The sequence below is a fragment of the Rosa chinensis genome, chromosome 5 (genome assembly GCF_002994745.2).
Source record: "Rosa chinensis cultivar Old Blush chromosome 5, RchiOBHm-V2, whole genome shotgun sequence".
NCBI classification, from domain to species: domain Eukaryota; kingdom Viridiplantae; phylum Streptophyta; class Magnoliopsida; order Rosales; family Rosaceae; genus Rosa; species Rosa chinensis.
Genome location: NC_037092.1, coordinates 31,988,820 through 32,060,908, shown reverse-complemented (window position 1 = coordinate 32,060,908; position 72,089 = coordinate 31,988,820). Strand labels below are relative to the sequence as shown.

Here is a 72,089-nt window from a genome sequence, read left to right as displayed (position 1 = left end):
TTTTTTTTCTAATTTTTAAATATGTTTCTCTTTTTTCTTTAACATACAACTTATCTCTTTCTTTGTAATTGATTCTTAAGATTTATTTTCTTTAATTTTTATTTTCTTTGTTAAACAACAATTAATTTTGGGAGATTTGAAGAGATAGTTAATTGAATATAACGATCTTAACTAATATTTATAAATGTTAATAAGTTAAATCCAAATATATATATATATAAATATATTTTAATCAAGGTCCAATTTGCTACATCAATTTTCATTGTAGTCCGGCCACTTTTTTTTTTTTAATTGCAGTCCAACTACTTTTTTCCTTGTCCATTTTGCCCCTCAAGTTAAATAAAGGAAACAAATCAAAATCTCATAATTTGAGGACTTTGTTTTCAGTTTAAATATTTAAATTTTGAATTTCAAATTCCTAAAATCTACTCAAGAAAATTATAAGAAATAATATGGCAGCTAAATCTATGTAAACATATCATGTATACCTACATGAAAGGTCAATAAATTCTCAAACAATGTATTGTATTTATATCATAGAGTCAAAAAAGAAAAAATAAGACAAACTAAGTAGTGTCGTTGACACAACGATACTTAGAGATATAGTAATAGACTAGTCCATGGTCGAGTTTCAATATTATTCCTACTTAATAGGTAGGGAAAAAGAAACCAACACTACTGGGAAACGGCGTCCCCTCGTCGTCCCTGTACCTGCTCCATCTCATGGAGCCTCTCACGGGCTTTGGCCTGTTCCTTCTTCTTTTCATCACATCCCAAAGTGGCGGTGATGGGGTGCTTGGCGATGGCGGCCGTCTGCAAATTCTAGGAAGTTTGTCGAAGGAGATCTCATCCAGGGACTTGGCTTCGACAGCTTCCTTCAATGGTGCTTTTCTTTGGTTTCCGACGGACATCATGTGGATTCCAAAGGCGGGACAATGGAGCGCGTATGTTCCTCCAGTCATTGGACTCGATTGGACGGCGGCGCATTGGGGAGAGTGTTGGGGAATGAGGGATCCGGGCATCAGTTTTGTTTTGGATCTGCATGGTGGTGGTTGTAGGGGTTCGCGGTTTTGTGGTGTTGTTGTTACCGGCCTGGTGGTCCATGGGTTTGTGGTCAGCGACCTCAGCTCATCTGCTCTAGGCGTCAGAAGGACCTAGATCCCATATTTGCAAAGGGATCCGGATTTGGGATCCAGGAGGGAGTTGGGCTTGGGTTGCGTCCCACTATTTTTGTTGGACTGTTGCTCATTTGCTAAATTGGGTTGGGGCTCCTATGCGTTATTGGTATTGGATTCAGGACCCAAGTCTTTGGTATCTGTTTCTGAAAGATCGTATGCCAATATGGCCATGTTCTGACACCCTTGGCCGGCTTCAATCTTTAGGTGGAAGAGTGCCCTCATTCCGTCGCCAAGTTGATTTTTGTCAATTTGTGTGTTGGAATTGCATGGGTAGTCAGACCACCGACTACTCAATTCACTACACGGCTGCAATCCGTATATAAAATCAGCGCTGCGTCTTGACGTTACTGCTCTTGCTTTTTTAAGTTTTTATATTTTTTATGTAATTTTCTTTTCGCACTGTTTTATTTCCTTATTGATGTCTTTTTTTGACATCGTATCACTGTAATCTTTATTTTCAATAAATGGTTGACCTCATTCGATTCAAAAAAACAGAAAAGAAACCAACACTACTCTACCTTTGTAATAGGTATGAAAAGTATAAATTTTTATGCACAAGGTAATGAAAAAAGAGCAAGGTAGTTTAACCATGGTTCCTAATAAAAAGGTAGGAAAAAAAAATCATTGCAGCTTGCCTTTTTCCCTTAAGAAATTACCTTTGTACTAGATATCAAAATTGCAAACATATCTATGCACAAGGTAATGAAAAAAGAGCAACTTAGTTTTAACATTGTTCCTAATCAAAAGGTACTGGAAAAAAAAAAAAAAACCATAGCAACTTGCCTTTCCTTTAAGATATAAAAAATGCATCTCCCTTTCCAGAATATCTCTCCTTTGTACGATTTATCTTAAGATGCAAAGGTAGATATGCACATTGTAGAATATTACCTCTTTAGATTGATCAAAACCTTCTTATGAATACCCATAAGAAATATCTATTTGATTGTATAATGAAGTTGAACAACATGACAATTCTATAATGAAGGTATAAAAACAAGAAGAAAGTGATGAGAATAAAGAAGAAGAAAAGAGACAAGATATAAATAGGGTGTAGAAAAATGATGGTAAGGTATGATCATTTTACTTAAGTTACAATTTTTTTTTTTTAATGACGATGCATCAATTAAGGGTTTTGTTGTGCTGATGACAAATTATAATTGGTATGATTTTATGAATACCAAATTAATTGAAAAATAACATTAACTGTCAATTAATTGACTAATAAATTATTAATTATTTTGAAAAATATTGTTATGGGTAAATTCGGTATGTAGAAAAGTAAAAGTTGACTCATAATTAGCTATAATGAGCCACGCTCATACTGCCGCTAGCGGTACTGACTCCCGCCAAAGGAGTAACCTACGGGAACACAGCCAAGCAGGCTACCGCCTAAGCCTCGGCTTACCCCCAGATCGCCGCTGACGCCCCCCGCCACGCGCCGCGCTAAGATAGCATCAGAAGTTGGGAACTGAAGCATATCAGCCCCACATCAAAAACATGGAGAAGATCAGCTCTCTCCTCACCTATAAAAGGTTCTCTCCTCTCTCCTCATTAATTACGCATTTACTACTTACATACTGTTACTTTGTCAACATAAATACATTGACTAACTTAGGCATCGGAGAAGAGAAGACCGCCCAACGCGGTCTCCCTCTGACGCCCTGTATTTTTTACTTGACAGGTAGCGAAGGTCCTAAGAACAGCACAAGAAGCGGTCCGCCCATCGGACCAGCGTTAAACCAAGGTTTGGCTACCGCTAAATCTTAAACATTAACATTGACACCGTGTGTGGGAATCCTTGATCAAAAGGTCATCCCATAACAACAGTCACCATGAATAACGGTAGCGGGGAAAATGCTGAGGAGCCAACGGATCAATCTGCCAACCCCCATCCCACTAACCCCACGGCTAACAATAACCCAGCGGTTAATGTTAACCGTGCATTATTCAATACTCCGGTCAACCCTAGAGTGGATCCCTAGGGCTCGTCCTAGGTCCCGCTGACTCAAACTGCAGCGGAGACCCGACCGGGTAGCAGCCGCCCACCAGGCCAAGACCTCGCCACTCCGTATGAGTTGGCACTGGCGGACCTTCACAAGGAAAACAGAGAGAGTGAACAAGAGAGCAGAGAAAAGGCCGAGGCCCAAAAACAGGTGGCCACGCTGATGTGGTGATTTGATGAACTAAAAAGGACGTTGGAGGCAAACGCCAACGCAGCGCAGAGCGAGCAATCGCGGAGCACCAGATGTAGTCGACCCAATACCGGCGGACTGGTACCAGCACCGTTCATGCAGATGTAGGTACCACTGAACCCACCAGAGCTGTTGGGAATGAGACCACCCCCTTGCCCAGATTAATGTTGGAGCAGGAGGCGGAATTATAGCCACACACCAAACGTAGTAGACCTAATACCGGCGTACTAGTACCAGCACCGATCATGCAGATGCAGGTACCGCTGAACCTACCAGAGCTGTTGGGAATGGGACCACCCCCTTGCCCAGATTAATGTTGGAGCAGGAGGCGGAATCACAGCCACACACCAACCGCTCGGCGGCTAGGGCTAGGACTGAGGGCAATCCACCTGTCCTCAGACAAGGGCTGGTCCAACGGAATCTCTAGGCAGGGCCCGTTGGCGACTCAACCGCCCAAATACTGGAAATGATGCAGAAATTAGAGCATAGGTTAATCCGGGCAGAGTCGGGAGCCCCAGCGTCAACTCCAAATCCGCTCTTCGCGTCCAGGCCAGGACCATTCACCGCCAGGATTCTGCAAGCCGTCAGACCAACACATACAAAGACTCCAAAGATGTCACATTATAGCGGCATGACTGACCCCTTCGTCCATATGGACACCTTTAAGAAGGTCACCAACAACAAGGGATTTGACGATGCCACCCTCTGCCACTTGTTCAGCGAAACGTTGGATGGAGAGGCAATGAACTGGTTCTTTGAATGCCCGCTAGGATCCATCTACTCATTCCACGCACTGTCACATGCTTTCCTCTCTCGGTTCATCCTATTATCTGCCGGATACCACAACACAAGTCAGCTGTTCAACCTCAAACAGGGCGTAGAGGAAACATTGAAGGCATTTGTCACAAGGTGGTGAGCGGCAGCATCTCAGTGCCACGATCTTGATAAAACAATGGCATAGACATCCTTCAAGCAAGGACTCCTCAAGGGGCCGTTTCTCTATCACCTCAATTACAATCATCCAAATGCTGCGTACGACCACGTCATGAATGAGGTAGTTATCCATGCACAGGTAGAATTCATCACATATGGAGAAACCCCACCACCACAGCCAACACTAGAAAAATCCACTTGACCCTCCTCCAGTCATCAAGAGACAGCTAGCAAAACCCCCGTTGTGCCACCAACTGATAAGAAGAGAGAGTGGCAACAGGGCAACTACCAGAGCAAGTGGTAGAAGGACCAACATTACAATAAGGGCCATCGCTCATCCCATGGGGATAACCGTAACAAGCAGACGAAGTTCTCTCAGCGATATGCAGTGTTTACAGTTCTCACAGCCTCGTATGAAGAGATATACGACCAGTGCAAAGATCAGATCCCACCGCCACCCCTAAGAAAGTACCCGAGAGCTAGAAAACCAAGAAACACAGGCAAGTGGTGCAAATACCATGAGGACAGCGGACACAACACTAATAGCTGCAATGCTCTCAAGACGGCCATTGAGACTCTGTATCGTGATGGCAAGATGGAACAATTCAAGGTGCGCCAACCGCCACCTGTGGTCACCAACATTGAACTCATGCGCCGCATCAACACCATCGATGGCGGCGCTCCAATCACCAACATGTCTCATAGGGCAAGAAAGTGATATGCACGCGCTAACCACCCCAAAGAAGTCTGCAACATCTGCTAAACTCCCAAAGTTTGGTTGGGAGCCCATTACCTTCTCAGAGGAGGAGGAGCGCGGAGTGCATCTACCCCACAACGATCCATTCTTAATCGACGCAATTCTCAATAAATGGTCAGTGGGAAGGGTCTTGGTTAATAGCGGGTCTGCTGTCAATGTCATATTCAATGGTTGCTACAACCAACTCCAGCAGAACTGGAAGCTACTCCAAGATCATGAGCCATTGCTCAGCTTCTCTGATGACGTCACGCAGCCGCTAGGTTCTGACTACATGTGACTAGTTATCAGCGCTAGTCCATGTACGGCGGAGGTACATACAGAGTTCATAGTTGTTGATTGCTTCAGTTCATATAATGCCATCATTGGGCGACCGGCGCTCAACAAACTCAAGTGCATCATAGCTGGATATATGCTTCTCATGAAGTTCCCCACGCCCAATGGAACAGGCTGTGTGAAAGGAAGTCAACAATTGGCACGAGAATGTTATTCAACGACTGTGGCACGGTCAACGCGCCATCATGAGATCCTAACAGTAGGAAACCATGCACCGGCAGCAAATATCTTTGAGGACCCTAGGGATAATGAGAAGAAATATGTAATGAAGGAGCCTGTCAACCCAGAAACATCCTTGAGGGTTGTCAGCATCTCTGACGAGCACCTTGAGCAGACGGTCCTCATAGGCGCTCAGCTAGACCCAGAGGTAGCGGCAGAGCTCACTCAGTTTCTACGTGACAACACTGCCGTCTTTGCATGGTCCTATGCAGACATGCCAGGCATCTCCCCTGAGATCATCACACACAAGTTGAGTATCAAACCATCCTTCTATCCTGTCAAGCAGAGGCGAAGAGCCTTCAATGAGGAGAAATATGGTGCAATAGGGGAGGAGGTTGCCAAGCTTCAGGGCATTGGGTTCATTAGCCAGGTCATTTATCCCCAATGGATCTCCAACCTGGTCATTGTCAAGAAGCCCAGCGGAAAGTGGTGGATGTGTGTCGACTTCAAGAATCTTAACAAGGCATGCCCAAAGGATAGCTTCCCGCTACCCCGCATTGATCAACTGGTCGATGCAACCGCTGGACATGAGCTGCTCAGCATGATGGACTCCTTCTCTGGCTATAATCAAATCAAGATGCACCCCGGCGACCAGGAATGCACCACCTTCACCACCGATAAGGGCCTATACTGCTGCAATGTCATGCCTTTCGGTCTGAAGAATGCCAGTGCAACTTATCAACAGCTGATGAATGCCATGTTCGCTGAACATCTCGGCAAAATAATTGAGGTATACGTGGACGACATGTTGGTCAAAATCATAAAGGCCAGCAGACACGTGGTAAACCTCAGAATCATAGTCGCCATACTCTTGGCTTATGGTATGCGCCTCAACCCAGAAAAATGTTTCTTTGGCGTCACCGCTAGCAAATTTCTGGGCTATATCGTCAGCAAACGAGGCATAGAAGCTAACCCTGACAAAGTGCAAACCATCCTCAACTTGAAGGCCCCGGAGTGGAAGGTGCACGCCCAGAGCCTCCAGGGCAAACTAACCGCCCTTTCTCTGTTCATCTCCAGACTCACTGACAGATGCGCCCCATTTTTCAAAGTCCTGAAGACTACCCACAAGAAAGTTATCGACTGGAACCCAGACTGTCAGGCGGCGTTCCAGAGTTTGAAAGAATACTTGGTAGCAGTCCTATTTCTTTCCATTCCTGTGCTGGGAGAGACACTGTATATATACCTAGCGGTATCACAATCAGCAGTAAGCTGCGCCATTGTCCGGCGTGAGGGCCAGGAGGAGCTCCCTGTATTCTACGCTGGCAGAGGCATGAACGGGGCAGAAACAAGATATCCCCCCTGGAACAGTTCGCTCTTGCACTCATTGTCTCTGCTAGACGTCTCCGCCAATATTTTCAAGCCCACACTATTCATGTCTTAACAAACCAACCACTAAAACAGGAAATGCAAAACCCTGAGCACTCTAGGCGCCTCAGCAAGTGGGCCATTGAGCTCAGAGAGTTTGACATTGACTACAAACCAAGAACCTCCATGAAAGGCCAGGCGGTGGCAGACTTCATCGCTGAGCTCACTGAGCGTCAAGATGAACCCAACCAGGAGGCACAAGAGGCCAACACAGAAATGATAACTGTTGAGGAACCAGCCCTTAGCAACAGTCAGACTGGAACCTCCACGTGGACGGCTCCGCTTGCGCCAAGGTCTACAGTGCCGGAGTCATCCTCACAGGACCAGGGGACTAAACGTAGAATACGCAATGAAGTTCAATTTCAAAGCCTCAAATAACATGGCGGAATATGAAGCACTCATTGCCGGCTTACTCCTCACCATCGACTCGGGCGCTGACAGTGTCAACATATTCAACGATTCCCAGTTAGTCGTTAACCAGGTCAATGACAGTTATCAGGCCAAGGACCAACAGTTAGAGGCATACTTGGGGTATGTCAAGACACTCCTCAAAAAAATTCAAATTTCACACCATCATATAGATCCCCAGGGAAAAGAACACGAAGGCTGATTCACTGGCTAGACTAGCAACCGCTCAACCACATCAAAGTCCAGCGGACACAAGGGTGGAACGCCTTGACAAGCCAAGCATCACAAAAACCCGAGCAGATATTTTAAACATTGAGGTCAGTCCAATTGGATAGATGAAATCATTGAATACAAGCGCAATGGGACACTGCCAGCAGATAAGGTCGAAGCACGACAGCTGAAGTGGAGAGCAACCCGCTACAACATCCAAAATGGCAAACTTTACCGCCAGGGGTTCACTCATCCCAACCTCCGGTGTCTGACCCCAGAAGAGGGAAAAGACGTGCTTACAATATACACGCTGGGAAATGTGGAAACCACTCGGACGCCAGGTCTTTGGCCAATCGTACAATGCGACAGGGATACTTTTGGCCCACACTAGGGGATGACGCCAGAAGGGTGTCAAGGTCTTGCCACAAATGTCAACAGTACGCTGACCTCCCCCATGCCCTGGCGGAACCTCTGTCAATCATCATTGGCCCAAGGATTCACTCCACGTGGGGCCTGGATTTGTTGGGAAAATTCCCAACCGCCAAAGGTCAATTCAAATACATCATTGTCGCCATCGACTACAACAGCAAGTGGATAGAGGCGGAACCACTGACGGCAATAACTACCGCCAAGGTAACTCACTTCCTCTGGAAGAACATCTACTGCTGCTATGGCGTCACCCACACAATCATCACAGACAACGGCACACAGTTCAACAACAAGGAACTCATCTCTTTCACCGCTAACCTGGGCACCAAGATGAGTTTTGCATCTGTCGCTCACCCACAAACAAACGGCCAAGTCGAAGCAGCAAACAAGATAATCAAAAAGATGCTAAAAAAGAAGCTCGACGATGCCAAGGGTTTATGGGAGGACAAACTCTCAGAAGTAGTGTGGGCCATCAGGACTACCCCCACTTCTGACACGGGCAAAACACCATTCTACATGATGTTTGGAACTGAGGCCGTCCTACCTATTGAGGTCACCCAACCTACCGCTAGGGTCTAGGGCTACTGTTCCGAGACCAACAGCGAAGGTGTCAGTCTCGACAAGAACCTCCTCGAGGAAAAACGACACAAGGCCCATTTGCACAATTTGCAAAACAAGCAACGAGTGTCACGCTTCTACAATGCCAGAGTTAAAGCCCGGAACCTCCAACTGGGGGGACTGGGTAATGAAGGAGGTCATTCCACCGCCAATGGTACTCCGCCCAACTTGGGAAGGTCCATACAAAATTGTGGAAGTAGTTAGCCCCGGCACCTTCTACTTAATGGACAAGGATTGTGTCACAACAACCCACCCTTGGAATACCGAACACCTTCGGTATTACTACAAGCAGTCATACCGCTACCCAAGAGCATCTTGACTTAGCTAAATTTTTGTTCAATATATAGCTAAGGGAAGCTACCCAACGGGTACAACCCTGCTTTTGTAAAACGTTGATCTATCAGCTATCAATGACACGAGGAATTATTCAAACCATTGTCACCAAGTCTAAGCACAAGAGTTAACTGGCAATGCCAACAATATTCGGCGGACTTTGTCCGCTACATCGTGCACTTGGAACAATTTTAATTCCTTTAATGTTTCATTGATTGGCAAAAGCACGTCAAAACTCTAGCGGTATACCAACGTTCAGACAACAAAATCATGCTGTCACTAGCCAATTCACACAGCAAAATTCTGAAGAAACTAAAATACTTCTACATATATAGGGTCGAGACTCCCCGCCAAAAAATACTCAGGTACATGTAGCAAAAGGCCTCAGCGGCAACAAAAAAAAAAAAATTGAGAACCTACAACAGGAGCAACGACAGTCTTCAGGGATTGTCTTGAACGGCGTCAACCGGCGGCGGAGGAGCCAGGCGGCTTGTTTGGTCAGACCCTCGAGCAGTTGGGCTTGGCGTCTCGATAGTGCCATCCTCTCGGCTGTGTGCCGCTAAGACGTTAGCCCGGGAGACTTCAGATTGGGTAGGCATGGGGGTCTACTGAGAGTCTTCTGTTAGACTATGCCCACTTTCTCCGCTGCCAGAACGCGCCCCACCCCTCTGATCAGCAGTAGGTTCTCCCGCTTGCACTGGCGGCTGCCTCGACGAGGTTGCAGGCTGGGACGCTTTGACCCAGTCAATGGCGCCCTTCTCCTTCAGCCCTAAGACTCCTCAGCGGCGGCCTCAGTGCAATCCCTCTCAGCACTCACTCGGGCTACCCCAGCCTCCAATTTCTTCAGCTCCGCGACCTTCATGGCAGAATCTCGCTGAAGGATGTCGACCTTCTTACCCTTGGCTGCCACTTACTCCTTTAGCAGAGATATATCTTGCTCAAGCCTGTTAATCTTGTCGTTCCGCTCAAGATTTTGCTCAATGGCAACGCTCAGTTTACCGCGTGTATCCCTCCCATCACATTCTGCCTTGGTCAGGCACCGCTCTTTCTCCGCCAGCATGTCCTGGATGTTCCCCAACTGCCCCAGAAGATATTCAAGCTCCTCCCGTAGCTGACGCTCAATCTCTGGCTACTTCGATACCTCCAGGAACAGCTCATGCAGCCCAACGGACAAGTGCCCAAAGGCCGAGTTGAACGACGATTGCTGTAGGGCCGTCGGGCGAGAGGTCTCATCCAGCCCCCCAAACCCGAGCCTCTCGCAGAGATGGAACAAGAATTCTCGCTTTGGCTCAGTTAGAAACTCCGCGTAAGCGGCGAATGAGTCTAGACCGCCCTGTGGCACCTCCCCAGCCACGACCACAGTCACCGATTGCACAACTTGCTTGGCCTTCTTCTGCTGGCGAGCCCCAACAGTCTCTGCGTCGGCGGCATCATCCCTCTCGTCGGCGTCATTCTGCAGCCTTTTCCTTTGCAAAATCACTCGTGTGGCCCCAACAGCAATGGCATCGAGGCTCCCTGTGGCTCCAGCCTCGCAATGGTAAATGGCTCACTTGAGGGCGCCACCCTCTCTTTCTTTGGCCCACGCCGGTTGGCGGGTGCTCTCTCTCTCGGCTGCGCAGGGGTAGCAGGGGCCTTGTTCCCGCCGGTGACCCCACGACCTACGCTAGTTCCTGCCTGAACCACAGGCAGGTCGTCGGGGCCAAGATGTGAGTGATGAGGCATCAGCAACACCATCGGAGTTTCGGACTGACATACCGCCAGTGTCTGTGGATCGACAGTCGTTTGCCCAAAAGGGAGACCAAACTCGCAAACCAAGATTTGTAGATTTGGCAGAAGGGGAAACGTCACTCCCTGGGGGAAGATGGCCTCATGAACGACAGCATAGACCGTTGGCAGAATGGAAGCCTTCTCATCAGCAGCTGGCGGGTGCAACTTCACCACTCCAAGCAAGCAGAACACTCGCTTCTGACAGTTGATGACGGCCACAGTCATCGGCCCTCCCGCCTCGTCAACTGCGATACCGTCAGACAGAACCCGGGGGGACTCTACCTCTTCACCGCTAGCCTCTCCCCCGCCAGCAGAACCGCTAGCGGCGCTATTGCTCGCTAGCCTCTCTTTGTGCCTATTGCGAGAGGCGGCATCCTCCCTTTTCCTAGAACTCTCTGGTCGCCCACCTCGAGCCATGGCTACGTCCTAGGGTATGGTTTATAAAGGTTTGATGTCTAGTGGTTCCGACAGTGAGGTTCCTGCAGGAGTAGACGGACGTAACAACGAATCAATAAATATCCTATCCGCCACGCTGAGCGACACGTCAGATCTAGAATCCTCACTGCTCGAGATCTCTATGACGCTAGCCATCACAAACTCTAAAACCTAAACCAGTTAGTTCACACAAGATCTAAGCTATCCTAGTGTCAATTTTCATCCAAGAACATCAAGAACAGTTGCCCAGAAATAACCAAAACAAAAATCTCCAACCCAGGTTGGGTCGCTAACCTGGTGGTAGGGGAAATCTGGAGCGTCTGGAATGTATGTCTTCACTTCCAGGGATCTCTCTTTCACCAGACGATGCTGTCACCTGATTTGTAGAGGATACTCCTCGAATATCAGAAAGCAAGGCTTGACGACGATGATGAGTTGAGTTTGAAGTGAAGATAATGTCAAAAACACTATGGTTTCCCTCTCTTTTATGTCAACACAAACAAATCTAGGCCCTCCGCCGAAAAACGACATCGCACAACAGCCATACACGTGCCCCACACTTGCACTTACTCTCCAGATTAACCGAGGCGTCGCCTCGGTTACAAAATCAATAATTACTCGTATTAATGGCGAAGAGACGGGCGTGCTGAAGAGACACGATTCCAGACGCTAACCCAATACATGTTGGCCACGTGTCGACCACCATCAGACGAAGCGTATAGCCGAAGTAACCATTAAGGAGGATGACCAACCATTGGGAGTCTCCACTAAGCGAAACTCCGCTAGCGGAACTCCTCTCTTTTTCATCTTGCAAGCGAGACAATCTCCGCTAAGCGAAACTCCGCTAGCGAAAATTCTCCCTTTTTCATCTTGCAAGCGAGGCAGTCTCCTCTAAGTGAACTCTGCTAGCGAAGCTTCTCTATTTTCATCTTGCAAGCGAGGCAGTTTTCGCTAGCGGAATTTCTCCCTTTTTCATCTTGCAAGCGAGACAGTCTCCGCTAAGCAAAACTCCGCTAGCGGAACTTTTCCCTTTTTCATCTTGCAAGCGAGGCAATCTCCGCTAGCGGAACGTCTCCCTTTTCGTCTGACAAGTGAGGTAGTCTCCGCTACGCGAAACATCACTAGCGGGACCTCTCCCCTCCTATCTTGCAGACGTTACATGCTTCGCTGAGCGCAACACCGCTCATTGAGCTACCGCCAAGCAGGTCCCCGCGACGCTGCTTACCGTTCACTATCAGCGGAGGGACTTCCGCCAGCGGCGATTCTGAAGGCAACGCCTCATTCTGACGGCAACCGCCATGGGGTGTTACAGTCAAACTGCGTCCCTCCAGGACACGGGGACACGTCAACAGTCTACGACGCCCCTGATCAGGCACGTTAACCCCCGCCACTTGGGTACCAAAGATTGGGCTCAGTACCCAACACCCTCTGCTCTGTGCAGCTCCCCTCAACAAATAATACACCAACCAAACGGAGGTATACCTTAGCCGGGGAGTGGGGACTCCCTGGGGGGCCTAGCAGGGGCCCACCCGAAAGGGTATAAAGCGTTCGCTCAGTAAGTCCATGGTTGACAACGCACTAGTGCTATTTATGTTTTTGCAAGTCTAGCGGAAGCAACGCTTCAAACCGCTGGGTAAACTCCCCAACCAAGATTGCTCTCCTTGACTGGGGACTTGGGGGACTTGTACTTACATAAGCATTTGCAAGCATAATTAGTGTAGATACCTCTACTAGCAAGGTTAGTTGCTATCTTACCAAGCATAAACAACACCCTCTTTGGGACACCCACAAGCCGTGATAGGACCCAACCGCGACATGCATCTTGTAGCCCTATGTTCAAGCTAAGCCACGGTATCCGGAAGAGGCAAATACGTCGCCGGGAAGCCACCTTCCCTGCCTTGCCAAGATGCCCTCACAAATAGGCTTTCTAGACTAGAAATAGTTGTTACTTGTCCCACATCGAAAAACAAGTGAAGGAGATGGCTTCCTTCACCTATAAAAGGAACTCTCCTCCAACTTAGAAGGACATTACATACCATCCCATTACATCTCATATAATCCTCTTGGGTCGCAAGGCCCAATACACATAGTTAAGCTTTCAAGTGGACGTAGTCTCCCGCTAAGGCGGGAGATGAACCACTATACTTCTTGTGTCTTCTCTCTCATTTTCTCTATCTTTAAACGTTAATTAGAGACCCCTCAGTCATGAACATTAACAATTAGCTATAATGAGCCACGCTCATACTACCGCCAGCGGTACCGACTTCCGCCAAATGAATAACCTACGGGAACACAGCCAAGCAGGCTACCGCCTGAGCCCCGACTTACCCCCAAATCGCAGCTGACGCGCCGTGCCAAGATAGCATCAGAAGCTCCAGAAGCTGGGAACTGAAGCATATCAGTCCCACATCGAAAACATGGAGAATATCAGCTTTCTCCTCACCTATAAAAGGTTCTCTCCTCTCTCCTCATTAATTAAGCATTTACTATTTACCTATTGTTACTTTGTCAACATAAATACATTGACTAACTTAGGCATCGGTGAAGAGAAGACCGCCCAACACGGTCTCCCTCTGACGCCCTGTATATTTTACTTGACAGGTAGCGAAGGTCCTGAGAACAGCACAAGTAGCGGTCCGCCCATCGGACCAGCGTTAAACCAAGGTTTGGCTACTGCTAAATCTTAAACATTAACAATGCTAATATATAAAAGTAAGCTAATGTGGATGCCTAGTCACTGGATCACAATTAACAAAAAAATTCATCAGGATTACATTCAAAATAGGTCATGATTTTTGGACTTAAAACTTAATTAACTCAATAAATAGGATAAAAAATAAAAAGAGAAGGTTGGTTGAGCTGCCTAGTAGCCAGCAGGTTTGAGGGGCCTTCAGGTTTGTGTGCATGAGGCGAGAGATTAGACTGGCTTTGTTGGGATACTCTCGTGGACCTCGGTCTGAATTTTGACTGGGTGGGTGTGTTACTAACTCGCTAACGTAACTGAGGTGACTTGCTATACCTCACTCCCGATCAAAAAAGAAAGAAAAAAAGAGAGAAATGAGTCTTGGATTACCTATACAACCATTGAGCCACATTTTGAAGGAAAAAAATAATGTATTTCTTTTTGTTAAACAAAATAAGCCCCTTTTCAGTCCTATTTGGAAGGCTGGCAAGACCCTAATGAGCGGCAAGTAGTAACATATTTAAGCCTTGGTCTGGCCCGTCCTAACTCTAAATTTTGTTGACTTTGACTAGGCCTGGCCCTACCCATCCCTAAGCCCTAAAATTTATGGTAGGGCCGACCCTAGCCCGCCCATGATGACCCCAATCTGACTGTATCTTTCTTCTTTTTGTTTCTTTAATATATTCATGAAAAACTATTTCCTCTTTCTTTTTTGGTTCTTTAGTATATTAAAGAAAAACTATTTCCTCTTTCTTTTTTTGGTTCTTTAATATAATAAAGCGGAAATAGTTTGTTATATATCCTAAAGCAACACATTACATATTGCCCTAAAGATTTGTTATATATCCTTCAAAATAGCAAAATAATTTTTCTTTTTATAGTTTCTAGGCAATGAATTTTACTTATAATCACTAGAAAAAAAAATTAAAGAATAAAAAAATTATATAAATGGGCTGCTAGTTTTGTATGATGCTAAATTATAATTGTTCACCTCAGGCCTTCAAAATCTCAGGACCTATTCTGGCAACATGGGAGCTAACTAGTAGCTCAATCTATAAACATTTCTAAATATGAATGACCAAAACCAGTATATTTTCTACACAGCTTTTGCTTCACTGAAATAAGGATTATTTCAGATAGTTTTCGACAGGCCCAGACTTGATATGAGGTCTAAGAAGCGGCTGTCTCCAGACCCAGAAACTGAGGACACTCAAAGAAAATTTTTCTAACCTTTTATGTGTGTCTAACTCTTGGAACAGCTATAAATTCTAGAGAGAACAAGCCCCACGCACTGGAAACTTAGAGAACGCCATCGTCAGCCTTTGTTCCTGTCCGGCTGCGCCTCTGCGCTGGTGATGGCTTCTGGCCTAGCCGGCACACGACGGATGAGGCCGGATGGGTGATCTGTTTCGTGGGCGTGGCTCAAGCTTGAGATTTAAGACCAGGTGATGGTGGTTTTCTCTTTCTTCTTCGGTTGAATGGAGTGGCTGTGTCGTGGTGGTGGGCCGAGATCAGATTGGGATCAGCGTGGAAGAGGGTAGAAGCGGCGTTTGGTGGTTGTCGGTGGCTGGCTGACGTAGATCGAAGGTTGGTTGGTCGGGATCGGTGGCTTGGTGGTCTGTTTGACGGTGTGGTGTCGACACCGGATGCTGACCTTCCCTTCTCCGGTTGGGGACATGTGGCGTTTGCAATGGTGGAAGCAGCCCTCCGATGGACGGACGACGGCGGTGGGGCAACGGTGGCCCAGCCTTAATGGAAGGGAGGAAGGATTGGGGGCGGTGCGATGCAGCAACACATTTGGGCTGGGTTGGTGGGTAACGACCCATCTATTGGTTTGGATTCCTGGGCTGGGATTCTGCCTATGGGCTGCAGTTTGGGGCTGGGTTCACTTAGTGGGCTCTGCGTCAAGTTTTATTTTATTTATAGTTGTTATTTGCTTCTGTTGCTTAGTTTGTTTGCAATTATCGCAAGTAATAAGACCCGACACTTGTTGTGAGGGCCTAGTCAGGCTGTGTGCCTGTGTGTGCACTCAAAGTGCCTTGTCTGTTCTAGGTAGGCAGCGAGTTCCTTGCTTGGTCAAATGGTCGCTGCCTCCTAGTGGCAGGGTGAAACTTAGTGTCACTGGATGTATTTTCCAGTGGCAACATGACGGGAAAGCTATGAGTATGGAAATTATGCTATGCTGTAATCGAGTTGCAGATCGAGTTATCTTTCCGTTGTGTCACCGTTGTAAAGCAAATAGAGTCGCCTGTAGAGCGCTGTTTGCTAGTTGGTGCGTAATTGAATACAATTGTTTAGTAGAGAGTCATGTTATTATTTCAGGATGTTCTCTAAGTGCCTATTGTAATCAGGAGTTTAGGCTCAATGTCTCCCCCCCCCTTGTATTCGACAGTTTCATTAATCAAGACTTGAGGGCAGCCGCACCCGCCCTTGATTAAAAAACAAAAAAAACTCTTGGAATAGTTATATATCATGTTGTCATGTGTATATCAATTAATAGTCCTTCACGCAATTAAAGCAAAGTACAGATATTCATGGATCATGGGCCCGGAAAAACTTTCACACTGTGTAAAATAAATACTACATATTATGAATATACGTTGCCACAGTCGAACCTTGCATCGAGTGGAGATTAAAATGACCCAATACCACTAAACTACAAAGAAGACCAAATATGAATATTGTTAAAGGTAAATGAATACTTACCATCATCAATCAGTATTCCCAAAAAAAAAAATTGTAGAAGGTCAAGTGAAAGATTTATTATATAAATCAGATTACTAAAACATTAAATTTATTGTTTAACTTACTAAATTTTAATTTGGAACATCTTCGATATTATTATTTAATTATAATATAAATATTTTAGGATATTTCATTTTCTTGTTGTTGTTTTATTGTTGGATTTTGAGTTTATAGCTTTAGTTTCAAAAAATCCATATATTAAAAAAAAAAAACAAATTTTTAATGCATACTATAATTTGAGGGACCAACTGTTAGAGTTCAAGTCTGAAAATATCATTTATACATGTAATGTATTAGACAAAATTAAATGCAAATCTAAAAATTCAAAGTCCCTTCTCTCTCGAGTAAGGGTAGTGCCGTGCTAGGGTTTCTAGACGGCCATAGTTTCTTTCTCTGCCTTTCTTCCGGCTCATGTTGTGGGGAATCCGGCTGATAGGCAAGGGGTTAAGGCGGGTTGCAGACTTGTTTAGCAAGATGGAACAGGTTGTGGAAGATCTGGCACAGAAGTTGTCCATTTCGGAGGCTCCAGATCTTGAGGTTGTTAAAATCGAAGATGTTGAACAATTAGCCTTGAAGAAGTTCTGGTTGGTGGGTAAGTTGTTAACGAATAAACAGTTTAACAAGGAGGCGCTTAAAAGCACTATGAAGAGGATTTGGCGTACGAGGGAGGAGGTGACCATTTATGAGTGGGAAGGCACGGACAGGTTCCTCTTTTCTTTTAAATCAGATTATGATCGGAGGATGGTGATGCGAGGAAGCCCGTGGACTTTCGACAACGCCCTGTTACTGCTCACTGCTACAGATGGTCGAACAGATCCGAGTTCCATCCCTTTGGAACTGCAAAATTTCTGGATTAGAGTCAGGGGACTTCCAAGGGCAATGGCCCGCAGAATTGGAGGCATTTTGGGAGTGTTTGTTGGATTGGATCCACACAAGAAAAGTGATTGCACGGGAAGTTTTCTTCTCATACGAGTTGGGTTGGATGTCTCCCAGCCACTACGGCGATGGATCAAATTGGATTTAGGGTTGAGGGAGGAATCCAAGTTGCGTCTACCCTATTTCTGCTTCTACTGTGGACGTCTTTCCCATGTGAGCTCTCACTGTCCATGGTTTAAGGATGGGACGATCACTGAAATGCAGTATGGTCGGTGGAAATCTTTATTGAAGAATGTGTTCACCATTGACCCAGAGTGCCAGTTGAAGGAAGTGTCTTTTGGTTTCATCAAGGACAAGTCGCAGTGGAAGATGACAGCTCCTGAGCCTATGCTGAGTGGAGCATTGCGTTCCCGGGCAGAATGGGTTGAAGAGAATCCGATCCAGGAGGTTAGAATGGATGTAGATGGAGTTGAAGAGATGGTGGAGAAACAGCCGGAGGCAAAACGGCGGCGCGTGATTCCCTTAGCCAAAGCGCGTGAAGATGGAGTGTTAATTATGGGGAGTGATTCTAGGGATGCTGCTCTGATTACTCTCCCTTTGATTTCGAAGATGGTTTTGCCGGAGTTTATGTTTGGACCAATGGTTGGTATTAAAGCGGGAATAGAGAGGAATTTGGGTTTGGATACGGTTTCTCACGACGTGGGTGGGCCGGGGGAGAATGGGCCGACTGGTTCAGTTGCTAAGTCCAGAGGGAGGCCCAAAAGTGTATTAGTTGATTACAAACTCCTTAATAATGGGAGTGTGGGCAAGAGTACTTCTAGAAATTTCCAGAAGGAGTTGGTTTCCGGTAATTCATCTTCTAAAAAGCAAGGAAACAAGAAGATGGTTGAGGTGCAGGAAGGTGAACGTAGAGTTGAAAGTCAGACTAGTAAGAAAGGTTTGGGACGTGGACGGGGCTTTCTTATGGGTGGTAGGAGCTGCAGGAAGGGTTTGTCTATGTCTCCTACAAAGAATGGTGTGTCTTCAAAAGTTGTCTCGTCTTCACAAACCGTGATGGGTTCCGGTGATAGGACCCATCACGAGAAACGATCGCTTTGAGCTGGAATGTGCGGGGTTTGGGGAACCCGCACAATTTCCGAGCGCTCCAACGCCTTTTACAGGTGCAATCCCCAGATTTTTTCTTTCTTATGGAGACAAAGAAGAGGAAGAAAGCTATGGAAAAGTTATGTGCTAAGGTGGGTTATAATGACTGCTTTGTGGTGGGTAGTGTTGGTAAGGAAGGGAAGAGTGGTGGCTTGGCTTTAGGGTGGAAAGCAGATGTTCAGATAAGTATCTTGGGCTCTTCTCAAGCTCATATTGATGCGATAGTAAGGTGGGAGAATGTTCTAGTTAGAATAACAGGCTTTTATGGTAATCCGGAAACCTTACGTCGTTCGGTTTCTTGGGAGTTGCTTCGAAGAATTGCTGCCACTGTCACTGGACCTTGGTTAATTTTTGGAGATTTCAACGAACTTCGGGATGCAAGTGAAAAGAGGGGAGGTGCGGCCAGACCAGAGGCGCAAATAAGAAAGTTTAGGGAGGCCACAGAGGATTGCGGGTTGCAAGAAATTTTGTTTTTTGGATCACCCTTCACGTGGTCCAATGGGCACACTTGGGAGAGACTTGATAGGGGGTTTGTGAATAAGGCTGGATGGTTATTATGGCCTAATTTACACGAGTATCACGTTGATGGTTATGCCTCTGACCATCTTGCTCTTATTTTCCATACTAATGGGGAGGGTTTGAAGAAGTTTCGGAAGAAGAAGCGGAGATTTATGTTTGAGCCATTGTGGGTAAAGGAAGAAACATGTCAGGAGGCTATAAGGGCAGCCTGGTCTTCAGAAGCAGTAGAGACTAGTCTGGAGAGTAAGTTACTGACTTTGGGTGATGTTCTTATGGCCTGGAATAAGGAGCGTATTGGGAATGTGCTGAGGAGAATTAACAAGCTACGGAAGGAGTTAGATGGTATTCCATTTGATCATCCTGTGGATTCGGTTCAGGAGCATAGAAGGTTAAAAAAGATCTAGAGAAGTATGTGGGCTATAATGAAGACTTATGGAGGCAAAGATCTCGGGTGGAGTGGTTGAAAGTAGGTGATTACAACACAAGGTTCTTCCATAATTATGCAAAGTTAAGAGGATGGAAGAATAGAGTTAGTGGTGTGGCAGATACTAATGGAGTGTGGCAAGACCAAGTTTCAAATATTCAGGAGGCCTTTGTCAATTACTTTTCACATTTGTTTACTACTGAAGGTTGTAATCACTTGGAGTTTATTTTAGACGCTACACCCACTGTTGTATCGAACCAGATGAATGATATTCTATTGTAGCCTTTTAAGAGGGAGGATATTGAAGCTACTTTGAAGCAAATGGCACCTAATAAGTCACCGGGAGCTGATGGCTTATCTGCGTTGTTTTACAAGCATTATTGGCATATTGTTGGGGATGAAGTGTCGTATTTTTGTCTGAAAGTTCTAAATGAAGGGGCAAGTGTGGAATCGATTAATCAGACTCTAATAGCTCTAATTCCGAAGATTGAGCACCCGCACTGTGTTACGGATTTGAGGCCTATTAGCTTATGTTCTGTTCTCTACAAGTTGATTTCCAAGACGATTGTGAATAGAATGAAAGGTTTACTGCCTTCTATCATTTCGCCTTTTCAAAGTACGTTCGTCCCAGGTCGCCACATCCATGATAATATCATAGCTGCTTTCGAAACAATTCATACCATAAGAGCTCAGAGAAGTACAGCTGACCCGAGATTGGTTCTTAAATTGGACATTAGCAAAGCATACGATCGGGTGGAGTGGGTTTATCTTGGTGAAGTAATGGGAAAGCTAGGATTTCATGAACAGTGGGTCTCCTTGATCATGAGGTGTGTTACTTCGGTCAGGTTTTCTATTTTATGGGAAGGACAAGCTTACGGTAATTTCCAACCGATTAGAGAGCTCAGACAGGGAGATCCCCTATCTCCCTATCTCTTTTTGATTTGCTCTGAAGGTTTATTTGGGTGGTTTCAAAAGGCTTGCAGAGAGGGTTTTATTGAAGGAGTCCATGTGGGGGGGAATGCACCTCCTGTGAATCATCTTTTATTCGCAGACGACAGTTTGATATTTGCTACTGCTAGGAGGGAAGTGGTAACGCATTTGAAGCAATGTCTTCTATTGTACGAGGCTGCAGCGGGTCAGATAGTTTATTTTCAGAAATCAGCCATCTCTTTTGGACCAGCAGTGGACGAGGGGGTTAAGTTTGATATTCAGGAGATGTTGGGCGTGCCTGTGGTACCATTTCATGAACGGTACTTAGGGCTCCCAACGGTGACAGGGAGGAGTAAAAAAGAAATGTTCAAAAAAATAAATGAGAGACTTGACTTTCATCTTACTGGGTGGAACAGTAAGTTTTTGTCTAAAGCAGGGAAGCTAGTGTTAGTCAAAGCCGTTGCCCAGGCAATCCCGACATTTACAATGAACGTTTTCAGGCTCCCGAAAGGTATCTGCAAGTCGTTTCAATCTAAAGTTGCAAACTTCTGGTGGGGGAAGGCGGATGGGAAGAAGGGGATGCATTGGTGTAAATGGAATCAACTTTGTAAGAGTAAAAGTCAAGGTGGGCTTGGTTTTCGGGACCTTGAAGCTTTTAATCGAGCACTTTTGGCAAAGACAGTATGGCGTCTAGTGATGGAGCCTAATTCCCTTGTGCACATGCTACTACAAGGTAAATATTTCCCGCATAAAAATTGGGCGAGAGCTAGGAATGAAGTAGGTGCCTCTTTAATCTGGAGTAGTTTGATGTGGGGTAGAGATTTGCTGATAAATGGGACTAGGTGGAGAGTGGGGACATGACGTAATATAAGGGTTTGGTTTGATAAATGGTTACCTACACCATGGACCCTCAGACCGGTCTCTCCCCATACTGGTAATTTAAATTTGAAGGTTAGTGAGTTGATGCTTTATCCTGGCATGTGGAATGAAAGTTTGATAAGATCTACATTTCGCCCACATGAGGTCGATACTATTCTGTCAATACCTATTGCTGCGGGAAGGAGGGATGATTCTATTGTTTGGCATTATTGCAAAGATGGAAGGTATACAGTGAAGTCAGGGTGTTGGTTAGCATCAGAGCTTCAGAGGGTTCATGAAGGGTCAGTGGGTTGTAGCAACAGTAGCAATAAGGAAGGTACCCAAGTTTGGGACACTTTGTGGAAATTAAGAATTGCTAATAAGGTGAAACTTTTTCTTTGGCGTGCTTGTAAAGGCTTCCTACCTTGTGCTGCTAATTTGTTCAGAAGGTATAGGGAAATTCTAACCTTTGTTGCCGATGTGGGAGGGAGGAGGAGACAACAATCCATTGTATGTGGAGCTGTCCGTGGTCTAAGAAGGTTTGGAAATTCTGATGCAGCTAAAAGCAAGCGCATAATTTAACCCTGAAATGTCATCGTTAGTATATAGTAAATAGGGATCGTTCTATTCCGGGGATTGAGGGTACACCTGTAATTGCAAAAACAAATTAATAAAAGTAAAAAGTATTATTTACAAAAATAAAACAAAGAATAAAAATATATACAAATGAACACAAAAGGGGGTTTTAGGATTATTAAATTAAAAAACTAAAATAAATAAAATAAAGAAAATGTAAAAAACATATATACAAGGGTGGAACGCAAGGAACAAAGATCAAAACCAATTCCATGTAATCAAATTCGATGCAAACCCTACAATTGTTCATCTAAGTCATGAGAAAGGAGTTGATCATGTGAAACATTCGAAAGCAAATGATTTCCCATATTTTACTTTTCAATGCTAATTAACCTAAGCGAAAGCACCTAGATCAATCCTATCAAACATGCATTCAAGCACTAGAAAGCTAGTTAATCATAACATGTTTAACGCATTACACATAGAGAAAGGCTATCAACTCAAGTGTACAACTTAGTTATGGAAAAGTCCACCTAATTGCAATCCTCTTCAATTAAATTCGATTCTTGTCCAGAACCTTTACTACTTTTGATTCAAGTTACACAAAGCAAAAAGTTGATTCATGTTCTTAAACCTAGCACCAATTACATGCAAATCCTATAAGTGTCGACCCAAATAAGATAAACATATAAAAGTTTTCTGTAAAGCAAATTTAATCGAACAAACTCACATAAGCAACTTAGAATCTCAATTATAGAATTCGAAAACTTTATTTAAACATAGAAATTGGGCTTAAACTTTGCCCTAAACGTTATTGTTAACTAGAAACAAGTTCATACAAAATCAAACAAGGAAACCAAAAAGGTTACAAGGAAAAGGAACGAATTACACCGTGAGTGGAGATGGAGATGGAGAGCTAGATGGTTGGATCTTGAATCTTGGAAGCAAGCCTTCAAGGTGGATGATGGAGGATATGATCTTCACGGCTCATTCTTCTTCTTCCTCTCCTTGCTTGAAAACGCAGAGCTTTGCAACTAGAGAATGGAGAGAATTTTTCTGAATGAAGAGGTGTTGTGGTGTTGTTCTTCTGTTTGATGGTGTGTGATGGTGTGTAGGAAATGCTCCTATTTATAGGAGGATGGCAACTTAGTCTCAAAGTCTTCAAGATTTATCCACACAGCATTAGCCAATCAGAGAACGCCACGTCAGCTCTGCTATGTCATCCAACCAATAAGAAACCTCCAATTTAACACCTTGATTTAGGGAGATTATTTTTGAATTAATGGCATGATTATTTTCTGATTTATCTCCTCAAATAACTATCCAATCATGCCACACAGCTTCGACCAATCACAGAATGCCATGTCAGCTCTGTTGAGTCATCCAACCAATCAAAAAGCTCCAAAATAAATCCATAATCTTTCCAAATATATTATTGCTGATTTTCCCAAGATTTAATCTGATTTTTCTCTTAATTTTCGGCCAAAATACTCTTGAGTGAAAATAGGAATGAATCTGGACTTGTTTTGGACTTTTTCTCCCTTAAATCTCTCCATGGCATCATTATCCTTGATCATCTCTTGATTTTTGACATTAACTCCATAATTTCCCATGGCAAAATCAGCTTTAATTCCCCATAATATCTCCCACGTCATCATGTGGTCTCCTAATGCCTTCAGGTTTCCTAGCCTCATCAGGATTCCTGCGTTGACTGGGATTCCTAGTTGGACCAGGAAAACTCCATTTCTTCATTTCAGCTCATTTGTTCTCCATTTATTCCAATGTACCTAGAAAATAGAAACTTTTATTAAAATTACTAAAAATAGAAACTTTCTAAAGATGGAAACTTTCCTAATCAAGACGGATTTATTTAAGGAAATAACTAAGTAAATATGAGGAAATAACAGTTAAAACGTCGCATTAAAATGCTCCTATCAAATTCTCGTTCTTAAATGGAGTTTATAAACAATGGAGAGAACCTAGTTTCATTGACTTGGTTGCGCATGTGGTTAAAACTTCCTCCAAAGAGGAGGTTGAACTGTTCAGTGTTATCTGTTGGTTACTTTGGAAGAGCAGGAACAGATTTAAGCACGAAGGAGTTGTGGAGGAGAGTAAGCATATTGTATGGAGTGCGAATGAGTGGTTAAACAACTTTCAGACCGTGACTAAAGATGCAACACAAAAGAGAGTGAAAGTCAAGTGGAGGCCACCTACTGCACCAAATCTGAAGTTGAATACTGACGCAGCAATAGATTATAAAAAGAAGAAGGCTGGTCTAGGCATGGTTGTACGAGATGGTGAGGGGAAATTGAAGTGTGCAGGGCACAAGGTACTGCCAGGAAACCCATCTATTGTTGCTATTGAAGCTCTTGCTGTCTATCATGGATTACTTTTATGTAGAGAAGCTGGTTTTCAGAACTTAGTAGTGGAGAGTGATTCCACCATAGTAATTGATGCGTTGAATAAGACAAAGCTTGATCTTAGTGTGGAGGGTGGAGTCTTGGATGATATTAAGTGCTTGGCTTCAACTTTGAATCAGTCCTGTGGAAGAGAGTCAATAGAGAAGGCAATATTGCTGCACACAAGATGGCAAAGCATGCCTTAATGGCTGACGAAGATAGACTCTGGCAGGAAGCAGGGCCACCTTGGCTTACTAATATCATTTTAGATGAATGTAGAAATTGATGATATGAGGGGTGGTGCTCTTTTTTACTTGCTCTGATCATGCAGTGTTTTTAGCGAGGCCACCTTAATCCCGAAGGTTGTATTGACCATTTGTTATCAATGAAAGTTTTTTAACTGATCAAAAAAAAAAAAAAGTCTGAAAATATCAAATCCGGGCATGGTTTTTGATATCATTTTCAAATATTTATTTCAGATATACATGCACTCTTTCATTTCTGCCTTATATTAATATTTCTCCTGCATCATGAAAGAAAAAAATTACAAGCATAATTGATCGAAGAACAAAAATGTAACCAAATGAACCTTTATTTATTATTTATTCCTTCGTTTCTTATATTTTTATGCCTGTTCTCAAGACATTCAAATGGCCCTTTTACATATATCTAGATAGCTAGCTTTTATTTATGGCCGGCCTCAATTCATAAATTGATCTACTGCATGGGTTTCCCGTAGATGCCTTTGGCAAGAATTCCTTCATTTCTTATATTTTTATGCCTGTTCTCAAGACATTCAAATGACCCTTTTACATATATCTAGATAGCTAACCTCAATTCATAAATTGATCTACTGCATGGGTTTCCCGTAGATGCCTTTGGCAAGAAAACTATCCGAAAGCAACGACTTCATATTCTCCTCAAGGCTTGGAAGACAATGATGGGCATTGTAATCGTACATCATGGGAACCATTCTAGAAATATTGAGAGCGAATTGTGTAAAGGACTCTGAAAATGGATTGCAAGCAGAGAAGCATTCTTGGTTGAGGCACTTCCACTCATCTGAAATCTTTTGGATTACATATGCTTGCACCTCTTCAACAGAAGAGCCTTTGTGTTCTTTCATGTAGCACTCTATGTATGATCCATCAAACCCATTTTGGTCCTCATCCTACAATATTTATTTCACCATGCCAGATATTTGAAAATTAAACATGTATGGAGAAATGTATTAGATAAAAAAATTCTAATAACTAATAGTATGTCAAGACGGCCACCACATACCTTGGCAGTTCCAAAGTCATCCCATAGCCGAAGTATCATGGCCGTTGAAGACACGATACTAGGTAAGTTGATGTTGTTGAAAAGATCTATGGTTTCCTTGATCATACCTTGACCAATAATACAGAAGGCGTGGGTTAAAAATGCAGGCACCCCTGAACTGATAATCCCATTCTTCAAGTAATCTCCGGAGTTTGGCAACTCCCCACGCCTAAACCATTGTGCTTCTACCAAGAATGCCTTACACAATCTTATCCACTGTAGCATCAATACAGTGTTCTTAGTGATATATATCCAAATAGGAGTTAATAATTAAAGGCATAATTATCATAATAACTCCTAAATTTGAGAATAATTGTCATGATCAATTTACACCTCTAACTTGCAATTGCGAAAATTAACACTCTGAACTTGGCAAAAACTTCCGATTTGCACCTCTTTGTCAAATTTAACCTTTTTTTTTTATCCAAATATGAGGAATAATATGGTCATTTTATATTTATTTCTTTGAATAATAAAAATATATGAAAAACAATTCTTTAGATGGAGATTCATATCATTCCATCTACTTATTTATTGATTTTTTTTTTTTGCAAAATTATGCTTGCATTTTAATATTTCAATAAGAAAAATTAAGCGGAGGAATAAAAGTTTATCACTAAACTGAATTGACTAATTGTTCAAGTAAAACTCTAATTTGTGTTTGGCCCAAACTCTAGGTTATTTGACCTAGTGGTAATAGGGTTTAATTAGAAGAATCTAGAGATTATCTTTCCTTGTATGATTCAGACTCTATACATTATAATCCTCTATATAAAGAGGCCCATATTATCAATGAGAATACACAACAATTCTCTCTCAAATATCGATTCTCTAAAACATGTTATCAGCACGAAGCCCTAACCCTGAAAACCTAAATTCGTAGCCTCCAAATCCCAGAAACCTCCGCCGCCCACCTTGAAGCTCTCAACTCCAGGAACCCAGAACCGGCGGCACCACCCCCAGAACCAGCCGGTTAAACACCGAACCGGCCACCGGAAGTAGCGAAAGTCCCTCTGCCCGGTTCAAAGCCTTCCTCCCAGCCTCCTGCAGCCATACTCCACCAGAAGCTGCAACCTGATCCCAAATTGCCGAAACAGGAAAACTTATTCCCGGAACCGGCCAAAAGGCCCTCAAACGGGCAACTAGAAGCTGTTCCATCTTGAACCGCCGACAGCCCTTCCAGATCATCCCAGCCCCTACTTCAGTCAACCCTACGCAACCCAGCCTAGAAGAAGACTAGCCAAGGCCTAGAAGTGAGCTCACATCCCTCGGCCCAGAAGCAGAAGGAGACCAGACTCAGCCCAGAAACGAAGAAGCAGACCTGAAGCCCACTGACGTCAGCTCAGAGCCCATCCACGTCAGCGTCCAGTCAACAGCCCACGTTAGCATCCGACTGCCACGTCATCCACCGGTGCCACGTCAGCAACTCTGGCGGTAGGTCACCGCCGACCACTTTCCGACGACTTTTCCGAGGACTTGCGACCAATTTCGAGGTATTTTTTTCTAAAAGTTCTCGTTTTTTTTAGAGTTTTTAAATTCAATTTCTCTTCTTTTTATCGGGGACTTGCAACCTTCCTTTTTCTACCCTCTTTCTTCTTCATAGGGGAGACCAAAAGCCGAACTGTGGGGGTTCATGCTCACTCCAAGCTTGGAGCTTATAGAGTCCTCCAAACTTAGAGTTTGTTGAGAAGAAAACGATCGACCACATACATCGTTGTTTTGATCTAATCCAAAACCCCTCTTGGAATCAGATTTTCTTGGAAGCGACTACTCTTAGAAAATCCCTAATTTCTTGGAAGCAACTACACTCAGAAATTTTTATTGTTTTCGTGTTGTTTTTCAGGATGAGTAACCTGAACAAGTTGAGCTTCGCTCCACTAGAGACAACAGGCGCAGGATACCACAAGTGGGTCTGTGATGTGCGCCAGCATCTTAAGATTGATGGGATCCTGCGTACGATCCAAGAGCCAAATCAGGACGTGCTTACTCCTCAACAAGTTGCTGCTTTTGAAGCAAATAGAGATACGAGAGAGGTGAATGAAGCTAAAGCCATCATTCTCATGACAAGGCACATGAATGACGTGCTCCAGAATGAGTACTTCAATGAGGAAGACCCAAGAAAATTGTGGGTAGAACTCGCGCAGCGTTTTGGCAACGTTCGTGACTCCTTCCTTCCAGACTTAGAAGTGAGATGGCATAGCCTCCGCTTCTGTGATTTCAAGTCTGTACTTGACTATAATTCAGAAGCACTTCGTATCAAGTCTTTGATGGAATTCTGTGGGCAGAAAATCACTGATACGATGTTGATCGAGAAGACTCTCTCTACCTTCCCCGTTTCTGCATTGATGGTAGCCAAGAACTATCGGATTGATGTCAATGCAGGATGCATCACAAGATTTCATGATCTTATTGGTACCATGAATGTAGCTGAAAAGCACGACAACATACATATGAAGAACTATAATTCTAAACCCGTGGGAGCAAAGCAAATTCCGGAGTCTAATTATAGTCGTGCCCCTAAGGGAGGGCGCAAGGAGTGAAACCCTAAGGAAAGGGATAATTCTGGACGTTCTGGTACATATTCTCGCCCTAAAGAGAAAGGAAACAGCCAAGATAGGCGTGTGCACAGAACCATGGTGGTAAACGTGTGAAGGGAGAGAGAGGCCAAGCCTCTAGTTATGGTGGTGACGCAACCAAAGGAAAGAACCGTCCCCAAAGCGCTTCTAAAGCGCCTCAATCAAGGGAACCTGACCATAATGATACTTGTCTCAGGTGTGGACTACCAGGACATTGGGCAAAGGCGTGTAAAGCATCCCAGAAATTTGCAAACGCATACAAGATGTATCGTGAAGCAAGGGAGGCAAATTACATGGAACAAGAAGATCAAGATGGTGATCTCGATCTAAGGGTGGAAGACTACAAGGATCAAGACCCAGAAACTGGCGATTTTGATTAGGTCGTTTTATTTTCCAAGAGATGTAGGCAATTGCCATATTATTTTTGTAGTAGATGCCAATGGTATTAGTCTTTCTTCAAAGTAGGCGTACTCAATGTAAATGTGATGTCTAGGAAGTTTTTGAGATAAGTGGTACTTAAGCGAGCCTTGCTCCACCGACATCTCTCTACTCACCTGGTCACATTTGCGTTGGAATTACCGAAAGAAGTTAGATGACTCCCATTGTTTTGCATTAGCTAGTTTTTGGATTACATTTTCTCTAGTAAAAGAGACAATGATGTAATCCCGTTGGCTTATTAATAAAAGTTGAATTCTTTTCTTTATGACTCCTTTTTAATTACGGGATTTTCTTTTAGGAATGGATTCTGGAGAACTACAATGTCTTGCGGATAGTGCGACTACGCACACCATTCTACGCCATAGGAAATTATTCTTAGAGATGTTGCCTACATATTCCTCTGTGACTACGATGGCTAGGCCATCATGTTTAGTTCAAGGACATGGAATGGCCCAATTCCTATTGCCAAATGGCACCTTGATTAAAGTCGCAGAAGCTCTCTACGCTCCTAAGGCAAATTGAACCTTATTGAACTTTAAAGATATAAGAGCCACCGGATTCCATGCAGAAACACATACTAAGAACGGAAAAGAGTTCCTTTGCATTACCTCTACTGATTGCGGACGGAATCGCATCTTAGAGAAGTTTAAGTGTCAGTCTAGTAGACTTTATGTCACTACAATTCGACCAATTGAATCCAATAATGTCATAAGAGAAGATCTCTTAGATTCCGACACATACTGGCTTTGGCATGACCAACTAGGACACCCTGGTCGTGATATGATGCTCCGTATACTAAAGACTTTACACGGAAATCCATTCTTCAGAGTGAGAAGAAGCAAGAATTTTAAATTGATTCCAGGACTTAGTAAGACAGCAGCCACCGCAGCATCTGGCATTATAGCTGTCTTGGGACGCCATAGGGCCGCCCAAGTCCATTGTGACAATGCCATAAATGGCGCTTCCCATGGTCATGATGCCATGGATGTCCCTCCCCATGGCCAAGATGCCATGGATGCCACTTTCCATGATTCCAATGCCATGATCTGTGATGTAGTCACACATTTTGGTTCTAATAGCACTACAGACGCTCAGGCCCAACCAAAATCCTCATTGGTTGCTTCTAAGGCCCCTCGCTCATTTTGCAAAGCCTGTTCCTTCGGGAAATTAGGACCGAGACTGTCTTACGCAAAGGATCCCAAAATACTAATTTCGTTCTTACAGAGAATCCAAGGGGATATCTATGGACCAATTCAACCATCATGTAGACCTTTTAAATATTTTATGGTATTGGTTGATGCGTCGACACGCTGGTCACATGTCGCGCTGTTGTGCACTCGAAATGCTGCTTATGCTAAACTCCTCGCCCAGATTATCCGTCTACGGGCTCACTACCCTGACCATCCAATTAAGTCAATTCGACTTGATAATGCTGGGGAGTTTACATCGAAAACGTTCGATGATTATTGCATGTCACTGGGGATTGATGTAGAGCATCCAGTTCCCCATGTTTATACCCAAAATAGTCTCACAGAAGCCGCTATCAAACTACTACAGATGTAGCACGGACATTGGTTATGCGCACCAATCTCCCTATTTCTGCTTGGGGATATGCAATATTGCATGCAGCAACGCTAATTCATCTACGACCCACTGCAACCCAATCTTACTCTGCCTTACAGCTAGTGACTGGGTACGAGCCTGATATCTCGCACTTACGTATTTTTGGGTGTGCCATTTATGTGCCTATTACGCCGCCACAGCGTACTAAGATGGGTTCACAAAGACGAATCGGCATCTATGTTGGCTATGAATCTCCAACTATTGTCTGCTCCCTTGACAGGTGATCTATTTACTGCTAGATTTGCGAATTGTCACTTTGATGAGACAGCTTCCCATCTTTAGGGGGAGATAAGAACAAAGACGTTCAACAGGAACGACAGGAATTGTCATGGTCTATCCCCACTATGTCTCATCTCGATCCCCGTACCGCATAGTCTGAACTTGAAGTGCGACAAATAATCGAGCTCCAGAACATAGCAGACACTCAGTCTAATGCGTTTTCTGTTGTTGCCAAAGTGACGAGATCACACATACCTGCTGCAAACATGCCTGCAAGGATTGATGTCCCAAATACTGGACATAACGCCACTTCTGTGACACCAAGAGATGGTGCCATTTCCCAGAATGGCAATGATGTGGTGTCTATGGTCGTAGGTCCCACAAGGAAGCGCGGTAGACCGATTGGTTCGAAGGATACTCGCCCTAGAAAGAGAGCGAATGAGGCACAAACAAATCCTTTGATCATCGATACTCAAAATCCGTCCCATGAGAATGTTCTGGATTATGGTTATGTCCAAGAGACATCATTGGGGGACGCCTCAATGTCAGAACCTATCCCTGAGAACATAGAGATCTCTGTAAATTACACTAGTGTACATGGGACGTGGGAAAGAAGCTCCATCATCATTGATGATGTATTCGAGTATTCAGTGGCGCGTGAGATTATTGAGACCGATGACATCGAACCACGCTCCGTTGATGAATGCCAAAGTAGAGCTGATTGGCCAAAACGAAAAGATGCAATCCAGGCAGAACTTGATTCTCTAGCGAAAAGAAAGGTATTTGGCAAAGTTGTACCAATACCGCCCAACACCAAACCAGTTGGTCACAAATGGGTATTCGTTAGGAAACGTAATGAGAGAAACGAGATTGTAAGATACAAAGCTTGCCTTGTGGCGGAAGGCTTCTCACAACGCCCTGGAGTCGACTACGAGGAGACCTATTCTCCCGTAATGGACGTCATAACGTTCCGCTACCTTGTCAGGTTGGTAGTTTCTGAAAAACTGAACATGCAGCTTATAGATGTGGTTACTGCGTATCTATATGGGGGGGATCTAGATACAGAAATATACATGAAGGTTCCAGATGGACTTCAGTTACCCAAATCAAGTGGCTCTAAACCACGGAGCACGTTTGCAATTAGATTGAAACGCTCACTATATGGATTGAAACAATCCGGACGGATGTGGTATAACTGTCTAAGTGACTACTTGAGTGGGAAGGAATATGTAAACAATGAACTATGCCCATGTGTGTTCAAAAAAATGTCAGGTTCCGGATTTGCAATAGTAGCGGTTTATGTCGATGACATGAACATAATTGGCACCCTTAAAGAGTTGAGGGAAACTGCGGAACACTTGAAATCCGAGTTTGAGATGAAAGATCTTGGGAAAACACGGTTTTGCCTCGGTTTGGAAGTTGAGCACCGTAAAGATGGTATCCTGATTCATCAATCAGCTTATACCCAAAAGATGCTTAGGCGTTTCAACACTAACAAGATTAAGCCTTCCAGTACCCCAATGGTCGTCCGTAGTCTTGATCCAAAGAAGGATCCATTTCTTCCAAAAGATGACGATGAAGGAGTGTTAGAGGCAGAAGTGTCCTGCCTAAGTGCAATAGGCGCATTATTGTACTTAGCACAATGCACAAGACCGGACATCTCATTCGCTGTGGACTTGCTAGCTAGATGTAGCTTTGTGCCAACACAACGCCATTGGACTGGTGTTAAAGATATCTTTCGATACCTAAGTGGTACGATCGATAAGGGCTTGTTCTATCCCTACAGAGCGAAGATGGATTCGGACCCATCAAGTTCCAGGGACGCCACACATGGTGGACTGCGTTCCCTCTCCCCATCCCAAAACTATATAAGTGTTTTGGAAGGTTTTGCTGATGCTGGGTACCTCTCTGACCCACACAAAGGTTGCTCCCAAACTGGTTATGTTTTCACCATGGGAAAGACCGCGATATCTTGGAGGTATACAAAGCAGACCTTAGTCGCTACCTCTTCAAATCATGCAGAGATTATTGCTCTTCACGAAGCAGTTCGTGAATGTATATGGCTTCGATCTATAGTTACGCATGTTCGAAGCAATTGTGGTCTGAAGTCTACCACAGATGAGCCAACGAGCATTTATGAGGACAATGCTGCTTGTATTGAACAAATGAAGCAAGGCTACATCAAAGTCGACAACACCAAGCATATATCGCCCAAATTCTTCTACAATCAGCAACAACAGAAACTCCTCAAGATCAAAGTGAACCAGGTTCGATGTGAGGACAATCTGGCAGACTTATTTACTAAGTCATTGCCCACGTTCGAGAGACATGTGGCAAGAATTGGCTTGCGGAAATTATCTAAACTCCCATGATCGTAGTCATTAGGGGGAGGCACAGACATCAGGGGGAGATGTCTACATGTTAGTCTCAAAGCGTGAAGGGTGTGTTGTGCTCTTTTTCCCTTTCGACCGAGGTTATTTTTGTCCCACTGGGTTTTTGTTACTCTGCAAGGTTTTTAGCGAGGCAACGAGAGAATCACCGCTTTTGGGCAACACAAGAGGGAGTGTTCAAGCAAAACTCTAATTTGTGTTTGGCCCAAACTCTAGGTTACTTGACCTAGTGGTAATAGGGTTTAATTAGAACAATCTAGAGATTATCTTTCCTTGTATGATTCAGACTCCATGCATTGTAATCCTCTATATAAAGAGGCCCATATTATCAATGAGAATACACAACAATTCACTCTCAACTATTGATTCTCTAAAACACAAACTAATTTTTTTTTTCCGCAGTTATAATATACAACCTTTATAAATCAAATAGACAATCTTTATTTTTATTATTCAAATAAATAAATATAAAACGACCATATCACTCATATTTGGATGGAAAATGTTGAATTAGATGGAGGGGGTGCAAATCAGCAGTTTTAACTAAATTCAGGGGGTTAATTTTCGCAATTGCAAGTTTAGGGGTGTAAATTGACAATTATAGTCAAATTTAGGGGGTATTTTGACAATTATACCTTAATTAAATGGCAAATTAGGGGAGTGTATTCAATTCAGATTTTAAAAGATTTTGTTTGAGTTTTTATAATTCATGGATTTACTTAATCCACGGATTGTTTAAATTCTATATGGACTCTGATTGATTCTAATGGATTGAGTTACTAGTATTTGTTTAGATTTTACAAGTCCTTATGATGTTTTTGGTACGTTAATTTTTTTCTTCTTCTTTAAAAGCAATGGATGTATGGATCCAACTATAATGCTATATTAGTGACAAAAAACTGTATGTGTGTGTGTGTGTGTGTGTGTGTGTGTGTGTATAAAGGCCTGCTCACCTAAGGGACAGTTTTTAATGGACTGTGAGGGACAAGTGAATCTGACGGCTGAAAATAAGTTCACAGTATTAAATTGTTATAATTTATGCTTATATATATATATATATATATATATATATATATATATATATACAGATCCTATCCAGAGCGGAGTTCTGCTTTGAAAATTAACGTGTGAAGTTTGAGTTTTGGGTCACTTTTTAGTCGCATATCCTCATCTCGACTGTTCTGTTTTTAGATACTAGTGTATAGATCATCTATGCATATTTTTAGCCAAAATGATGATCGTTAAAGCATTGATAACTGCCTTAAAGCTAGTATGGTTCAGGTTGACAGATTCAGTCTGTCTATTGGTTTACACGAGTTAGATACCTTAACGATCATCAATTTGGCTGAAAATTTGCAGATATGATTTATACACTAGTACCTAAAAACTGAAAGGTTGAGATGTGGATATGCAACCGAAAAGTGACCCAAAACTTGAACTTCACACGTTAATTTCAAAGCGGAGCTCCGCTCTGGATAAAATCTATATATATATATATATATATATATATATATGGCAATATATCATTCTTTATGTTGTGTATAATGATATATGAATAATAAGAGAAAACTAATCAACCAAAATGTTACACAAAAAATAAAGAAGTAAACTAATTAATAACATAATTTATTTCATTTCTAATTTACAAAAGAAACATGTGTGCATGTAATGGCCTATTCTAGGTTTAGATGAATATATATATATATATATATATATATATATATATATATCGGCACCCAACTTCAGGTTTGATTCAAAAAAAAGAAACATGTGTGTATGTATCATCTTAACAATATATACCATTGAAAGTGAGTTTAATTAGCTAGAAGGATTAAGGTTTCCAGAGCTATAGTGATAAAAAAAAAAAAATATTAGATGAGAGCAGAGGCAGAGGCAGAGGAGGATAGTAGGAAAATAGGTCTGAGACAAAATGGATGAGTGTCACCTATTGAGAGCTACTTCTTCGATCTTCTTGTTTTTTTTTTTTTTGGTGAAGAGCTTATTCATTTTTTGAGTGAGAAAGAATCCATCAAAATCTCCTACGAAGTGGTTGGATTGTTTTTGAGTTTTGATATGTATAAAAAGCACTATAAAATCCTCCAAAATCCAGCATTTAATGAAATTCTTAAAAATCCATATATTTTTGAATATATGCAAATTTGAATGGATAATTTTAAATCTCAATTGAATACATCAAGATTTTAAATGATTTTTAAAGTCTCAATTGAATACCCATAGACTTTCAAAATACAAAAAAAATCTTGTAGACTCTTAAATGAATACACCCCCTTAGTAACTTACATATTACTTGATATATGTATATGTACCGATTCTCTTAGGATTTCAATAGGGTTCCATCCGTGCTTTTCGTGGACACACTGGCTGATATTATTGGTAATGTCATTAAGAGCTTTGAAACATGTTTTCATGTAATTCGGTAGCTCATCATTTGTAGCAGTATCCCATCTACATAATTTTTTTTTTTTCAATTAGGAACAAACAAATTAGATTTTAGTGATATTAGGTCATATGTACATGCACATGTATATGCACATATATACCTCGCAACTGCTGCTGTAAAGAGAACGAGTTCATCTAGTGTTCCACGAACATCAAAAATATCATCTATAATGTAAACAAGAGAGACTGCTTTTGTGAGTTCAATCCTTTCCTCTGATAATCGTGGATCAACGAGGCATGCCATCGGCCATGTGTACCATTTAATTGGCTGGTCTCTCACAAACTTCAACTCTCTGGTCAAACCTAGTTCTTTCCACCATCTATAAGATGTAGAAAGAAAAATTCAGATCATGCAAGTGAAGAACAATAAGAACCAAATTAAAATTATTTAACATTAATTCTGTTAACTGAAGTACTACGTTGGTGTACTCACCCAGATACTAGTAGGATTTCATTTTGGATTATGGATTCAACCATGTTGAACTCTAGGTTTGCTAGCTCTTGTAAAGAACAAACCCATTTTTCTTGGCCTTGAAAATTATTCAAAAACTTCTTGGCCATGAATCTTGTCAGGCTCTTGTGATAGGGATGCTCCAAAGTGCGCTCGACAAGTGTTACGCGATGATCATTGTGATTGTTAGAGACCCAGGCAGTGAGAAGCTGGCGGCTGAGCTTTCCTGCTTCGTCAAGCATTTCTTCTCCTTGGAAACTCAAGTGAGATGCTTCACATAATTCCACTAATCCATTTATGTCTTCATCACTAGCTATTAGTCCGGATTTGAGCTTCTCATTGTTCTTGATCTTGTTACACGCCTCTGCATCTGTCATCCTCATTAAGTCAGTACATATTATCATCAACTTTCCTTGTTGAATTTGAGTTAAGACAAAGTGGTAAGAACAATATCTACCTGGAGTTACAGGGAAACCTTGTTGTCTCAATAGTCGAAAACGAAGGGAAGCCTCAAGAAGTTGATGATTGCCATCATCATCACCATTATAAGCTGATGACCTGGTGTATTGCTTCTCTAAGATTGCATAAATTTCATTTTGGAAGAGATAAGCGACGCCGAGGCGTTGCATGGCATCAACCATAACCAATTGCTGCAGTTGATCTTCCCCGGCATTTGCGAGTGTTTCCTTCAACTCCCTCAGTTTTTCTTCACGACGGACGTGAAGATCACCCTATATCATGAATAAGTGAAAAACTTGACAGAGCAAAGGATGAAACACAGAAAAGGAAAAGAAACTATGGCAATTTTCCATCAATGAGCTTTATTAATCAATCACCACTACTTACGATCTCAGACTTTGAGGAAGCAGAGTGAGCTTGAAGAATGGACGCCATTGAGATTAGGTAAGTAAAAATTCAAGTCGGGAGTCGGGAGATAAATAAGCTAGAGTCATGAAAGAGAAATACTAGCTATCTTCCCCATTCCACCTTCCTTTTGGACCTTTATCACTCAGCTAATGCCAGGTGGCTTCCACTAACACTCGAAAGTCGGCTATTTAATGTCTTGAAAAATGAATATATCTTTTGCTGTTTTTACCCTCTTCTTCTCCATATTTTTAAAAGTTTCTACACTACAATCTCGGCACAAAAGAAAGAAAATGTTAGCCACATTCCCCATTCATCCTTCACTTTGGAGTTTGGACCTTTCCCATTCAGCTAATGTCATGTGGCTTCCACTAATACTCAAAAGTTAGTTATTTAATGTCTTCAAAAATGAATACATCTTTTGCCCTTTTTACCATTTTTTTTCTCCATATTTTAAAAAATTTCTACATTACAATCTCGACAGAAAAGAAAGAATCATATAGAGAAAAAGTTCTTCCCAGCTCAATTCCTCTAGTTTTGCTTTCGTTAAAAAACAAGATTTATAGCAAATGAATTTTCTCAAGACTCGAACCCATAACAACTCATTTCCCTCAATGAAACAGCATGTTGGTTCTTGTCACGCCCAGAATTTTGGATAAAGAAATTCAAAATCTGAAATGCGATAACTCAGTCATATACCTAAAAATACATAAAAACTTTTTCAATTTAATCTAAACAAAACAATAACCAAGCTCACAAATGTCAATACCGACTCGTTTTCTAGAGTCACATATTATATCACCACTTGTTTATATGAACTCAAAAGCATCACAATAAATGTAAACGCTCACCAGGAGCATACTACAAACAACCGTAAATAAAATAAACAAAATAGGTTCTAAACCTAATACTGCTGTAACAACAAGTTGCGGCCTCAACCTTGGTTACCCTGACCTGTAGGAAAAATTCCTACACCATGGAATAGTGCACCGCGTTGCAACAACAAATCAGTAAGCTTTTTAAGCTCATATGAGTGAACTCAAATAAATTGACTCAAACAACGCATGCTTATAGTTTCTCAACTCATGAGGTAAATTAAAGCAACAACATTTAACTCCACAAAACACAACCGAATTTACAATCACACAAGGTAAAAATGAGTAATCCCTGCATAGAAAATTAATTTGGGAGATTACATTAAAATCAAACAATAGAAATCATTGTAATCCTTGCATATAGTTTAGTTCAGGTGATCACATTAAAAGCACACAATTCAAATAAAACATAAATCAATAATAAAATCAAACAATAGAAATCATAGTTTCCCTGCATATAGTTTAGTTCAGAAGATTACATTAAAAGCACACAACTCAAATAAAATAGAAATCAATAATAAAATAGGACAATTCACGCTAAAACCAAGAAAACACCCTTTCAACTCCATTAAAAACGAACCACAAAATGACTCGTTTTCAAAACTCAACAACCTTACCTCTTAACGGTAACATACATCACTAAAGTGACAAAATCATATTATTTTCAACTCATAATTTAATAAAAAATCCAGTCCCTCCTCAGACAATTAAAAGAAAGAATACAGCCCAAAGTCTCTTTTAAAAACACGTACTCATGAGTCGCAAGTAACCTGCTTGTTACCCCCATGACATACAATGGCAGATATACTAGAGCTCTAACTAAATCGTAACTATACCCTGGCCAAGGGCATGGTTCCGATAACCCACCCCTCGGTCACTACTATAACCCTCGATACAAGGACCAAAACATTTAAAAAGTCACTCAAGACTCAAAATGTTACACAACCTCAACACTTTCCAAAACAATTTAATTGACTGCAACAAATATTGTTTTCAAAGCTCAACTTCCATCTCAAAAACAATATAGAAATCAATTTCGAAATATTGTTTTCACCCCTTCAACCACCAGCACAATTTGACAAGTAAAACTCTCAAATACGAAATGTCAGTAACACAATTGTTTCCATTCAAAAGAACCAAGATTCATTCATTTCCTTAGAAAATTAAATCACAACAATAGCAACATCGAACTCACAAAACATGTTAATTCCACCTTATTACAAAACTACACCAATATATATATATATATATATATATATTCCACGTGTACACACACACACACACACACACACGTAGTCACATACTCAGGAATGAGGAATGCTATTAATACCAACTATAGTTCACAAATACAAAACTCGTGAAAAATTATTTTTCATAATAAAACTTCATTTTACTTATGAACCGTTGTCGATTAAGTTCATATAATTTAAAACAAATATTTATTTCCAAAAATAATTTCACAATTTAATAATAATTTCGAATAATAAAGTAACTCCGTTCATAAATGAACCCCGTGAGATTTACTCACCTCTAAATCCCGCTGCGTCTTCTCACATAACCGAGATAACACAATCACAAAATACTCGTCCAAGACAACTTCATCAAGTACCTAATCACATACGGTCTCATCTCAGTACCCGAAACACAAAACAATTAAAGTTCGAAACCCCTGTTTGAACTAAAACCTGAAAGTAACGCCATTCAAGACAAAACTTCACCCGAGACCACCTAAAGTCTCCGGAACACTACTAGGATTAATATGTCAAAATAACAAGTCGATCCAACGGTCGGATCTTCATGGATCGAAAATTGAGATAATCGAAAACACCAAAAATTCTAACATGCTCATACGATCTCCAAATGCTACAAACCATATATCAAAACGCTCGTATCAACGAGTAGATGACATTTAGTGAAAAAACCTGTCCTACCCATGGTCGGATGTGTCACCACTCTCCGCCACAGGCGGCTACATGTGCGCCGCACGCACTGCCGTGCCAAACTCAAAACCAACTAAATCCAACAGTCCAACTTGGAGAGCTCAACATAAGGATCAACTTTAATACCTGAGGTTTTGGCCGGTTTGCCCAAGATCTGCCAGAATCAAGCTCGAAATTCGAAATCCACTGTTCACGTGAGTTGAAGCTTCTCCCATGCAAATCGATCAAAACCACCACTATGGATTGAAAGAGGATACTCCCAATAACCAAACGCGTTCGGTTTGAAGCCAAGATGTTTCCGGAAACGAAAAATACGACCAGATCATCGTCGCTAAAACGGAGCTCTTTGATCTCCAGTTTTCGGCTTGAATTGGTACCTGAACGACTGGCACTACGAGGCGCGTCAGTCTGCAATGGTGGCGTCGCCGAAGAACGTCAAACGGCTCTGGAAATGTCGGGTCAGGTCAGTTGGGGTCTGGCAGATCTTAGGGTTTCTAAGGAGAGAGAACGGAGCGTTTTGGGGTTTCCAAAAATGGAAATCCGGAATTTCTGAAATTATTTTTGGTAATTTTCTATTTATAGGAAAATTTCCGAAAAATAGAAAATATTCCCCTGACCATAACTTTCTCGTATGAACTCCGATTTATGCGTGCCGCATGTCTACGAACTCATATCGACGCGCTCTACGACTTTCATGAAAGAAGTTTTTTGGAGAAACTCAACGAATGAAAAGTCAACCCTTTGACCCCTCGAAAATAAAACGTTTTGAGTAATTATTCGTCCGAAACACTTCCGCTCCACCCTCGAACCACGAAATCATACTAACGTACACGTTATTATTTTCAAGAAATTAATAACGAATTTTCCGGGTATCACAGTTCTACACCTTTTTTGAAAAAAAAAATTATTTTAAAAAAAGAATTGCACTACACATAAAATTTGGCTTGCCCAGATTGAAATATACTAGCCACCACTGCCAAAGCAAATCCCCAGAATCCAAAATTCTTTCCTAAAAATAATTTATAAGAAGAATTCCTCCAAAATTTTAGAACTGTTTAAGGACACATAGATTATGTGTCTGGCCCAAACGCTAAGTTACTTGTCCGAGTTGTAATAGGGTTAGTCTTACAGATATCTTCTTAGATATCCTAATCACTATACGATTATGTTTCCTTGTAAGACTCCGATTCTTTGCTTGTAATCATTTATATAAAGAGGCCCCTATTATCAATGAAAGTACAATTCATTCTCCCAAATTCTCTCTGCTGTTCTCTGCATCCCTTTTTGCTAAAGCACGTTATCAGCACGAAGCCCTAACCCTGAAATAAATAGCTAAACTTGGTCACCAGCAGCACCTTGACTCCAGGATCTAGGAATCAAAAGCAAAAACTCTAGAACCTGCCTAAAAAGTACCAAATCTGCCGCCTGAACGACTGAACCGCCTGCTGCAAATTGCTTCGACCAGCCTTAGGCCAAAATATCTGGGTTCAACGTAATTTTTCATTAAAGTTCCCGCTTTTGTGTACTTTTCTTTAAGATTTCAATCTTTTTCTTTTATTCGGGACTTACAACCTCCCTTCTTCTAACTCTCACTTCTTCTTTTTGTCGGAAGATTAAGTTGAACTGTAGGGGTTCATGCTATCTCCAAACTTAGAGTTTGTTAAGATCTCTAAACTTAGAGTTTGTTGAGATTTTACGATCAACCACTTACATCATTGTTTCGATTTAATCCAAGATCTCTTGGAATCGAATTTCTTGGGAGCAATTACGCTAAAAAATTCCTATTATTTTCGTGGTAGCCTATTTGCTCCGAAATTAACCCCTTTCCTTGAGCCCACCCAGGACGTGATCACTATAACCCAAAATGAAGCCTTTGAGGCTAATAAGGCAAAAGTAGTCATCCTATTGACTCGTCATATGGATGATTCTCTTCAATATGAGTACTTGAATGAAGAAGACCCCAAAAGGTTGTGGGTCTCACTCGAAGAGCGTTTTGGGAACATCTGTGACTCCCTGCTTCCTGACCTAGAAGTGAGATGGCATAACGTTCGCTTTTGTGATTTCAAGACTGTTCTTGACTACAATTCGGAAGCCTTTCACATCAAATCTTTGATGGAATTTAGTGGCAAAGAGATCACATATGCGATAATAATTGAGAGGACTCTCTCCATGTTCCCCCGTCTTTGCATTTATGGTTGCTAAGAATTATCTCATTAATGTTACTGCAGGACAGATCACAAGGTTTCATGAGCTCATTGGAGCCATGAATGTCGTTGAAAAGCATGACAGTATCCTTATGAAGAACTATAATTCGAGACTCGTGGGAAGAAATCTATTTCGGAGTCCAATTATAGTTGTGCCCTTAAGGGAGGGCGCTAAGAGCGAAACCCTGAATCTAGGGATACTTCTGGAAGTCATGGTCCATATAATTGCTCTAATTTGGAATGTAACCGCTAAAATAAGTGGACAAAAAACCGAGGAGGTCAACAGTCAACATGGAGAGAGAGAGAGAGAGAGGCAACGCCTCTGGTCATATTGGTGGCGCCACCAACACTAAGAGTTGTCCTAATCGCGCTTTCAAAGCACCTCAATCAAGGGAGCATAAGCACAGAGATGTATGTCCTCGATGTGGAGCACTCAGTCATTGGGCGTAGATTTGTAGAGCCTTTGAGAGTATTACCACCGCCTACAGAGCGTGTCGCGAAGCAAGAGAAGCTTACAATATGGAATACGAAAATCAAGATGATGATCTTCAGTTAAGGGTTGAAGACTTCAAATCTAGCTGGGATCAATAGATCGCCGATTTTGTTTAAGTCTTTATCTTTCCAAGATGATGTAATAAGGCAATAGGCAATTTGCCATAGTACTTAGTAGATGCCATTGGTTTTAGTTTTTCTTCAACTAGGCTCATCCATAGTAAGTGTGATGTCTAGGAAAGTAGTTGAGAGAAGTGGTACTTAAGCGAGCTTTGCTTCACCGACATCTCCTCTCACTTTCCTAGTCATGCTTATTTTGGAGTTACCAAAAGAAGTTAAGCGACAACCTTTGTTTTGCATTCGCTGGTTACGGATTAGATTTTTTTGTGGTTAAGAAACAATTATGTAACCCGCTAGCTTATTAATAAAAGGGGAAATTATTGTTCACACCCTGTACTTTGGGTTCGTCAACAGTTCAGTCCTTAACATTTTATTTTTAACAAATAACTCCCTAGACATTCAAATTTCACACAATTTGATCCAAAATGACTATTTTACCCCTCACTTCCTTTTCTTTTTTTCTTCTTCTTTTTTTTTTGGTTATTTTTTCTGCTTCTCTCTCACACACTCTCTCTTACTGTTCACACCCTGTACTTTGGGTTCGTCAACAGTTCAGTCCCTAACATTTTAATTTTAACAAATAACTCCCTAGACATTCAAATTTCACACAATTTGATCCAAAATGACTATTCTACCCCTCACTTCCTTTTCATTTTTTTCTTCTCATTTTTTTTTTTTGGTTATTTTTTCTGCTTCTCTCTCACATACACTCTCTATGGAAGTGCGATCCAACCATTCCACCCTCCATCATCCCCCCTATTCCGGCAAAGACATGACACCCCTCCCTAGATCGGAGCTAGAGATCCCAATCTCGATCGGAACGATCTGATCAGAGCGAAAACCAACCTGATCCAAACGAAAACCAATAGATCCTAGCGAAGCTGCCACCTGATCCTGTGATCCCAACTTGAACTAATCACGGGGCCATCTGCCACCAGTTCGAGCATAGGATGACTCCGATCTTGCTTGCTTGCTCTCCAGCCACTAGTGCCATTCGTCGTCTAAATCTCCAAATAAATTAGAAAGCCTCATCATCGCCCCGCGTCCTCTTCTTCGACTGGACTCCTCATTGTCGAACAATAGTTCTCTCTCTCTGTCTCTGTCTCTGTCTGTCTCTGTCTCTGTCTCTCTCTCTCTCTCTCTCTCTCTCTCTCTCTCTCTCTCTGTCTCTGTCTCTATCTGTCTCTGTCTCTGTCTCTGTCTCTCTCTCTCTCTCTCTCTCTCTCTCTCTCTCTCTCTCTCTCTCAGAAAGACGGCGCCAGAAGATTCAGAGGATGCGGTTAGCCGATTAGCCAGGCGTAGTCCCCGTGATCCTATTAGCCACTGGCAAGCCCGATTTCGACAACTCTTCCATCGTAGCTGAGGTACTTACTTGCTTCAATACTATGTCAATTCAGGTGTGAAATTGCGATTATTGTGTTTTGATTAGAGGTTTGAAATAGGCGAGGATCAATGCGATTCGGGAGAGGTATACCAGGTACACACCAAATGCAGGGACTTTGGAGTTGCATCAGCAATTTGTCATAAGCTGGAGTTTTTCAATTATTATTATTGTTTTTTTTTTTTCAATTTTTGTTGAGTGAAAATATGTTAATTGGATTTGAGGTTTGGAGTTTGTGAGTGATGATTGAGTTTGTGCAAAGGAGTATGGGATCTCTTACACACCTGATCAGGTTTTGGTTAGTAATGGAGCCAAGCAGTGTATTGATCAAGGAGTTTCGTTCAGGTTATGTCTGATGAAATTTATGAACACATAATATATGCTCCAGCAACTCACACGAGCTTTGCATCTTTGCCATGCATGTGGGAGAGGACTTTGACAGTCAATGGGTTTTCTGGTATATACTCAAGACGATGACGATTTCATATTGTTCTTATTTTTATTATCTCTTCTATGATAAGTGTTTCAGATATACTATAGAAAAATAAATCCAAAGTGGTAGGATATGGGTTTGTGGGAAGAGGAAGTGATGAAGATTGAGCAGGTAAAGGAGAGTGATGAGGGATAAACTTGTGTGTGTGTGTGTGTGTGAGAGAGAGAGAGAGGCAAAGAAAATAACAAAAAAAGAGAGAAGAATTATAAATAAAAAAAAAAGAATAAAAAAAGTAGGAAGTGAGGGGTAAAATGGTCATTTTGGACCAAATTGTGGGAAATTTGAAAGTCCAGGGAGTTATTTGTTAAAATTAGAATGTTAGGGACTGAACTGTCGACGCACCCAAAGTACAAAGTGTGACCAGTAATTTGCCCTTAATAAAATGATGAGTTCATTCATATCAACTCCATTTGAGCTTTTTGAGGAATAAACTCTAGAGAATTTCATTTTCTAGCTGACGGTGTGACTATGCACATAATTCTCCGCCATAGGCAACTATTGTTGGAGATATTGCCTATGCATTCCTCTATGACTACAATGGCTGGGCCATCAAGTTTAGTTCAAGGACCTGGAATAGCCCAATTCCTTTTGCCTAATGGCACCTCGATTATAGTAGCAAAAGCTCTCTACGCTCTTAGGGAAAATCGAACCCTATTGAGTTTTAAGGATATTTGAGCCAACGAATTCCATGCGGAAACGCATACTGAAAATGGAAAAGAGTTCTTTTGCATTACCTCTAATGATTGCGGACGAAAGCGCATCTTAGAGAAGCTTATGTGTCAATCTAGTGGACTTTATGTCACTACTATTCGACCTATATATTAAATCCAATAACATAATAAGAGAAGATCTCTTGGATTCTGACACATATTGGCTTTGGCATGACCGACTAGGATATCCTGGTCATAATCTGATGATCCGTATATTAAAGACTTCACACGAACATCCATTCTTATGAAACGAATCAAGAAGCAAAATTTGATTCCTGGGCCAAGTGTGACCGCCGCCGGCCTAGGGCCAACGCCATCCCCTCTCTTGACGCCATGGCTGGTGTCAACCATGGTGATGACGCCATGGGTGGTGTTGTAATCACCGATTTTACTTCTAATAGTGTTTGAAGCACAGGCCCAACCAAAATCCTCATTGGTTACTTCTAAGGCCCCTTGCTCTTTTTGTAAAGCTTATTCCTTAGGAAAATTAGGACCGAGACCATCCTACACAAAGGATACTAAATACTCATTCCGTTCTTACATAGAATCAGAGGGGATTCTGTGGACCGATTCAACCAACTTGCAGAACGTTTAAATTTTTCATGATGTTAGTTGAGACACAAATACGCTGGTCATGTGTTGCACCATTGTCCACTTCTAATGTTGATTATGCTACACTCCTAACACAGCTCATATGGCTACAGGCTCACTACCTGAATCATCCCACTCAGTCAATTCGACTTGACAATGCTAGATAGTTTACATCAAAGACTTTCAATGATTATTGCATGTCATTGGGGATTGATGTTAAACATCACAACATCATATATATTCCCATGCCCAAATGGTCTCGCGGAAGATGCCATTAAACAACTACGATAGTAGCCTGGAGATTGGTAATGCCCACCAATCTATCTATTTCCACTTGGGGGGGTTATGCAATATTGCATGCAGCTATGCTAATTCGGTAACGACCCACCACCACTCAACCTTTCTCTACATTACAGCTAGTGACTGGGTACGAATTTGACATCTCGTACTTACACATTTTGAGTGTGTGGTTTATGTGCCAATTGCGCCGCCACAGCGCACCAAGATGAGTCTATGGAAACGAATGGGCATATATGTTAGATTTAAAGCTCCAATCTTCATCTGCTACGTAAAGCCAGACGATCTCTGTACTGCTTGTTTTGTAGAATTGTCACTTTGATGAGAGAATCTTACCTTCGTTAGGGGGAGATAAGAACGTCAACGTTCAACATGTACGACATGAATTGTCGTGGTCTGTCCCACTATATATGTCGACATGTACAACATAATAAAAAATAATAATAATAAATAAATAAAAATTAAAAAAAAATGAACTAAAGGTATAATAGACATTTTAACATGATGGATTGCCACGTCAACAATGTAACGGAGTTTTTTGACACAAAGTAACGGAATGGACCTATTGATCTAAAATTGAGAGTACAAGGACTAAACGTATGAAATTAGAAGGACATGAGACTGAAGTGTTTTTTGAGTAAAAGTTCAAGGACTAAACAATATTTAGCCCTATATATATTTACGTGAAATATATATATCTTGGTGTCGTTATGTAATGAGGTGGAATTAGTATGTTTTGTGATTACGATCATGCTATTATTTGTAATTTGATTTTCTAAGGAAATAAATGAGTTTTGGATAGAAATAATTGTATTATTGACTTTTCATATTTTAGAGTTATATTTTTCAATTTGTGAAAGTTATTGAGGTGTGAAAACTATATTTTGAAATTTATTTTTATATTGTTTTTTAGATTGGAGTTGAGTTTTGAAAACAATATTGTGTTGCAGTTAATTATATTGTTTTGATTTGATTTTAATTTGTAACTAATTAATTATTAGACAGGCCACCCGGAATTTATAGATGCCCAACATTTAGTAGGATCAACATTACTGTAGTCTCTGCTATCAAGCTTTATTTAATTTATGTGTACATTAAGTACAAAGATTTGAGTCTAGCCATTAATATGGTTAATGTTGGCTCAATATGCCGTCTTTGGTACGTAAATCTCGAACTTGCCATAATGGTTAATTTACTTCTTACGTTTAATGCAGGTGTCATGCATGCATGTTGTAATTAAGGAAAGAAGAGGAAAATAGCTCAGAACAAGTCAACATGCATTGGACTGTACTAATATCTAGCGTCATGTTTAAGTCATAATATGAGGCAACATTGGTAGTTGGCTGCAGCTACTTTCCTGCCGACAGACTGACAATTCAACAGTGTCCTTAATTACCACAACTTTCGTAACTTCATAACAATGTTACAAAGGGATATGCCGGAACATGGATGACACCCGCATTAAACGTAAGAAGTTAATGCGAGGATTTAGTGCACTTGCACCGATATAAATAGATATAATTGGATTATATTAAATACATTATTAGGTTTTTAATAAAAATATTAATTATAAATATCAAAAGTTTAGATCATCTTATAAGTATTGGGTCATTTACACCGTCGGTGCATAGAGTAATTTTTAAGAAGTTAATTAACCATTATGGCAGGTCCGAGACTTACGTAACGAAAACGGCATAACCAGCCAACATTATCCATAATGGATGTTAATCAAACAAAAAAAAAAACCATAATGGCTAGACTCAAATCTTTGTACTTATAAGGGCGTAATGCACACATAAATTAAATAAAGCTTGATAGCAGAGACTATAGTGATGTTGTTCCTACTAAATGTTGGGTATCTATAAATTGAGGGTGGGCCTGTCTAATAATAAGAGCAAAAACTTAATTAGTTACCACTTGACATGTAGTTATGTTTATCTTTACATAGTTGGTCATATACAGTGGTAGAGGGAGGTCTCGTGCACACCTGACAAAATTATGTTTATCTTGAAAAATCTTCCATGCTCCAAGCATGGAGTGCTCGGCCACATCAGCAGCCAATCCAATGGTCAGTTTTGATTGTGTAATCATGGCCACATATTTTGATAAACCGGTAACCTGCTAAAGAAGTTTAAAAACACTACACCGGTCCCACATACTTTTCACATGCACTAATTGTTTTACTGCAAAAAGTGAGTCATTAATAAAATTATAGAACCAACACACACGAAAATTATTCTAGGAGTGCTCTGCCTTATTCAGAGAAGACGAAAAAAAGTTTCGAAGAAGCGAAGAACCGTTGTGTTCTAATGTTCTGTCTGGCGGCACGTCTTCGAGACATCGTTGTCGGACGGGTAGGTAGTATGTCTCAGTTCGCCAGTGAAGGTCCGGAGCGGGGGACAAGTCGGGACGATGAAATTGATTGGAATTATCAGTCTGCAACTGCTGTGATAGACGACCAGTCTGCTACCCCGACCGACTTGGGCCAACATATCCACCTTTGCCCGCGGTCTTTGAAGGCTGGGGGAGAGCGAATTGGGATCCGGCAAGGGTTGTTACGCGCCCATGCTGCCGTTTATGACAGATTCGACGACGATGCTTGGACGTCTTTGTGCTTCTGCGGCAGTGCGGATTGACCGTGGCGTGGTCCGGCAAAGATTCGACGACATCAAGTATCGTTGGCTGCTGTGCTTCAATTCCGAATGGGACATGGACTTGGGCCAGGTATGGATTGTGGGCTTCTCTAGAGCGGTGGCCTTCTCCGGAATGGTGGGCCTGTCTTCCATCCTTGGGCCCTTGCTGGTGGGCTTATAGTAGGTATTATTTAGTTTTGATTTTATGTATCAAGTTTAGGTGTAGTTCCGCTACAATAAATCTCTGCCAATTTTTGGCACAGACATATGAGCTCCGTACCAGGCTGCATACTCTGTATGCCTTGTCTACCCTAAAGAGGTGGCAGATCTTGAATTGGGTGCAACCTCCTAGTGACAGGATGAAACGTCGTGTCGACGGATTTTTCAGTCGTCAGCATATTGGGAAAGTTGTTTAATTGGCTCTATAACACTGCTTTAACTTTCCGATTTGCCACCAATATTGTAAAGCAAATGGAGTCATCCATATGATGCTCTTTGCTATTAGGTGCATATTCGAATACATTGTAGTTGTGGAGCCTCCTGTCTTCTTGAGGTGTCATGTAATATGGGGTTTAGGCATTATGTCCCCCCCTTTGTATTCATCGGTTTCATCAATGAAGGCCTAAGGGCAGCCGCACCAACCCTTATTTAAAAAAAAACACACACGGAAATTTACTGGTGGCAGTCGAATCAATTTGTCTACCCAACATAGTGACACACACAATGAAGGAGGAAATGAATTTGCGCACCAATCTATCTATTTCTGCTTGGGGGGTTATGCAATATTGCATGCAGCTATGTTAATTCGGTTACGACTCACCGCCACTCAACCTTTCTCTACATTACAGCTAGTGACTGGGTACAAATTTTACATCTCGTAATTACACATTTTGAGTGTGTGGTTTATGTGCCAATTGCACTGCCACAACTCACCAAGATGAGTCTACGGAAATGAATAGGCATATATGTTAGATTTAAAGCTCCAACCTTCATCCGCTATGTAAATCAATCCCTTGCCAGGCGATCTCTGTACTTCTTGTTTTGCATAATTGTCACTATGATGAGACAATCTTACCTTCGTTAGGGGGGAGATAAGAACGTCAACGTTCAACATGTACGACATGAATTGTCGTGATCTCTCCCACTATATATGTCGACATGTACAACATAATAAAAAAAGAAAAAAAAAGATTAACTAAAGGTATAATAGACATTTTACGGGATGGATTGCCACGTCAACAATGTAACGAAGTTTTTTGACAGAGAGTAACGGAATGGACCTATTGGTCCAAAATTGAGAGTACAAGGACTAAACGTATGAAATTAGAAGGACATGAGACTGAAGTGTTTTTTAGGTAAAAGTTCAATGACTAAACAGTATTTAACCCTATATATATTTACGTGAAATATATATATCTTGGTGCCGTTATGTAATGAGGTGGAATTAGTATGTTTTGTGATTACAATCATGCTATTATTTGTAATTTGATTTTCTAAGGAAATAAATAAGTTTTGGATAGAAATAATTGTATTATTGACTTTTCATATTTTAGAGTTATATTTTTCAATTTGTGAAGGTTATTGAGGTGTGAAAACTATATTTTGAAATTTATTTTTATATTGTTTTTGAGATTGGAGTTGAGTTTTGAAAACAATATTGTGTTGCAGTTAATTATATTGTTTTGATTTGATTTTAATTTGTAACTAATTAATTATTAGACAGGCCACCCGGAATCTATAGATGCCCAACATTTAGTAGGATCAACATCATTGTAGTCTCTGCTATCAAGCTTTATTTAATTTATGTGTACATTAAGTACAAAGATTTGAGTCTAGCCATTAATATGGTTAATGTTGGCTCAATATGCCGTCTTGGATACGTAAATCTCGAACTTGCCATAATGGTTAATTTACTTCTTACGTTCAATGCAGGTGTCATGCATGCATGTTGTAATTAAGGAAAGAAGAGGAAAATAGCTCAGTTCAAGTCAACATGCATTGGACTGTACTAATATCTAGTGTCATGTTTAAGTCATAATATGAGGCAACATTGGTAGTTGGCTGCAGCTACTTTCCTGCCGACAGACTGACAATTCAACAGTGTCCTTAATTACCACAACTTTCTTGAGAGATTATTCAGAACACCGCCGTGAACTTGCACCAACATAAATGAATGGTTGGATTGCATTAAATACACTTTTTGTTTATTAAAAATAAAGTTGATAATAAATATCAAGGGTTGAGATTATTTTATAAGGGTTAAGTCACTTACACCGTCGGTGCATAGAATAATTTCCAAACTTTCATAACTTCATAACAATGTTACGAAGGGATTTGCCGGAACATGGATGACACCCGCATTAAACGTAAGAAGTTAATGCGGAGGATTCAGTGCATTTGCACCGATATAAATAGATATAGTTAGATTATATTAAATACATTATTAAGTTATTAACAAAAATATTAATTATAAATATCAAAAGTTTAGATCATCTTATAAGTGTTGGGTCATTTGTACCGTCGGTGCATAGAGTAATTTTCAAGAAGTTAATTAACCATTATGGCATGACTTACGTAACGAAAACGGCATAACTAGCCAACATTAACCATAATGGATGTTAATCAAACACAAAAAAAACCATAATGGCTAGACTCAAATCTTTGTACTTATAAGGGCGTAATGCACACAAATTAAATAAAGCTTGATAGCAGAGACTATAGTGATGTTGTTCCTACTAAGCTTGATAGCAGACACTACAGTGATGTTGTTCCTACTAAATGTTGGGTATCTATAAATTGAGGTTGGGCCTGTCTAATAATAAGTGCAAAAACTTAATTAGTTACCACTTGACATGTAGTTATGTTTATCTTTACATAGTTGGTCATATACAGTGGCAGAGGGAGGTCTCGTGCACACTTGACAAAATTATGTTTATCTTGAAAAATCTTCCATGCTCCAAGCATGGAGTGCTCGGCCACATAAGCAGCCAATCCAATGGTCAGTTTTGATTGTGTAATCATGGCCACATATTTTGATAAACCGGTAACCGGCTAAAGAAGTTTAAAAACACTACACCGGTCCTACATACTTTTCACATGCACTAATTGTTTTACCGCAAAAAGTGAGTCAGTGATAAAATTATAGAACCAACACACACGGAAATTATTCTAGAAGTGCTCTGCCTTATTCAGAGAAGACGAAAACCAGTTTCGAAGAAGCGAAGAACCGTTGTGTTCCAATGTTCTGTCCGGCGGCACGTCTTCGAGACATTGTCGTCGGACGGGTAGGTAGTATGTCTCAGTTCGCCAGTGAAGGTCTGGAGCGGGGGACAAGTCGGGACGATGAAATTGATTGGAATTATCAGTCTGCAACTGCTGTGATCGACGACCAGTCTGCTACCGCGACCGACTTGGGTCAACATATCCACCTTTGCCCGCGGTCTTTGAAGGCTGGGGGAGAGCGAATTGGGATCCGGCAAGGGTTGTTACGCGCCCATGCTGCCGTTTATGACAAATTCGACGACGATGCTTGGACGTCTTTGTGCTTCTGCGGCAGTGCGGATAGACCGTGGCGTGGTCCGGCCTCGGGTTCCGGCAGAGATTCGACGACATCAAGTATCGTTGGCTGCTGTGCTTCAATTCCGAATGGGACATGGGTCATGGGCCAGGTATGGATTGTGGGCTTCTCCAGGGCGGTGGCCTTGTCCGGAATGGTGGGCCTGTCTTCCATCCTTAGGCCCTTGCTGGTGGGCTTGTAGTTGGTATTATTTAGTTGTGATTTTATGTATCAGGTTTAGGTGCAGTTCCTCTACAATAAATCTTTGCCAATTTTTGGCACGGACATGTGGGCTCCGTACTAGGCTGCATACTCAGTATGCCTTGTCTGCCCTGAAGATGTGGCAAATCTTGCATTGGGTGCAACCTCCTAGTGACAGGATGAAACGTCGTGTCGGTGGATTTTCCAGTCGTCAGCATATTGGGAAAGCTGTTTTATTGGCTTTATGACACTGCTTTAACTTTCCGATTTGCCACCAATATTGTAAAGCAAATGGAGTCGTCCATATGATTCTCTTTGCTATTAGGTGCATATTCGAATACATTGTAGTTGTGGAGCCTCCTGTTATTATTCAGGAGGTCTTCTTGAGGTGTCATGTAATATGGGGTTTAGGCATTATGTCCTCGCCTTTGTATTCATCGGTTTCATCAATGAAGGCTTGAGGGCAGCCGCACCAACCCTTATTTAAAAAAAACACACACACGGAAATTTACTGGTGGCAGTCAAATCAATTTGTCTACCCAACACAGTGAAGGAGGAAATGAATTTGCTCACCTCCCTTGTGTCAGTGGTGATATCACCATCCATCGAAACAATCAAGATTGAATACTCCATCGAAGACCCAACACTCCAACATAGTCGAACCAGAGCACAGCCAACGATCCTTTGATCTTTATTTTGCCAACAAATTATTTATTCATTTCAATTCTTCCTCTTAAATAGACCAAATTTACTGAATTGTTCCACTTGAAAAACACAATATTAGATGAGAGGAAGATTCACGAATCATTAGCTCATGAATGTAAAGAAATTAGATAACCAATATTGGTGTGGGTTGAAAATAGAAATTCAGTGCAAGAGATAGATATGAAAAGGTGTGAGACGAGTTATAGAATAAAATTGATCAAATGGACTAGGAGCTGCTCATGTGATTATTGTTGGATTTGAGTTCCCTATTAATGATCTAAGATTCAGATTCTAAATCTCAGCGAATTGGGTTTGTTGGTTGGGGGGGGGGGGGGGGGGGGGGGGGGGGGGGAGAGGAACTTGGGAGAGAATTTGTTTTTCTATTACAACACTTTTTTTTTTTTTTGTAGAACATTTTTCTACCTCTCAAATACCACCAAATGGGCACAACCTTCTAGTGGCAGGATGAAACAAAGTGTTGTCAGAAGTTCTGGTCGACAGCATAGTGGGAAAGCAGTTTTTATTGTTTTATGGCTTTATATGAGCTTTATCTTTCCGATATGTCACTATTGTGAAGCAAATGGAGTTGCCCAGTTATCTGGTCTGTCAACCCTTGCTAGTTGGTGCATGTTTGAATAGATAGGATTAGTGGGAGTTCCTATTATTATTCGGGATATTCTCTCGTTACTAATTGTTCGGGGTTTAGGCTTTACGTCCCCCCTTTGTATTCAACAGTTTCATTAATTAAGGCTTGAGGGCAGCTGCACCAGCTCTTATTTCAAAAAAAAAAAAAAATACCACCAAAGGCGAAAACCTCTCTTCCTTCAAACTCAACTGATGGCTAATCCATCTGTATCACCCTCGAAAAGATCCCGGAATCTACCCTCTTCTACCTCGATTGATGCCGCCAGAGATGTTTAAAGTCCAAGCCACACGGTCTCCAACCTCACAAAATCAAATAAGACCGTCTTCTTTGGCGTCGTAGGAAGTTGAGATGGAGTTGGGGTTATATTTTATTATAAAAGCAAACTAGAAGATGCAGCATATGTGAGAGTGAACTAGAGAAAACGAAAAAAACTAAAGGGTGATGGAGATGTAAAGAAGACGAAAGGGATTAAGGTAGATTTTTGCTTTTTTTTTTTTTTGGTCTCAAGGGATTAGGGTGGTTGAATTAATAAATAATTAAATATTAAAATATAAGAACTTTTTTAATCATTAAATTTTATTTTATTTTATTTTATTTTTTTTTATGGGGGGAGGTTAGTGTTAGAAAGTTAGCAACACACACACCCTTGGGGGTATCCCAGCAGAGCCGGACTAATCTCTTCCGAACGCCACGGGGCATTAAGCACCCATTAGCTGGCCACCAAGGCCTCATGGGGATTCGAAAGCCAGACCTGGGGGTTGTAGACTGGGACCTTCTGATAATTAAGTTCTGAGAAAATATAATCCATGAAAATGAAGAAACTATTTATACAAGGGCGGAATTAGGATTTAAAATTTGCTAGCGGTTATGAGTATATTAGTTTTATGTGGTATTTAGGGTTTAGGGTTGACCTAGTTGATCAAGACCAAACAACGACGAAAATAGATGAAATTTTGACCATAACTATTTCTTCTTATCATGATAACATCTAATGGTCGATTTTGGTAAAGTCTATTTCTCCCACATTATTACTTATGGAATGTATACTTTTCGATACAACTAATAATAAACTAGTTAGACCACATTAGTAAGCATATAAGGATTTTGTGCGATCTAAAAATTTGTAATTGAAAATCGATAAATTTAACATTACCCATCTATTTATAGCGTATTCATAGGTACTATGTAAAAAAAATTAACCCGATCCGTAGTCATTTTGACATTAAACAAATCGGTCAACCATTTATATGCTTATACTTCCTTAAGGGGAGCTAAACCACGATGAGATAAATTTCCCAAAATTTTTACAATAGTTGATATAGCTCATACACACAAGAGTGTGAGAGGTGACAGATTAAAAAAATAAGTTGCGAATGAGCAGTAATGAGCATATTAGTTTTATGTGATAATTAGGGTTTAGGGTTGACCTAGCAGATCGAGACCCAAATGACGACGAAAATAGCTAAAATTTTGATTATAACCATTTCTTCTCACATGATAAAATCCAACGGTCGATTTTGATAAAATCTATTTTCCCCACCTTGTTGCATAAGGGGAAGGTAAATTTCTTATACAAGTAATAAACAAGTTAGACCACATTAGTAGGCATATAAGGATTTTGTGCGATCTAAAAATTTGTAATTGAAAATCGATAAATTTAACATCACCCATCTATTTATAGCGTATTCATAGGTACTATGTAAATATTAACCCAACTTGGGAGAGAATTTGTTTTTCTATTACAACACTTTTTTTTTTTTTTTGTAGAACATTTTTCTACCTCTCAAATACCACCAAATGGGCACAACCTTCTAGTGGCAGGATGAAACAAAGTGTTGTCAGAAGTTCTGGTCGACAGCATAGTGGGAAAGCAGTTTTTATTGTTTTATGGCTTTATATGAGCTTTATCTTTCCGATATGTCACTATTGTGAAGCAAATGGAGTTGCCCAGTTATCTGGTCTGTCAACCCTTGCTAGTTGGTGCATGTTTGAATAGATAGGATTAGTGGGAGTTCCTATTATTATTCGGGATATTCTCTCGTTACTAATTGTTCGGGGTTTAGGCTTTACGTCCCCCCCTTTGTATTCAACAGTTTCATTAATTAAGGCTTGAGGGCAGCTGCACCAGCTCTTATTTCAAAAAAAAAAAAAAATACCACCAAAGGCGAAAACCTCTCTTCCTTCAAACTCAACTGATGGCTAATCCATCTGTATCACCCTCGAAAAGATCCCGGAATCTACCCTCTTCTACCTCGATTGATGCCGCCAGAGATGTTTAAAGTCCAAGCCACACGGTCTCCAACCTCACAAAATCAAATAAGACCGTCTTCTTTGGCGTCGTAGGAAGTTGAGATGGAGTTGGGGTTATATTTTATTATAAAAGCAAACTAGAAGATGCAGCATATGTGAGAGTGAACTAGAGAAAACGAAAAAAACTAAAGGGTGATGGAGATGTAAAGAAGACGAAAGGGATTAAGGTAGATTTTTGCTTTTTTTTTTTTTTGGTCTCAAGGGATTAGGGTGGTTGAATTAATAAATAATTAAATATTAAAATATAAGAACTTTTTTAATCATTAAATTTTATTTTATTTTATTTTATTTTTTTTTATGGGGGGAGGTTAGTGTTAGAAAGTTAGCAACACACACACCCTTGGGGGTATCCCAGCAGAGCCGGACTAATCTCTTCCGAACGCCACGGGGCATTAAGCACCCATTAGCTGGCCACCAAGGCCTCATGGGGATTCGAAAGCCAGACCTGGGGGTTGTAGACTGGGACCTTCTGATAATTAAGTTCTGAGAAAATATAATCCATGAAAATGAAGAAACTATTTATACAAGGGCGGAATTAGGATTTAAAATTTGCTAGCGGTTATGAGTATATTAGTTTTATGTGGTATTTAGGGTTTAGGGTTGACCTAGTTGATCAAGACCAAACAACGACGAAAATAGATGAAATTTTGACCATAACTATTTCTTCTTATCATGATAACATCTAATGGTCGATTTTGGTAAAGTCTATTTCTCCCACATTATTACTTATGGAATGTATACTTTTCGATACAACTAATAATAAACTAGTTAGACCACATTAGTAAGCATATAAGGATTTTGTGCGATCTAAAAATTTGTAATTGAAAATCGATAAATTTAACATTACCCATCTATTTATAGCGTATTCATAGGTACTATGTAAAAAAAATTAACCCGATCCGTAGTCATTTTGACATTAAACAAATCGGTCAACCATTTATATGCTTATACTTCCTTAAGGGGAGCTAAACCACGATGAGATAAATTTCCCAAAATTTTTACAATAGTTGATATAGCTCATACACACAAGAGTGTGAGAGGTGACAGATTAAAAAAATAAGTTGCGAATGAGCAGTAATGAGCATATTAGTTTTATGTGATAATTAGGGTTTAGGGTTGACCTAGCAGATCGAGACCCAAATGACGACGAAAATAGCTAAAATTTTGATTATAACCATTTCTTCTCACATGATAAAATCCAACGGTCGATTTTGATAAAATCTATTTTCCCCACCTTGTTGCATAAGGGGAAGGTAAATTTCTTATACAAGTAATAAACAAGTTAGACCACATTAGTAGGCATATAAGGATTTTGTGCGATCTAAAAATTTGTAATTGAAAATCGATAAATTTAACATCACCCATCTATTTATAGCGTATTCATAGGTACTATGTAAATATTAACCCAACTTGGGAGAGAATTTGTTTTTCTATTACAACACTTTTTTTTTTTTTTTGTAGAACATTTTTCTACCTCTCAAATACCACCAAATGGGCACAACCTTCTAGTGGCAGGATGAAACAAAGTGTTGTCAGAAGTTCTGGTCGACAGCATAGTGGGAAAGCAGTTTTTATTGTTTTATGGCTTTATATGAGCTTTATCTTTCCGATATGTCACTATTGTGAAGCAAATGGAGTTGCCCAGTTATCTGGTCTGTCAACCCTTGCTAGTTGGTGCATGTTTGAATAGATAGGATTAGTGGGAGTTCCTATTATTATTCGGGATATTCTCTCGTTACTAATTGTTCGGGGTTTAGGCTTTACGTCCCCCCTTTGTATTCAACAGTTTCATTAATTAAGGCTTGAGGGCAGCTGCACCAGCTCTTATTTCAAAAAAAAAAAAAATACCACCAAAGGCGAAAACCTCTCTTCCTTCAAACTCAACTGATGGCTAATCCATCTGTATCACCCTCGAAAAGATCCCGGAATCTACCCTCTTCTACCTCGATTGATGCCGCCAGAGATGTTTAAAGTCCAAGCCACACGGTCTCCAACCTCACAAAATCAAATAAGACCGTCTTCTTTGGCGTCGTAGGAAGTTGAGATGGAGTTGGGGTTATATTTTATTATAAAAGCAAACTAGAAGATGCAGCATATGTGAGAGTGAACTAGAGAAAACGAAAAAAACTAAAGGGTGATGGAGATGTAAAGAAGACGAAAGGGATTAAGGTAGATTTTTGCTTTTTTTTTTTTTTTGGTCTCAAGGGATTAGGGTGGTTGAATTAATAAATAATTAAATATTAAAATATAAGAACTTTTTTAATCATTAAATTTTATTTTATTTTATTTTATTTTTTTTTATGGGGGGAGGTTAGTGTTAGAAAGTTAGCAACACACACACCCTTGGGGGTATCCCAGCAGAGCCGGACTAATCTCTTCCGAACGCCACGGGGCATTAAGCACCCATTAGCTGGCCACCAAGGCCTCATGGGGATTCGAAAGCCAGACCTGGGGGTTGTAGACTGGGACCTTCTGATAATTAAGTTCTGAGAAAATATAATCCATGAAAATGAAGAAACTATTTATACAAGGGCGGAATTAGGATTTAAAATTTGCTAGCGGTTATGAGTATATTAGTTTTATGTGGTATTTAGGGTTTAGGGTTGACCTAGTTGATCAAGACCAAACAACGACGAAAATAGATGAAATTTTGACCATAACTATTTCTTCTTATCATGATAACATCTAATGGTCGATTTTGGTAAAGTCTATTTCTCCCACATTATTACTTATGGAATGTATACTTTTCGATACAACTAATAATAAACTAGTTAGACCACATTAGTAAGCATATAAGGATTTTGTGCGATCTAAAAATTTGTAATTGAAAATCGATAAATTTAACATTACCCATCTATTTATAGCGTATTCATAGGTACTATGTAAAAAAAATTAACCCGATCCGTAGTCATTTTGACATTAAACAAATCGGTCAACCATTTATATGCTTATACTTCCTTAAGGGGAGCTAAACCACGATGAGATAAATTTCCCAAAATTTTTACAATAGTTGATATAGCTCATACACACAAGAGTGTGAGAGGTGACAGATTAAAAAAATAAGTTGCGAATGAGCAGTAATGAGCATATTAGTTTTATGTGATAATTAGGGTTTAGGGTTGACCTAGCAGATCGAGACCCAAATGACGACGAAAATAGCTAAAATTTTGATTATAACCATTTCTTCTCACATGATAAAATCCAACGGTCGATTTTGATAAAATCTATTTTCCCCACCTTGTTGCATAAGGGGAAGGTAAATTTCTTATACAAGTAATAAACAAGTTAGACCACATTAGTAGGCATATAAGGATTTTGTGCGATCTAAAAATTTGTAATTGAAAATCGATAAATTTAACATCACCCATCTATTTATAGCGTATTCATAGGTACTATGTAAATATTAACCCAATCTGTAGTCATTTCGACATTAAACAAAGCGGTCAACCATTTATATGCTTATACTTCCTTAAGGGGAGCTAAACCACGATGAGATAAATTTCCCGAAATTTTTACAATAGTTGATATAGCTCATACACACGAGAGTGTGAGATATGATAGATTAAAAAAATAAGTTGCGAATGAGCAATAATGAGCATATTAGTTTTATGTGATATTTAGGGTTTAAGGTTGACCTAGCAGATCGATACCCAAATGACGACGAAAATAGCTGAAATTTTGATTATAACCATTTCTTCTCACATGATAAAATCCAACGGTCGATTTTGATAAAATCTATTTCCCCCACCTTGTTGCTTAAAAGGAAGGTAAATTTTCTTATACAAGTAATAAACAAGTTAGACCACATTCGTAGGCATATAAGGATTTTGTGCGATCTAAAAATTTGTAATTGAAAATCAATAAATTTAACATCACCCATCTATTTATAGCGTATTCATAGATACTATGAAAAAAAATTAACCCAATCCGTAGTCATTTCGACATTAAACAAAGCGGTCAACTATTTATGTACTTATACTTCCCTAAGGGGAGCTAAACCATGATGAGATAAATTTCCAGAAATTTTTACAAAAGTTGATATAGCTCATGCCCACAAGAGTGTGAGAGCTGACAGATTAAAAAAATAAGTTGCGAATGAGCAGTAATGATCATATTAGTTTAATGTGTTATTTAGGGTTTAGAGTTGACATAGCAGATCGAGACCCAAATGACGACGAAAATAGCTGAAATTTTGATTATAACCATTTCATTCCATCATGATAAAATCCAACGGTCGATTTTGATAAAATCTATTTTCCCTACCTTGTTACTTATGGAAAGTATATTTTTTTATACAGCTAATAAACATGTTAGACTACATTAGTAAGCATATAAGGATTCTATGCGATCTAAAAATTTGTAATTGAAAATCGATAAATTTAACATTACCCATCTATTTATATCTATTTATAGGTACTATGTAAAAAATTAACCCGATCCGTCGTTATTTCGACATTAAACAAAGTGGTCAACCATTTATACCCTTATACTTCCCTAAGGGGAGTTGAATCACGATGAGATAAATTTCTCGAAATTCTTACAATAGTTGATATAGCCCATACCCACAAAAGTGTGAGAGCTGACAGATCAAAAAAATAAGTTGCGAATGAGCGGTTATGAACATATTAGTTGTATGTGGTATTTAGGATTTAAAGTTGACCTAGTAGATCGAGACCCAAACAACGACGAAAATAGCTGAAATTTTGTCCATAACCATTTCTTCTTACTATGATAACATCCAACAGTCGATTTTGATAAAATCTATTTTCCCCTACCTTGTTGCTTATGGAAAGTATATTTTCTTACACAACTAATAAACAAGTTATACCACATTAGTAGGCATATAAGGATTTTGTGCGATCTAAAAATTTGTCATTGAAAATCAATAAATTTAACATTACCAATCTATTTATAGCGTATTCATAGGTACTATGTAAAGAAATTAACCTGATCCGTAGTCATTTCGACATTAAATAAAGCGGTCAACTATTTATACGCTTATACTTATCTAAGGGGAATTGAACCACGATGAGATAAATTTTCTGAAATTTTTACAATAGTTGATATAGTTCATACCCACGAGAGTGTGAGAGGTGACAGATCAAGAAAATAAGTTGCGAATGAGCGGTTATGAGCATATTATTTTTAGGGGCCGTGACCACTTACCCAATTTGAACCTAAAAATTGTTCATTTACTCCACTAAGAGTTTTTTAGTCTCATTTACCCAATCTAACATTTACTGACAGTTTTAACCTTATTTTAATTAATAAATTACCTTATCTCTCTCTCTCTCTCTCTCTCTCTCTCTCTCTCTCTCTCTCTCTCTCTCTCTCTCTCTCTCTCTCTCTCTCTCTCTCCCCGCCTCCTCACCCAGACCCATCGTCGTCGAGCCCTAGGCCTCGTAGCTTCTATCACCGCCGGCTACCAATGGGCGTTTCTCGGCCATCACCGCCGCCTACTCCATCGTCGATCCAGTCTCCAAACAATCAAGTCCCAGATTTGGGACGAGGCATCGGTGAATGAAGCCATCCTCGAATCCTTGGAGTCGATCGAGGTTTTGGACCGTAGCCAAGGGATTCCGGTCATGGACTCCAGATCCCGAGTTCACTACTATCTCTGCCGGACAGCGATTGACTAGGTGATTGGGGATGGTGATCTCGTAGCTGGAGTTGGTAGAGGAGTTGGGCGTCGAGACTGGACGGCAGCGAAGGAGGAGGAGGGGAGGAGGTCCTTGTATAACCCGGAGCTCTTGAGGGGTAGTGTGATGCTCCGAAAATTCGTATTTATTTTCCGAGGATTTTCCAGAATTAATTTTATGATTATTGAATGGTTTCGTGGCTCGTGGACGGAGCGGAAGTGTTTAGGACGAATTTTTATTCAAAAAGTATGGTTTTAGGAGGGTTGCAAAGGTTGACTTTTTATACTTTGGGTTTCTCAGAAAACTTTCTTCACAAAAGTTGTAGAGCGCGTCGATACGAGTTCTTGGACATGCGGAACGCGGAACGCGGAAATCGGAGTTCGTATGAAGAAGTTATGGCCATTGGAAAAAGTTTCCATTTTGGTATATATGGGATTTTTCCAGATAAATATCAGAAAAATCAGATTTTCCCTTTCTCCCGAGTTTTCCTGAGCAGCCATCTTCATCGAGCTCGTTCTCCCTCCTCCGACCACCAATCGACGAGATTCTTGTCCCTATATCTTCGCCTCACTCCCATCTACGACTCTGTGGAGTTTCACGACGTGGGTCGACCTGTGCATGACGTAGCAACTTCGGGAAGTTTGGCACCCGAGCTGCAAATCCCCTTGATCGGAGTCGGCTATTCCGACCACCATAGCCAGTGGTTATTGAGGGCTTTTTGAGCCCAGAGGACGTAGATGCTTCTCCCAAGGTGGATTGCATCGATTCAACTTGTGGAGATCGAATTTTGGAATTTGGGATTCTAGGTTTCATCGGTTTTCAAAACTTGCGAGGTAAATTCAGGCTAAATGGCTTTGATTCTGACTTTGTGCTAGTTATGAAAGTTGTAATTGGAGTTGAGATGAAGATCTTTTGTGTTGGAAGTTTTGTCAAATTTTGACTTTAGGTGGGCGGCGGCGCCGCCACTGTGGTGGTGTTTTCCGCAGGGTTCTGGCCATCTTATGGACAGTTTCTGTTCCTGATTTCGATCTACTCGTCGATACGAACATTTCAATATATAGTTTGTAATTTTTGGAAATCGTATAAGCAAGTTATGAATTTTCAAAGTTTAGGGTTTTCGGTTCGATCGATGTTCGATCCGTGAGGATTTGGCCATCCGATCGACTTGTAGTTTGTATTGAGTGTGACCTTGATGTGATTAGGTGATTGACAAAATTGTGTGAGCGGAGTTTGGATGATTTGGTGCTTGTCTTGGTTTGTGTGAAGATGCAGCAAGATTTGGAGGTGAGTAAATCTCACGGTGTTTCTGTCGATAAATTAGTTATGTTTAATTTAGTAGATTTAATTTTTAGTATGCAAAATTATTTTGATTTATCAAAATAAATTATTTGTTTTAAAATATATGAACTTGATCGACAACGGTTCATGGGTAAGTTAAAACAAGGTTTTGATATAAAATGATTTTCGAGTAGTTAATTTATAAAACTATAGTTGGTATTAGTGGCATCCTTGAGTGGGTGACTACGTATGTGTGTGTGTGTGTGTGTGTGGAAGGTGTGGCATGTGATATGTAGACTTTTGATGATTTATATTGTTGAAAGAGTGATTTGGAGTTGTGATGTGACAATTGTGAGTCGGAAGGTTTCAGTGGTAAACCTGGGTATTGTTCTGAGGGCCAAGTGGTCCGAAGTCCGAAGGTTACAGTAGTAACCTGGGTATTGTTCTGAGGGCTAGGTGGTCCGAAGTCCGAAGGTTGCAATGGTAAACCTGGGTTTGTTCTGAGGGCCGATGGGTCTGAAGTCTGAAGGTTACTGTGGTAACCTGGGTGCACTGATATCGTAAGGTTGAACCTTGGCCGAGGTGATAGGTTACGATTCAGTTGGTGCAAGGGCATCGTAAGGTTGAACCTCAACTGAGGTGACAGGTTACAATGCAGTTAGAGCTCTAGTTTGTCGGAGTCGGAGAAGGTTTCTGGGGTTCTTTCTTTAGTGATAACGTGAGATTTGGATTTCTATGAATTCTATTGTTGATTTAATTGTAATCGCCTTAACTAAGTTATATGCAGGGATTACTACATTTTGAATTATTTGTTTTATTGTAATCTCCTAAATTAAGTTATATGCAGGGATTACTGCCTTCTGAATTGTTTGTTTTAATGTAATCTCCTTAACTAAGTTATGTGCAGGAGTTGCTATGATTTGAATTGTGTGATTTTAGGTGATCTTTTGAACTAATTCTCTATGCAGGGATTACTAATTTTTACGGAGTATGATTGTATGTTTGGTTGTGTTTTGCAGAGTTAAATGTTGTTGCTTTAATTTATCTCACGAGTTGAGAAATTATAAGCATGAGTGACGTGAGTCATTTTAATTGAGTTTACTCATACGAGCTTAAAAAGCTTACCGGGTTTGTTGTTTGCAATCCCGGTGCACTATTCCATAGTGTAGGGGTTATTGTGCAGGTTAGAATATCGATTAATTATCGTCGAAGTTGAGGTGTACATTCGGTAGCGTGGACTTTGAAGGGTACTCTTAGTTTTAAGTCTTCCGCTGTGTAATGAGTTGTGGTGGGTGTGTTTATTTATTGAATTGTCATTCAATTTAATTTGTAAACTATCTGTAATGTAATATGTGACTCTAAAGAACGAGTCGGTATTGACATTGTGAGTTCGATTTGTGTAGTTGCTTAATTTAATTGAAAAAATTTCTATGTGTTTTTCTTGTGCTGGTTAAGTTATCGTGTTTCGGATTTCGAATATCTTTACTCGAAATTCGAGGCGTGACAGGTAGAAGCTCTAGGTCGAAGTTGCGGGAGCCAGTGGCGTGGCTTCACGAAGCTGCGTCCTTTTTTTTTTTTTTTTTTTGGTGAATTTGGCAGAAGGCTTATAAGGAAAGAAGAAAGAAGAATGAAAAAAAGTTTCAAAAAAGGTTTTATTGAGGAGTTATACATGTCTATTGCGGGTCAATAATATCATTATTGCAGGATAATAATATGATTATTGGGGGGCAATAATAAGATTATTAGGGGGAAATAATAAGATTAGGACTAAATACTGTTTAGTCATTGAGCTTTTGACCATAAAACACTTCAGTCCCGGACCTTCTAATTTCACACGGTTAGTCCCTGCACTTCAAAATTTCAGACCAATAGGTCCTTACCGTCTAAAAGTCACGGAAAAATGTCTATTATGCCCTCAGTTTTTTTTTTTTAATAAATTTATTCCTTTCTCTTTTTTTATTTATTCTTTTTTCTTTATTTTTTTTCAAACAGAAAGAAAGAAAGGGAAAAAAAAATTCATTTAAAAAAAAAATTTTAATTAATTAAAAAAAAAAGAACTCAGGGCATAATAGACATTTCACAGCCACTTTTAGACAGCAAGGACCTATTGGTCTGAAATTTTGAAGTACAGGGACTAAACGTGTGAAATTAGAAGGTGAAGGACTGAAGTGTTTTATGGTTAAAAGCTCAATGACTAAACAGTATTTAGTCCATAAAATTATTACGGGGCAATAATAAGATTATTTATTTGGATAAACCTATAAAAACTTTCAAAATTATAAACATTTTCATTTTTCATTAATATTGATCGCTAATAAACTTGTTACTGGGGGGCAATAATATGATTACCGGACATTATTAGGGGGCAATAAAATCAGATGCCAGAATCCGGTTACAAGTCCGGTAGTACAATTCGGGATTCCGGTGACTAGTTGCTTGAGTCCGCGGCCGGCCACTGGTCACCGGAGTCCCTCAAGGTCTCCGATGACTTCTCTCTCTAAGTGACAAAGAAGGAGAGGGCATAAATGTCCCAAAAATAAATAAAAAGGAATAAAAAATAATTAATTGGGTATTAGGGAAATGATTTCTTAGAGTGTTTGGGTAAATGGGCAATCTCTTAGAGTGTTTGGGTAAGTGAGAAATTTTTATCCTAAAATTGTGTAAATGATCATTTCCCCTTATTTTATGTGGTATTTAGGGTTTAGGGTTAACCTAGCATATCGAAACTCAAATGACGACGAAAATTGCTGAAATTTTGACCATAACCATTTCTTCCTGTCATGATAATATCCAATGGTCGATTTTGATAAATTCTATTTCCTCCACCTTGTTGGTTATGAAATGTACACTTTTTCATATAACTAAAAACAAGTTGGACCATATTTGTAGGCATATAAGGATTTTGTGCAATTCAAAAAATTGAACTTCAAAATCAGTAAATTTGACATTATTCATCTATTTATAATGTATTATTAGATACTGTATAAAAAAATAAACCCGATCCGCCATCATTTCAACATCAAATAAAGCAGTTAACCCTTTATACTCTTATACTTCCCTAAGGGAAGCTGAATCACTAGGAGATGAACTTCCTGAAATTTTTACATTGGTCAATATAGCTCATACTTACGAGAGTGTGAGAGCTGACAGATAAAAAAAAAGAAGTTGTGAATGAGCGGTTATGTGCATATTAGTTTTATGTGTTATTTAGGATTTCGCGTTGACCTAGTAGATCGAGATCCAAACGATGATGAAAATAGATGAAATTTTGACCATAATTATTTCTTTTTATCATGATTACATCTAACGGTCGATTTTGATAAATTCTGTTTCCTCCATCCTGTTCATGATCAGTACATTTTCTAAACAATAAGTGTTGTAATTTCCACTACTTCATCTTTACTAGAAAAATAAAAGGTGATTGATGGATATGACAAATGATAGTATTTGCTATGAGTGAGCAATATGCATGTGAAATTGTCAAGTGTCAAATTGCTGGGATGAGCAATATGCATGTCAAATTGTCAAGTGATCAATTTTTGTAGTCATTTCTTTTTTTTTTTGTGTGTGGGGGGGGGATGGGGACGAGGATGGAGACCCAAATGATGATGAAAATAACTGAAATTTTGACAATTACCATTTGTTCTTGTCATGATAACATCCAATGGTCGATTTTAATAAATTCAATTTATTCCACCTTGTTGGTTTGAACAAAAATAATGAACATGTCAACATCCGTTTAAAAAATTAATTAACAATTCATTTTCAATTTTTTTCTATTTATTTTTGGAGTTGAGAATTGCTCCCCAAAACTGTTCCTGAAAAGTTGATTCTGAAACTGCAGTTTCCTGCTTTGCAGCAACTATTTTGCACAACGATTTCTGTGAACTTCCCTTGTAATTTCTGGCCAAAAGGTTGTCAAACTTAGTCCTCTGCATCAATACTTCATGATCCATGGCTTTATTTCTCCCTTTAAACTCCTATTTCTCTTGAACTGCTTCACGAACTACCTAAAAAGAAAACAGAGTTAAAACTGACTTTTTAAAGGAAATAGATAAGAAAAGTGTAAAGAATTGCACATTATATTTGTCTCATTTTATGCTCCTATCAAACTCCCCCACATTTAGCTTTTGCTAGTCCCTTAGCAAAATCAAAACCAAGAAAATAAAACAAGGACTCAAAAGACTCAAAACAAACTATGCCTTCAACATTATTGTCTCAGAAATCTCTTACTTTCATAGCATCAAGATTAGCACGCTACCAAGAATCAATCAAAAGAATTCGAGAGTTAATTAAAACCTATATTCCACATATAAGCATGTAAGACACGGGGGTGACAATGGTGATGGGTGGAGCTCAGCATGTATCCAACAAGTATGGTTCAAACCTCGCAAGATTCACCACTCTTTCTTCTCTCCAATCAAGGCTAATGCTTAAAAACTTTTTCACTCAAATATATGTGAGAGATAATAATATTTTATCAACAAACAAAAATCTCACATAAGGTGTACCTACATGTACGTTTGCAAGCATAATTAGCCATAATGAGCCACGCTCATTGTACCGCCAGAGGTACCGACTCTCACCAGGGGGGTGACCTGCGGAAACACAGCCAGGCGAGCTACCGCCCGAGCCCGGGATAACCCCCAGATCACCGCTTAAGAGCCGCCACGCACCGCGCCACGGTAGCATCAGAAGCTCCAGACGCTGGTATCGAAGCACATCAGTCCCACATCGAAAACAAGAAGAAGATCAACCTTCTCCTCACCTATAAAAGGTTCTCTCCTCTCTCCTCATTAATTATGCATTTACTACTCATTTATTGTTATGCTGCCTACATGCATTGACTGACTTAGGCATCGGAGAAGTGAAGACCGCCCAACGCGGTCTCCCTCTGACGTCCTGTCTCTCGTGTGACAGCTAGCGGAGGCCATCAAATCCACAGAGTAGCGGTCCGCCCACCGGACCCGCGTTAAACTAAAGATCGGCTACCGCCGGACTTTGAGCATTAACATTGGCGCCGTCTGTGGGAATTCTTGAACAAAAGGTCACCCCACCACAACCACCATGACTAACGGTAACGGGGAAGACGCTGACAAGCAGGCAGATCAGTCCGCCATTCCCCAACCCACCAACCCAGCGGTAGGCATCAACCGCGCGTTATTCACCACCCCAGTAAACCCTGGCGGTGAGACAAACCCAAGTAGCGGCCGCCCGCTAGGCCAAGACCTTGCCTCTCTATATGAGCTGGCTCTAGCGGATCTTCACAAAGCAAACAGAGAGCGTGAACAAGAACGAAAAGAAAAGGTCGAGGCCCAAAAGCAAGTGGCCACGCTTGTGTCACGCTTTGACGAGCTAAAGAGAATTCTGGAGGCAACCGCCAACCCGGCACGAAGCGAGCAGTCACGGAGCATCAGGCACAGCCAACCTGGTACCGGAGCATTGATACCAGCACCAGTCGTGCATATGCAGGTCCCGCTGCGCCCACCAGAGCTAGCGGGAATGGGGACGCCCCCTGTACCCCAGCTAATGTTGGAACAGGAGGCAGAGTCATCACTGCACACTCACCGCTCGAGACCTAGGGCAAGAACCGAGGGAAACCCACCCGCTCCCAGGCGAGGATCAGTTCAGCGGAGTACCCGGCTAGACCCCGCCGGCGATGCAACCGCTCAAATACTGGAAAGGATGCAGCAGTTGGAACAAAGGTTAATCAGGGCGGAATCAGGCACCCCAGCGCCAACTTCAAATCCACTGTTCGCGTCCAGGCCAGGACCATTTACCGCTGCAATTTTGCTGGCCGTCAGACCGGCATACGCAAAGACTCCAAAAATGTCACATTACAGCGGTAAGACTGACCCCTTCGTCCATATGGACACCTTCAAGAAGGTCACCAACAACAAGGGATTCGATGACGCCACCCTGTGCCACTTGTTCAGCGAAACGCTGGACAATGAGGCAATGAATTGGTTCTTCGAATGCCCGCCGGGATCCATTGACTCATTCCAGGCATTGTCACACGCTTTCCTTTCTCGGTTCATCCTACTGTCCGCCGGGCACCACAATACAAGCCAACTGTTCAACGTCAAACAGGGTACGGAGGAAACACTGAAGGCATTCATCACAAGGTGGCGGGCGGCAGCATCTCAATGCCGTGATCTTGATAAAACAATGGCTTCGGTGGCTTTTAAGCAGGGACTCCTCAAAGGGCCATTCCTCTATCACCTCAACTACAATCATCCAAATGTGGTATACGACCACCTCATGATTGAGGCGGTCATTCATGCCCAGGCAGAATTCATCACATATGGAGAAACCCCACCGCCACTAGCAGCACTAGCAAAATCTACACAACCCATCCCCGTTAGCGCAACTTCCTCTCACCAACTTGCAACAGGCAGCCTCTGCTACACGCAATACTGCTGGCAGAGCTCCCTCCGTCTTACAAACCCCGTGCTTTGCTGAGCGCAACTCCGCTCAATGGCTACCTCCAAACACGTCTGCGCGATGCTGTTTCCTGCTACAGCTAGCGGGGGGTATCCGCCAGCGGCGAATCCTGAGGCTACGCCTCACTCTGACAATGACCGCCACGGGGCGTTACTGTCAGATCGTCCCTAAGGGACACGGGGACTTGTCAACAGTCTACGACGACCCTGATCAGGTACGTTGACCCCCGTCACTTGGGTACTAAGATTGGGCTCGCTACCCAACACCCTCTGCTCCGTGTAGTTTCCCCTCAACAAACAATTTGCCGACCATCCGGAGGTCCGTCTTGGCTAGGGAGTGGGGGACTCCCTGGCGGGCCTAGCAGGGGCCCACCCGAAAGGGTATAAAGCGTTCACTCATTAAATCCATGGTTGACAACGCACTGACGCTAATTATACTTTTTGCATGTCTAAGCGGAGATAACGCTTCACACCGCCGATCAACTCCCCAACCAAGATTGCCCTCCTTGACTGGGGACTTGGGGGACTTGTACCTACATGTACGTTTGCAAGCATAATTAGCCATAATGAGCCACGCTCATTGTACCGCCAGAGGTACCGACTCTCATCAGGGGGGTGACCTGCGGAAACACAGCCAGGCGAGCTACCGCCAGAGCCCGGGATAGCCCCCAGATCACTGCCAGAAGCTCTAGACGCTGGGTATCGAAGCACATCAGTCCCACATCGAAAACAAGAAGAAGATCAACCTTCTCCTCACCTATAAAAGGTTCTCTCCTCTCTCCTCATTAATTACGCATTTACTACTCATTTATTGTTATGTTGCCTACATGCATTGACTGACTTAGGCATCGGAGAAGTGAAGACTGCCCAACGCGGTCTCCCTCTGACGTCTTGTCTCTTGTGTGATAGTTAGCGGAGGCCATCAAATCCACAGAGTAGCGGTCCGCCCACCGGACCCGCGTTAAACGAAAGATCGGCTACCGCCGGACTTTGAGCATTAACATAAGGCTATGTCGAAATATATGTATTTTTTTTTCTTTAACGATCTCATAAAGGATACCAACTACTTGCCAAACGAACCGAACCATATGCTCAACTCTTGTAACCCATCTCCACAAATCAAAGGCTGCCCATTTTAAGGATCAAAGAGGTCTTAATTAGGGTTGTAATGGGTCCAAGGTTTAGGAGTTTAAAGAAATAAAAGGGTAAGGAAAAATCACAAAGTGTTCTAAAAACCTAGCAGAGCCTTCATTGAAGCATTGAGACGTCTTCTTTTAGTCACCAAGGCATCTTACAACGTTGAACTTCTTATGTGTCTTTATTGAGGGCCGGATGTCATTGTGTTGGGCCATTATTTCATTCTAACCTTCCTTTGAACAGTTGTGAAATAGGACAAAGACCAAATTCATCGTACTTAGGCCTTCACTTCAAAACAAACTCCTTATCCACAATGGGGGGGGGGGACTAAAATCCACAAATACTTGCACATTTTTTTGGTCATTACCGTACACAAATTTTTTTTTTTTCCGGCATACATATTTTTTCATGGACAAGTCTTTCCCCCACACTTATTCTTTTCTCATCATCTTCATCATCCTTGACGCCACCTTGATCTTGTATGTCTCAAAATTAAAACTCCACTAAATATTTAGAACAAGGGTAGGGATATAACTATACTAAGGTTTAAAGGTTAGGGTGTTGAGGGTGATGAAAGAAAAGGTTCAAGTGTAGGTTCAAAGGGGTGTACATCTTTGTTAACGTTTGGATCCGTTGGGGATCTCTAGTTAGCTTTAGAGAGAGAGAGAGAACGACACAAGATGTATAGTGGTTCATCTCCCGCCTTAGCGGGAGACTACGTCCACTTGAATGTTGTACTAGTGTGTTGAGCCTTGCGGCCCTCCAAGGGGATTACAAAGTATGTAATGGAGTGGTGTTTAAGTGGGAAGAGGCATTCCTTTTATAGGTGAAGGAAGCCATCTCCTTTACATTTTCTTAGATGTGGGACAAGCAAACAACTATTCTAGTATAGAAAAGCATATTGTGGAGGCAACTTGGCAAGGCCGGGAAGGTGGCTTCCCGGCGATGGATTTGCGACTTCCGGATACCGTAGCGTAGCTTGAACATAGGGCTACAAGATGCATGTCTCGGTTGGGCCTCACCATGGCTTGTGGGTGTCCCAAAGAGGGTGTTAATTATGCTTGGTGAGATAGCAAACTAGTCATGCTAGTAGGTATCTACAAGTCCCCGAAGTCCCCAAGTAAGAGGAGCTTCTTGGTTGGGGAGTTATACACATGATGTCACCAAGCATAAGTAACCGGGCGGTACGGAGCCCCTACAAGTCCCCGAACTCCGTAAACAAGAAGGGACTCATTAACCTGCACAACAAAGGCAAAAAAACAGGCATACGTGGAATGCTCGTTGCATTGGGCAACAAATCTGAGTTGCATTGATATGCGTTGGCATATATGAGTGTAATAGTGCGCATATGGTCGTGTGAGCAAATGAATTGCATATGATAAATGCGTGACGCGCGCAAGGAGACGAACAAGGTCGAGTTTGACGGGGTTATGCTCGCGAGATGCAAGTTGCACGAGCGCCGCGAAGGTATGCATTTGTAACTCATGAACAATGACCGCGCGTACGGTTTGTTTTTGTTTGGTTGTCTCTCGTATTAATGGAACGCAAAAAGAATTTGATTTGTCGCAATCGGTAAACGACAAATGGTAGAAAAATTCAATGTTCCATTAATGTGTAGTGTGTCGAGTAGACATGAGTGTAAAGCTCACGGATTGCCGGGAAGGCATGAGCGGTAAGCTCGGGGGTGCCGGGAAGCATTAGCGGAAAGCTCGGGGGTGCTGGGAAGGCATGAGCGGAAACTCGGGGGTGCTGGGAAGGCATGAA

At 41.1% G+C, this 72,089-nt stretch overlaps 3 protein-coding genes across 3 annotated transcripts; 2 read left to right on the top strand and 1 right to left on the bottom strand.

The window, feature by feature from the left end:
* The first annotated feature begins 21,475 nt into the window (after window positions 1-21,475).
* On the top strand, window positions 21,476-24,536 carry LOC112203645. The gene is made up of 2 exons (XM_024344575.1): window positions 21,476-21,894; window positions 24,008-24,536. Exons 1-2 carry the CDS (start codon window positions 21,476-21,478, stop codon window positions 24,534-24,536), a joined length of 948 nt encoding a protein of 315 aa, XP_024200343.1.
* A 644-nt stretch (window positions 24,537-25,180) lies between these two features.
* LOC112203643 ((3S,6E)-nerolidol synthase 1) lies at window positions 25,181-36,704 on the bottom strand. Its single transcript, XM_040505824.1, has 7 exons — window positions 36,657-36,704; window positions 36,268-36,541; window positions 35,793-36,180; window positions 35,461-35,679; window positions 35,227-35,365; window positions 25,615-25,869; window positions 25,181-25,501 (listed from the first exon to the last, which is right to left on the bottom strand). The coding sequence occupies exons 1-7, from the start codon at window positions 36,702-36,704 to the stop codon at window positions 25,181-25,183; spliced, it is 1,644 nt and encodes a 547-aa protein (XP_040361758.1).
* Window positions 36,705-42,102: 5,398 nt separating this feature from the next.
* On the top strand, window positions 42,103-44,163 carry LOC112203642 (bifunctional aspartate aminotransferase and glutamate/aspartate-prephenate aminotransferase). Its single transcript, XM_024344573.1, has 4 exons — window positions 42,103-42,162; window positions 43,598-43,669; window positions 43,748-43,825; window positions 44,032-44,163. Exons 1-4 carry the CDS (start codon window positions 42,103-42,105, stop codon window positions 44,161-44,163), a joined length of 342 nt encoding a protein of 113 aa, XP_024200341.1.
* The last annotated feature ends 27,926 nt before the right edge of the window (window positions 44,164-72,089 follow it).

Coding starts and splice junctions, on each gene's coding strand:
- LOC112203645 (XM_024344575.1), top strand. CDS start 21,476: ATGTGGAATGAAAGTTTGATAAGATCTACATTTCGCCCACATGAGGTC. Junction 21,895..24,007: donor GCTGTCCGTGGTCTAAGAAG/GTTTGGAAATTC, acceptor TTGGAAGAGCAG/GAACAGATTTAAGCACGAAG.
- LOC112203643 (XM_040505824.1), bottom strand. CDS start 36,704: ATGGCGTCCATTCTTCAAGCTCACTCTGCTTCCTCAAAGTCTGAGATC. Junction 35,680..35,792: donor GAAATCCTACTAGTATCTGG/GTGAGTACACCA, acceptor TACATCTTATAG/ATGGTGGAAAGAACTAGGTT. Junction 35,366..35,460: donor TTTACAGCAGCAGTTGCGAG/GTATATATGTGC, acceptor AAAATTATGTAG/ATGGGATACTGCTACAAATG.
- LOC112203642 (XM_024344573.1), top strand. CDS start 42,103: ATGTATGTCCTCGATGTGGAGCACTCAGTCATTGGGCGTAGATTTGTA. Junction 42,163..43,597: donor GATTTGTAGAGCCTTTGAGA/GTATTACCACCG, acceptor TTAGCCGATTAG/CCAGGCGTAGTCCCCGTGAT. Junction 43,826..44,031: donor TGGAGTTGCATCAGCAATTT/GTCATAAGCTGG, acceptor AGTTTCGTTCAG/GTTATGTCTGATGAAATTTA.